The sequence below is a fragment of the Vitis riparia genome, chromosome 1 (assembly GCF_004353265.1).
Source record: "Vitis riparia cultivar Riparia Gloire de Montpellier isolate 1030 chromosome 1, EGFV_Vit.rip_1.0, whole genome shotgun sequence".
Lineage (NCBI taxonomy): Eukaryota > Viridiplantae > Streptophyta > Magnoliopsida > Vitales > Vitaceae > Vitis > Vitis riparia.
The window spans coordinates 8,889,246-8,950,193 of record NC_048431.1 but is presented as its reverse complement, the minus strand read 5'-3'; the positions used below and the strand labels follow the sequence as shown (position 1 = coordinate 8,950,193).

Here is a 60,948-nt window from a genome sequence, read left to right as displayed (position 1 = left end):
CAAAATGCAAAATTTTGCATTATTGCTTTAATGTCACATTGCTTGATAGTTGATAGAGTTTAAGCTTACGTGTAAATTACTAAATTAGCATTACAAGTTGGGATGCACTTTCCCATTACCGAACACCTTCCAAATTTAAATTTTGGTGTTAATGAACTTTAGGTCAAGTGTAAATTTAGGTACGATATGTGTACTTACTCCCTTACTTGAACAACTTACGTTCTATAATCGAATCATCCAAGAATTCTTAGATGCAAAATAGAAAATTATAATGCGTCACCACTCATTAGCACCCCCATTTCCACCACCACTAAATCATATCAATTGATTATGAGGGTTGGTTAATGGGTGGTGTGGATTCAAAATTTTCCTCCAAGTACCTCAAAATAATTATATTTTGATTTAAATTATTTAATTAGTACAATTTGAAAAAACGTAAATTATTTAAATTGATATTTTAATTTTAATATTAGTTATATATTCAATTTAATTTATATGCATAATTCTACTTCGTTTTCAAATTAGACTAACATTTATTATTTTTATAGCATGAGTTAGTGTATATGATATTATTTTTTAATGTTACAAATTATATCTTATATTGGTTTATTCAACAAATCAACTATAATATGCATATTATCGTTTTTTTAATATATTTATGAGTTTTAACCAATTTATATCATATCGTCATTCTTTATCCAATTTTTTATCATTATTTTTTGATATTTTTGTAAAATCAAATTATTGACTTGCGTTCTTTTATTTGACTTAATTATGAAGAATATAATTATATATAAATAAAATTATTTCAAAATTTATATATTTTCAAATGATTTAATCTTAAATTAAAATAAGTGAAATAATATATAAAAATATTTTTTTATTATTTTTAAAATTTTAATTTCTTTCTATTTTTTTCTCACTTTTTTCTTAATTTTTTCAAGAATCATAATAATTTTGAAAATTTTTAAAAATTAATTAAGATTTTCATAGGAATTTGTAAAATAACTTTTTTATTTGTAATTTAATAAGCAACATTGTTCTTCTTATTATCCTTATCATAATTTTTGACACAATTAAATACTAAACTTTCAACTTTAAGTCTTTAACACGCATTAATCAATCACCACGGATTAAACCTTATTAATTTAAAATAAGAAATTAAAATTAAACAGGACGCAAAAACCCAATGGGCATGACATTTTGTACGGCTGGTGAAAGGGTATTTGAGTAATTTAACATAGAAGAATTGTCCTCCACGCCCATTCGGTCTACCAAGCAGAAAAGCCAGTTGTTTCCTGGCTGCTTCTCGGCACAGACGTGTGCGCTTGAATGAGATGCGCATGGAGGACGCTGCATCAAACGACTGGGAGCGCGTATGCACCACAAATTTATTCAAATATTTTATTATTTTAATAAAAAATCATAATTCTGTTTTAAAGAAGATCAAATAGTCTTTATTGATAAATTGTACTTAATCATATCATTAAAGTTTGAAATAAATTTTAATAATTACCATATTTAAAAATAAAAAACTCCATAATTAAATTTAGAATCAATTTAATAGCTTTTTTAAAAAATAATTTTAATCTAATTTTTTTAAAAAATTAGATATTTAATAAAATTTTAAAAATACTTTTAAGATTTTGAAAATCTTCATTTTCAAGCTCCCACATCAAGTCCGATAATTGTAACGATCTATATCCAATCGTGTAAGTATTATTCGTTTTGAATGCAAAAATAAATTTATCACATTTAGTAAAATATTTTTATTAAAATACTTAGAATAAAATTTTATATTAATATTTTATATCATTAAAATATTTAAAAATAAAAGAAAATTTTCAAAAATGAGATGGCGCGTGGGGGCTAGATTACTAAGGAGAAAAGGGTGAAAAATGGGTGGGCGGAAGTTCTAGAATAATGGCGTACGGTTTGTGAGGTACGCATCCGAAGCCGTGGGGTGGGGATTCGGGAATTCGAAAGGGACTTACGGCTTTGTGTTTCTCTCGTGCCTTCACATGAAAGAAACCTTGGACCCATGGATACAATCTGATTAATAATTTGTCTCTCATGATATGATCCGTTTAAACTGATTGTTTTATATCGTATTACTCGTTAAAATTAAATTTATTAACATGATTAAATCAATTTACCTTGGTTAAAATTTTAATTTCACACTTATTTGTTATTTTTTAATATTTTAATTATAAAATATTTTAATCTTTTTATAATCGAATATGTAAAACTTTTTTTTGTTTAGTTGTTTAATTTTTTAATTATCTTATGTGTATAATTTAAAACATATTTTTAGTTCTTATGATTTTAAATATATAAATTTAATAAACTCATATGGGTTAAACAAATTCTAATTGTAAAAGACAATTGTTTATAATAATTTTTACCAATTTATATACATGAAAACTAGGTATATAGAGAATATTATTCAAAATAATGTTACATGTTAATTTGACATTATCATTGAGTAATAAGGGCATCAACTCTATTTGGTAATTTGACCATTTTTGAACGAGTGGACAATATGTAACAAATAAAAAAATGGAAGGAATCAAATCAGCAATCACTCCAAATCAGTCATTCAAGAGGTTGAATGTGAAGAAAAATTAGTATTAAGTGCAATACCTATTAAATTGCTCTATGGAGGGTGATTACGTGTAAGTTTTGATCTCGGTTGAGAGTTGATCAAAGTCAAAATTTATCTAACACTATTCTAGCGTAAATAAAAAGTTTTATGAGATTGAAGAAACAATAAAAGTTTGATTAGTAAATACTTAAGAATAATATGATTGATTTAGTCCTTTATATAACTTGTGGTATGAAGGATATCCTTATAATTTGTAATAAGTATTTTTCGTTCTTGCACAAAAATTATAATCGAGTTTTGAGTTAGAAGCAATTAGAATTGGATTCATTAGCCATAGATGACCATGCACAACAGTATAAGTCTCATTCAAACACAATAAAATTTGCATAATATGGTCTGTATCGGTATATGCTTCCACATTTTATTTGATTCACATACACAAATTGGAATCAGAGAATAAAGGATTAATTCATCCTATAAAAGTCTTTGATTTTAAATAATATGTTATAACATAATTTTGATATTGTGATACTGAACTAAGTAACCAACTCTTTATTAGATTTTAAAGATACAAGGTCTATTGAGTTGAGGAAACTTTTCTTCTTGTCACGTTTACACAAATAGCATATCATATAAGTTCCTTGTTAGCATTTGTGATCCATGAGATGTCGATGTTGAGAGACTTGGCTATGACCTATTGATAAATCCAAACTTGTTCTTTACATGATAGCCTTGATTATGGCTTTGCTCCACATGATGTAATTTCTACATTTAATGATGAAGAAATGAAAAATGCACCATGATTATCTAAAGGGTGCAAAAAGGAAACATTTTCGATATCAATAATCAAAAGACAACTCATATATTTAATAAGTTAAATAAATTGATTAATTATGACACCATCACAATTACACTGTGTGAAAATAGTCACCCCTAAAATTAGGAGGACGAGTATAGAGCTCAAGTCTAGATGAATAGTGAAGTAAATAGAAAATCTGATCAAACTCACATTATTAAAGCTTACTCACATGAATTAGTATCATGCTTTTAAAAAAAATAAAAATAAAAATGGAAAAGTGTGAAATTAATATCTTTCATGGTCTCTAAATTTGACCCATTTTAAGCAAATAATTTGAAAAAAAAATAATTAAAATATGGCATCAGTATTTAAAAACAAATTTTAAAAATCTTATGCTAAATTCATTTAACTTGAGTTAGGGATCGTAATAGGTGAGTTCGGGACAAGGTTCAAAATAATTCTCATCCTACTGTGTTTAGCTTTTTTTTTTTTTTAAATTATTTATTTAATTATATTAAAATAAATATATTTTATAAAAATTTAATAAATTATAATTTTTTATAACTTATTTTATTAAAAAGTATTTTATTGTTATGTATACATAATAAAAATAGAAAAATAAAAATTAAATTAAATTAATTTTATATATAATCGAGACAAGATAATACTTGAAACAATCTCAAGTTTTAAAAAAGAAAATCCTAAACCCATCCATAACTCATTTAAATTTCAAATCCATCGTATTGGAGACGGAATAGAACGAGTATCCGAAAAAACTCTCCATTATCATCTTTGCAAATGCAAAAAGAACATTTATTATCCAAGTTAGAAAACAGTTATATTTCGTGATTATATATAAAATTTACAAATAAAAAAAAAAATTGATAAGGTTATATTTTGAAATTATTTGAAAATTTTTATTTTAAAATCATTAATTAAAAGTTGATTTTATCCGAGTTTAAATCATAATGAAAAAAAAAACATTTTTTATAATTTTATGAGAGGATTTATAGATAATGTTAATTTAAAAATAAATAAAAAAACAAATTAGAGAATAAAGTGTTTGAATTTTGAATAGGACCAGGCAAAGTATAATGGATGTAAAAGATTGACAGATAAGGGTATATTTAATCCAAAGTTTAAAGTCCACCTTGGAAAGCGCTGGAACGATTGAACGACGCGGTTTTGATCATGTTGACTGGCACCCGCAGAGGGTGAAGAAACGACATCGTTTTGTTAGGCAGTTGTTGTGAAACGCTGTCGTATTAGTTTCAGTGGTCGGCAGCTTCTCGTTCAGTTAAAATCCCACAAAGTCTCTCTCCAAAGCTTCCTGGTGGGTGGTGCTTTGTTAGTTAATGCTCCTCTTATCTTCCTCTCTAAATTCCCATTCCAGTCCTCCACCTTTCCCATACTTTCTCCCCACTTTCTCGGGAAAATCTCTACATCCGCTCTCTTTCAACCATGCACCGAATATCGAGCGCAACCCGCGTCTCCGATGAGTTTTTCAACTCAACAACTTCACCATCAGCAACCCCAGATGCAGACCAGTTACCCACTTACGATCCTCTCTCACATGTGGCCAAGAAAGAGAGAACCCGTATTAGATCTGCCGAAAACGCCATCCACGCAATACCCGTTGTGCTCCTTCTCTGCGCCATGACTCTCTGGTTCTTCTCTAATCCAGGTCAATATTCTCAATCACCCATGTGTTTAACTCTTCATTGGTATGCTTGTAGAAAAACCCTTTTGCATTCGTGTTCGTTTCTCATCCTATAACACTATTTATTCGAGTGATCGCTCCAAGAGATCAATACTTTGTTTAGAGCATCTGCTTCTATGCGTTAATCTGGGTAAAAGTAGCAATTTATCAATGACCCAACTAGCAATTGCTCATTTCTCACACTGTTTGATGGATTGGACTATGAAGAGTTAGATTGCCAGAAAATCTACATACTGAATTATTACAGTTTTCTCTTATTTGGGTGTTGTTTGTTTGAGGGAAATTTTGAATTTTTTGTTTGGTTTTATGCATGCTTGTTCCTTGCATCTTTGCCTGTTCAGGTTCAAAAACACAACCCTTTTATTAATATTGTTATTGGAGGATCCATAGCTTTCTCCCTGAGGTATATGTTAGATTATAAGTCAAAGTCTGGAAATTTTGCTCACTTACCTATGTCAGGGCTTGGAGAAAATGAAAGGAAAAGAAAATAGAGAAGAAAAAGAGAGAAAAAAAAAGGACTACAATGAAAAATAGATCTAAAAGTTAATAAATTATGTTTTAATGTCTTCAAACATATTTCAAATATTTCTAACTTTTCCATATAGAGATTAAATAGCTTGAAAATGCATAAAATTTTTATCTAATTTTAGATATATTTGATTTTCTTTGTGTTTTTTTAGGGTAAACCAAATATGAAAAGAAAAAAAATCCTTTTTTCTTAATACATTTTTTTCCCCTTTTCTTGATACTTTCCAGAATCAAACATTAGAGGTTAAACATTGAAGCTTTTCAAAGATCCTATTTCTTATTTCTTCCTTTGGAATCATATACTTTATCTGTTTAAGAGATGTAATGAACAATTCAGATATTTTCAGTTCTTTGGTATCATATACTTAATCTGTTTAAGAGATGTAATGAACATGTGGTCTGTTACTTTTGTTTTCCGTGTTCACTTTTTCTGGGAATACTTTAACTTATTATCATGCTATGAGGGTAATTTCTATTTTGTTTTGTTTTGCTCATCGTATACCATAATCCTCAAATTTTCCCTATTTCTGAACATTACATAGATGCTTGGAGTTAAAGGAAAAGTGGAAGTAAAAAACATCATATAGCGTTTATACTTTGTTGCTGTTGCCTTTTTGATACAGCAGTTGATATTGTCAATAAGGGTGCTTCAATTGTTCCCAGACAGAAGGGTTTGACGGTGAATGGCAACATCAAGAGTGACCTTACACAGAACGGATTGCTAAAAGATTTGGAGCAGGAGGACTCAGATCCTACAAAAGAGTTACTGCATCAGAAAGGCCCAAAATCCACTGAGAATGAATCGTAGTAAGATTTTTCTTTAATGTCAAGTGCTCTGGTGCGTGGTCACCATGTTGTTTTAGAAAAAGGATTTACTCCATCTTTCATTCCATTACTTCCGTCATGATTCGTAAGCCACAAGCTCTGTAACATGAACATGAACATTCTGAGAGAAAATCTCGGGTTTTTCTTAATTTATGTTGTAGCACTTCAAGTTGTATAGTTTCTTTCATAATCAGTTTTTTCTCGACTGTTAAAGAACGGCCAAGTTGAGTATATGGCATGACAGACTCTCCTTGTATGTGTTCCCTTTCCCTGAAATCTGGTTTACTCTGTTTGCTATATAAGCTGTAGTGGAGGCTCATCAACTACCAGGTTAAATGTTAACGACATTATCGTATGACTCAATTCTCTCAATGAAAGCAGGCTTTGAGCTTGTCTGTCCTCTTCCAAAACCAGGAACTGAAGCAGTGTCCTTCCCCAATTCAAACAGACATGGCAGATTATTTATGCATGTTGAGTGTATAGAATAGGTTTTCCTTCCTTGCTGCAATTTCATGAAACCATCTCCATGGCTTCATGCTGATAATTTTGTAGTTTGACTTTGAGGAACTCATAACCTTTGCTATCCTAATCTAGTATAGGGAAGCCATATAAAGTTGGTATAACAATTAACTTCATGTCTACTGAACTCTCGTCTAAGTGTACAACATAATACAACTTTTATCTGCAGGATTCGAAACAATGTTATATCTGTCCTGAATCTAAAAGACACTGAGGTGCCTTTACATTGAATTACAGATCTTTTATATAAGCGTATTTCTTTGGCCTGAAATTCTCTGCCAATTATAGAGGCTCAAACTCAAAATTGGTATGTTCCAATAGTGGTCCAAGCCTAACCAGCTTAGGTACGATGACATTGTTCCTGACAGAACACACAACTGGGTTGTCCCACTGCAGGAGTGATCCCACAAGATTTGCACGTATCGTTAATGGAAAGATACGAGGCCACCTTTCGCTTCCATACAATCTGAGTGCACCTTCCACAGATTCGGGCCCTAACCTGAGTGCATCTGAGAGCTTTTTTGCGAGAACTACTGCATCTTCCAATGCACAACAAGCGCCTTGCCCAAGATTGGGAGTCATTGGGTGCCAAGCATCCCCGACCAGCACAACTCCACCTGATGAGGCGGGAGGGCTTATGGCAGGCCACAGCCACCGGTCTACCAGGGGAGTTCTAATGATTGTGTCATCTGGTGTCAGATCTATGATGTTCAACAGCTCTGAAGGCCAGTTCCTAACCAGTTCTCTAGCTTGCTTCTTCAGCACTGATGGATCGGTTATCTTTGGACCTAAAAAGCAGACGAACACATACCCCAGACTGTCAGAACAATTTTGATTGTGGGTCAAGGAAGTAATGCATGAATATGTTGTTAGAAATACCTGGGGATGGGCTGTTGAAGCAGATGAACCAATAAACTTTTGTTGGAGAAACAGGAACATATCCAGCACGTAATCCCCTTCCATAGATGTAGTTGACCTTTGGTTCATATGGCATTCTCTCAGGAAAAAATCCAAGCCCACGGAAAGCACAGTGCCCCACATACCTAGGCTCAGAAAACCCCATCCACTTTGCTACTGGAGAGCGTATCCCATCACAGCCAATCACAATCTGTTAAGCAAGCTCTAGATGATCAGATCATCAAACAAACCCACAATTTCATTGTTCAGTTTGACAGTCACAACAAAATGATAAAAAAGAAAATGACAGATTTAACACTTTCTATTTTGTTCCTCCAAATGGAAAAGAGGAGGGTGAATGCAAGCTATGTTGCAGAGCAACCTTAACCAGCCCTTCTATTTGAAGCGGGTTACCTTCCCACTCAGTCGGGTTCCATCCTCAAGTTCCAACAACGTTTCACCCGTCTCAATTCTTTCAATCTTTGCCAGCTTTGAAGAAAACTGAATTGAATCTGTTGGCAATTGATTAGCAAGAGTCTCCAAAAGTATTCTCCTCTCCACCGCACGGACCTCTTGGCTGTGCAGCATCACATAATTAATGGAGAAAGAAGAAAAGTTTGTACATGGCGAAGTCAAAGTGGAAGAAAAATGAAAATTGTTTTGCAGAATCAAAGACAAGCAGATACGACTGGAATTCATTACCTTTCATCTTCATCTTTGAACCTGAAGGAGCGCAGCTCCCTACCATCTTCTGATTTTACCACCATCCTGCACAGCTGATACCATGAAACAGTTCAGGAGTAAAAAACCGAAAGGATAAGCCTTTGCTTCAAACTTTGGTTAACTTCCATAAAATTTCTGTACTGCAAAGGAGAAGCATTTCCACCTTAGTAACTATATACTTATACTTTCATTTGTCCAATAGAGTTTGATTCAGGTAAGCATTCAGTTCCCATAACTATGATGAATATGTGAAGTACTGGTTTTATTCTATCAACCGGATACCACCCCAATCCTTCACTTTTAAAGCTCCCAAGACTAATCACATTGGAAGAAAAAAATATGCTAGCTAGTGGGGCTCATAAATTATATATTTGTTATCATATTCCTCAGCAATTTCAGACTAATTGGATGCCCTAAACATGAACCAAATTTCAAACTAGCCACATTGCAGTTAGAACTTCTCACAGATACTTGAAGTTTCCATGGAATTCTCTACTACCACTACAAAGGGCAATTGGAATAGAAGAAGAAAATTTACCCTTGGATTTCAAGGAATTGGCTCCTGAGATCATTTCCCACTCCCATTGCATCTAATACTCCCCACCCATTCTTGAAGAGGGTGAGTGAGGTTCCACCAGTGCGAAGTGACTCTGCCTGCTCAAGCACCAACGACCCGACTCCGAGCCTAATCCCATAATAACAAATTTCATCATCATTTGGCATGGGCATAAATTTTGACTTCTGGGAAAAAAATATCAACAATGCTGAAGAGAAAAGTCCAAGAATTAATTTCAAAGTAAGAAAAGTAATACAGATTATTTAGAATTGTAGGCAACTATCAAATACATATATGGACAAACTTAGGCTTAGATTGATTTGATGGAAAATTAGGAAATCCAGGACTAAAAAGTTTGATTAAGAGTGTGTTTTGGCAGTGATTTTCTCGTTCGTTTTAAAAACCATTCTTATTATATCAATTTTATGCATCATTTAATAATGATTTTTAGTATGCTCAACACGTAAGAAAAGCAACTTTTATACAAAAAGTAATCAGAACTATAGAAACTATGTGGGCAAAAAGAAATCAAATTCACACCAGGAACTCGGGTCAAATTTTGGTGAATCAAGGGGCTTTGCTGACCGAACCTGTGGAGGGACACTGCAGTGGCAAGACCAGCGATTCCGGCACCGACGATGATGATATCCTCCTTTCGGACAGGGGGTTGAGCTTCCACCATCGATGCAGAAATGGGTTTAGTTCTGGTTCCAACTCCAAAGTAAGATTGGCTCTGTGGGAATGTTTTGGCTTGAAGATGGTGAAGTGATTGAGAGAAAGAAGAAGGCGGTGAGAGAGGAGAATTAAGAAGAAGGAGAGAAGTAAAGCTTTTAGCCATGGATGCTGAGTGGCGGTTCAACGGTGGTGCACGGATATTTTTCGTATGGGAACAGAGGACGAGGTAGGTTGGGGCATGAGAAATTAGTGGTGCACATGAAGCGGTTTGGATCCATCAGATTTTACCCGGCAAATTTGAAAGGTTGGTTTTTCATTATGAAGTAAATTACTTAAAACCCCTTTCTTCTCCACGTGAAGGTGAAGGGCACCACAAAATCGCCAGGCCCATGTAATCTTAGCAATCATGAAAAATTATTTATATAAACATGTTTTAAAATGGTGATGGTCCAAAAATAGACAACATTTTGGAGGTGGTTATCTCATATGAAAAATGTTTTTAGCACGTGTTAGAGCGTGGGGCCAAACAATATGCAGCTAATAAAGAGTATGTGAAATTTGACCTCCCATGGAAGAAACTATAAATTTCCTTGTTCCAAAAAGATAAGAATGGGCTAGGTCCTTATTTTCCCTTCAAGAAGAAGTTGTTGATGCAGAGCCAATTGGAGTTGGATTCGCCCAAACGCAATGGAGATTGGACAATCTTCCTCCATTCGTGTGCCTCTTAGAGTATCCGCATCAGCGAGAATAAGGTTGGACAAGCTCATTTCCTGCACAAAGGATATCCAGATAGGTGGTCCAGACATGTTCCTCTGAAGCTTAAATCAGACAAAAGATAACTCAAGCAATCTTAGAGAGAGAGAGAGAGATAGAGTCAATAGGCGTATCTATCCATGTCCTCTTTGTGCTTGTGGGGAGAGTTTTTATAGTGCTAAAGAAAATGTCACTATAGTGCTGCTGACTAAACACTTTGACCTTCTCAGTAATGATTAGTGTTTTGCAGGTGGTAGGGCAATCATTACAGTTTTGGACGACTGGAAGGTGCTATAAGATGATGTGCCATGATGTTATATTGTACAACTGTCTGTCCCTTCAACCAATTGATGGTCTGAGGTTATGTGCAACAATTAATTGATATGGACTTGAGAGTTGGAAGAGGTCCCATCAGCCATTTCCTTGTCAGGACGTGAATGATTACCCATGCCAATGACTCTAGGAGTCTTGATTGGACGATCTTAACTGTTCGGGGAATCTGGTCTCTTTATGCTGCTTAGCCCTATAAGAAAAGGGCTTTATTATGTTGGATGCTAAATGAAGCTGGTAGCAGTCCAGATGGAATGATACAGATGGATTGTGTGCCAGCGATAGCCGATTGAGGTGTCCGGATTGAAAAAGGGATACGTGGAGGGGGGTCCCCATAGAAGTCATTAGAAAATTGGTTCTAAATGAGTGAAATTTATATATAGATCGATTTTTTCTTGGTTGTTGCATTGCTTGAAATTTAGGTCCATTTCTTAAAACGTACATACCAGTGAACTTGTCCAAGACACTAGGACTTGCTTATGGAGAAAGCTAAGAGCCTCTTCTATATATGCATGGGCCATGTGGGCAGGGACAAATAATGTCTTTTTGGGTACAACGTTGGCAAGATTTGGCCTTCAAATGAGATAAAAGGAAAAAAAAAGTCATATGTAAAATAGGAGAGAGGGAGATTAGATTTGAACCGATCACCAAATATGCCTAATTAAGGTATCTTTAGGTCCGCCCTATAGCTCCTCCAGGCCCATTGGGTACACCCATTTCACACAAAACACAGGCTCAACCATTCAGAAAGCAACACGTACTTTTGGACTCCTTTTATGGTAACATCTCTATAAATATATGGTCTTCTCAGCAATCAAACTAGCTTCCTGGGGTGCTCAAGATGGCAGGAGAAGGTGGTTCTAGTTCTACTGCTGCTACTTCTGTGACCATGTCACGTATTGAGGCTGTCTAGACTGTGATGCCAGCTAAGGTCACTGACCCACGACTAAGCCGAAAAATCTCAGTCAGGGATCCCCTAGGTTGTGGGATTTTTGGTAGGCGGCTTCACACTGTTCTATACTTCAAGAGTGTGACCAAAGAGGATTCAGGGTGGCTGGTTGCTGGGTGGATTAGGGAATCACTTGGGATAGCATTGGTGGAGCAACCACTGCTTGGTGGACGCCTCAAGAGAGTTGGAGACAGTGAGGGAGAGTTTGAGATTGTGTCCAATGACAGTGGTGTAAGGCTCATGGAGGCAAGGACTTCAATGGCTTTATCTGAGTTTCTGGAGTTGAAAGATTGGGAAGCTGTGGAAGCTGATCAGCTAGTCTTCTGGAAGGATATTGATGAACAAAATCCTCAGTTTTATCCACTATTTTATGTTCAGGTGAGCTCTTATATACATATATCATACGTATGACACATTTCATGTCAATATTATTCAAATTCTCAATTAATTAGAGGCTACACATACATTCCAATATGTTTTTTCAGGTAACAAACTTTGAGCGTGGTGGATACTCAATTGGGATTAGCTGCAGTCTTCTTGCAGACCCTCTAGGCATGGCAAGCTTCCTCAAGAGATGGGCTAGTATCCACAACACTCTAGTCTCTGAAAATGATAAGTCAAAGTTACCAATATTCTACCTCCTTAGTCTCAGAAGGCTCAATGACACTCCCTCTATTCACATGATCAGCTCAAACACAAGCAGAAACCGAGCCCGGGCTAAGATCTTTAACATGGCTGAAAATATGAATTCAGATGACAAAATTTGCAGGACAGTGGCATCAGTCTGCATTGAGGAGGCTAAGTGCCATCTTGGTACAAAAATGGCTAGTAAGTATTGGTTGTTCCTGAAAAAACTGTCTGAGGATATTAAGATAGAAGCTTGCTCAAAGGAGGAGATTGTGCCATTGTCTATTAGTGGACTCAGTGAATTAAGGTGGGATGATTCAGGGGTGCATGAGGTAGCTTTCTTCCAAGGGAATAGGCCAATTCATGTATCGTTTTGGATTGGGTCACTCATTAATGATGGATTAGTGATTATTGCTCCATCTTCTTCTGATGAGGGTTGCTCCGGAATGAATGTTGTTGTCACAACCCCTGAGGAGGAGAAGATATGAGAGAGCCTCCCATGCCTTTGCTTCAAATACAAGATGGTTTGGTATTTGGTGTTTAAGTCAATGTTTTTCCAAATGTTATGTAACCGTATGGACATATGGGTAAAATACAAAAATGTATTTTTCCGATACCTATGAAAAAAGTTACTATCAATCAGGTTTAGATCTCGTTATTTGTATCATAATCTCATTTGTTAGTGTGCACTCTTATATCTTGATTTCCTTTGTTTATATTCTTGTTCGATGACTTAGATTTCATCATACGTAATCAATAGTCTGAATCTTTTAGTCGATAAGTATCACTATAATTCCTTAACATTTTTCTTGTATATAATGCACAATCCTTTGTATTAATTCCATTTATGATACGATCAATGTGATATATTGTATTTATTATTTTTTCAGTACTTTTTGCTCGTGAATTTCTCTTTATAAAAAAAATCTACTTAATTCCAACTTATTATGTAAGAGAAAAAAAAAATTACAAATCTTATAGGTTTCTAAGTAATGATTTCGTGAAAAATTTGGATAGTGAATTGCCACCTTTAGGTAAATGCATGGCCAATTAAGATGTATAGCTTTTATTTGAAATTAGGATCTACTTCTCAGCAATGCTAATTGAATTATGGACCTATCTACTTAAAGTGCAAGTATCATTTATTCGTCCACTTACTTCTCACCTATTCTAATAGAATTATCCTACGTACCATACCTAAACCGTAAGCATCCTCAAGAAGCTACTTCTCTTAATACTTGTACCTGAGATGAGTCGATGAAAAACTCAACTTGGTGATCATTAGCAACAGGGAGCTCCCTTTATTGGAACTTTGGGCCCGCTCCAACCCGAATCTGAGATTGGGGCCCCGCAACAGCCCAATAAGATCCCTGATCTGGACCCGGGGCCTTTGTCTTGGCCCATTTTCCTCAATGACCAAATATATATATATATATATATATATATATATATATATATATATATATATGTATATATTTATATTAGTGATGAAATGGTATCCATAAATAAAGAACATTAGGAATTATTTATGAAATAAAAAATCAATGTTAAATTCTATACATTTGATATTTTTTAATTTTTAAAAATAAAATACTTATAAATTCTATATAAAAAGTGAAAATTCTTATTAAAAATATAAATTTGTCTTATATAGTTGAAAATTATTTTAAAAATTAAAATTTGAAATTGATTTTTTTTTTTTTTTTTTTTTGAAAATCATTACTTAAAATTAAAGCTCATTGTATTTTATATAAAATTTATTATTATTATAATCTATTTTTAAAATACTTAAGAAAATAAAAGGCTATAATATTAATAAGCAGGATTTTGAGGCAGCTACCGGTTTCGATTTGACAATTGGTTAGCACCTTAATTCTTAGGTACAAACTCCTCAGAGAGAGTCACAGAGGGAGAGGCCAAGTTCCACCGTTTTCACAGTGAGAGAGAGAGAGAGAGAGAGAGAGAGAGATTTGTAGCAGAGTGAGATTGGAGTTTGGGATTTTGGTGAAGAATCGGAGCTTGCACTTTAGCTTCTTGGGCAGGAAAAGGGGGACTTTGGTTGGGTTTGAGAGAGAGAGGGATAAGGGGGCTTGTAGTTGAAGAAGAAGACGAAAAATGGAGGGTGTAAACAATGAGATTGGGAATCAGCGGAGAATGAGAATAGAGAATCCGTTTACTCTCAAAGTGGGTCAAGTATTTACTGGCTTTGGCATCGGCTGTGGTGTTGGTATCGGCGTTGGTCGCCCTATAAATATGGGTACACCCCTTCTTTCTCTCCCTCCAAAATTCTATTTTCCTCTTTCTAAATTCATTTGTTGGAGATGAATTCCGGGTGGTTCCCCTTCCCCAAGCCGCCCGGAAAAGATGAAGCTCAAACCCCTCATAACCCACTTGTTAATTTTCCATGTATGTTATTTTCTCTTTCTTTTTAAATTTTGAGTTCTGTTTCTTGCTGAGAAAGTCTAGCTAGGAGAATGAAAGAAATTAGTGTCTTGGAACCCGTGAAAATGGGGCCAGGACAATTGTTTGGCTTGGTTGAGGTGGATTCTATTCTAAAGAACTTTTGGAAACTAGAAGAATGGTTAAATGTGAGGTTCTGAATTACCATTTCTTTTATGTTCCTTGTGTTTCAGCATCCAAACAGGAGAGTAAGTTGGAAAATGAGTGGGAATTTAAATTTGAATTCTGTGGGTGGTTGATAGGTTGTTTGTCACTTGTTTCTTTAGAAATGAATGGAGAAATAGATTAGGTGTGCTTAATTTTCAGTGATTGCTTTACTTTGTAATGGGTTTGTGATCAAATTAATCTATGCGCAATTTTGAATTATGGTTATGTCTATCTACTTTTGTACAAATTGATTGTGAAAATACCATATTCTAAGACATGTCATCATTTATAGAGATAAATTACATGTTATGGAATGGCTGTATGCAGATGATGGTTTCAGTAGAACACACTGGAGCAATGTGCTATTAGAAATATGGCAATTCATATTAAAAAATGGGCCTTCTGCCTTCATCCTCTGGATTCTTTCCTGTTCTTAGACTATCAGGGTGCATTTGGTATGCGAGCATACAAATGGAAATAGGAATCAAAATCCCAGTGAGAGTGGGATTTGGTTTCCATACTAATGAATTTTTTATTCCTATTCTCATTCTAAAAAACAATTCAAACACATTAATGACTGGGAATGGAATAAATTTCTCATCCCCATTCTCTATTCCAATGTCCCAAACATGACCTCAGTGAATAGTAGAGGTAAATCTTTGGTCTTATAAGTTTAAATTGCATAATCCATAATGTTTCTTTACTCACTAACTGATCTCAGCCAAGGTTTGTAGTGTGCCTTTCCTAGACTCTTGGCTCTCAAGAATTTGGCTTCAATATATGGAAGGTTAACATCGGGTTGCTAGCAGGTCCTAACACATTGTCAAAGTGTGATGATAGATCATATGCCAATCCTTGCACTGTTCGGTATAAGACTTTAGGTTCTATTATTCATCTAACATGGTTAGTACTTTTAACTTTCAAGTGTTGCCTATACATTATTAACTATCTGATGGAAAATTTCCTTGGCCCTTGAAAGCAAAGTCAACAAATTTTTTTTGTATCAACTTCTGTCTTGCAGTGAAATTTTGTTTGCAGGTGAGTTATGGGTGAATGCCAACACCAAGCAGATATAAGGTGTTGGCTGAATTAAGTTAAATTAGGCCAGCTTAGGGTTTTGAACACTTAGGATTTCTAACAGCCCAACTGGATTGAGTATTTCAGGGCAGGTTGAGGAACAGAATATATCATAGCAAAATTGTATTTCTCATTGTCATCTAAATTGAATTTTGTTTCATTGCCAGTATGCCACTTCACGATTATTCTAATACATACTATTGAATCTGTTAATCCCATTTGGCTTCCATTCTTCTGCATTTTGAGGTCAAAAACCTTTCAATGTTTATTTAATTTTAGACTTCTCCTAACAATCCAAAAGTATTGATAGATCTCTTCTTGTTATGATTAAATAACAAAGAAAATAGGGAGTAAAAGTTTCTTCATTTGATGAATATTAGCATGATTCATGACAATCTCCCCATGATGGGGATTAAATGGGCATCTGGTGACTCTGCTTCTTTTATCTTTTTTATAAATAAAAAATTTACTACTATTTTTTTTAACCATCAGTCTTAATTTAATCTGTATTTCAGGTGCGATACCAGTAGTGAACCAAGTTATGGGTGCCACCAGAGGTGCAACTGATGCTTTTTCTGGTGTTGGTAGACATGTTAATGACGCTGTAAGTCAAATCATTGTGTTTTGAGTCATTTGGTATGTACTCATATTTTATTCTGATTACCTGATGATGTATCCTCTCCTTCTCTTATCTCCCATTTCTCATTTTTTTAGTTGAGGAAGTTAGGAGCTAAGAACATTGAAGCTGGCATCGGATGTGGGGTTGGTTTTGGCCATGGTTTTGGAGTTGGTACGTTCTTTGCTATATCTCATGAGTGAAGAAGCCATTACCAAATATCTCTTTAGATTTGTTAAGTTCATTAATATACTAATGGGATGGTTATTACATAAGTAATTTGTCTAAACTTAATAGTATCTAGCATTTTCAGACTAGTGCATTTGCTATATTTGGGGGCTGGTAGTCAAAGTTTTGGATTTTCCATGGGAAATGTTTAATACATTTCACCTAATTGATTAGTGTAATTCCTTTATCTATTGCATTCATGTGGAAGAAATTATAAACTAGAATGCATGTTTCACAAGATAGAGGAAAAATTGAAAACAACCAATCTTTCATGTGGTTGAAGTTCATGAATGATTAAGGAAAGGAAAGATATAATGGAAAAGACAGGAAATGTGGGTTTGTAACTCCCATCTCCAGTGGAGTAGAGACACAATTTTTAAAAACTGTACCTTCAACAAACTGTAAAGAGGATTTGCATGAGGGCCTGTAGTCTGACCATCCAGTTCAACCAGTCAAACCATGATATCAGCATGATACAATACATGACAAATTGATTTTTATGCTTTTTGGTTGTTGTGATCCTCATGGATGATATTAATTTTGGGATCAAGACATGATTTAAAGGCTATGGATATCTTTGGTTGCTGTAGATTACAGTAAGGCAAAATATTTGTGGTCATGCTCTGTTTCTTCTGCTGTTTGTCTTTAAGTACATTGTCAAGCTGGTAGAAAATGTTACTAACTTGATGCCCAACAAACCCCATAGAAATGCATCTCATAATCCAGTTAGTCTATACTTGACTAAAATCAACTTCTTCTGTATCTTTATATTAAAGTTCATCATAAACTGTCACATGCTTTTTTCATATATTTCCTAAATATATGCCTGCTATGTTCAGACTTTGAAGTAGCAGAATTTATTTATTCATTAAGAATATGCCTCAATCAATTGGCTATTACTTTTATTTGAAATATAGCAAAAATTTATCGATTTGTAATGTTGGGTCATTCTTTCATTTTTCCATCTTAGACTGCTGAAGTATTGATATTACATTGCAGGGCTTGCTGTGAAGCCTGGTGTAGTTCAAAAAATTCAATATTGTATTATTGTATGTATAATTTTTGTCAGTCATATTTGTGCTGTCTATTATTGTTTCACACCATGTATCTAAATTTCAACTTTAAATATCTAGCAAACAACAACAAAGATGATGAAGAAGTTCGGAATACTTCCCAATATACCCATTGGTAAAGACATCATTCCACCATCTCTGTCATCCACTGTTCAAGGTATCATTCCGCCATCTTTGTCATCCACTGGACAAGGTATCCTTTCACCATCTCTGCAAAGTGGCATGAGCATGACCAATGAGCCCTCCAGCCAAAACACCACGGGAAGTGTCCTGCAGTTGGCAACAAAACTAGTAGAACAAACCTCTTATGGCCTGGCTGGGGATGCAACTTCGAACACAGGTTCTACTTCTGGAGCTTCTACATCAAAAAGTTCACAGGGAACATCCTTGGTTAGTCAAACCGGGAAGGTTGTCACTAATATTCTGCACGATCTGACTTCAACAGAGGGGGGCAATGAAGTAAATGAACTGGTATGTAACAGAGTAGGATATTGGATCATCTTTCAGTTTGAATCTTGTTTATTTGGAATTTTTTGCCGTTATACTTTTTTAAGTGAGATTTTTAGTGTTTTACTTCATATCTTGCTATAGATATGGAATTATTCTATGGGTTGGTTTAAATTTGTGATAGCCAGATTAATAGATTTCTATATTTTTTAAACAAAAATAAATTTATTAAAGAATATATGATTCATTTTTGCCATTTAATGTTTTTCATGGATCTGATTTTACTCTATTCAGATTGAATGTATTGTTCCTGTATTCAGAATTACTCATTTACATATTAGCCAGTGCTTTGGATGTACTCAAAGTGCAGAGCTGCATATTTCATGAACAACCTAAAATAACACCGGACCCACATCACCTTGCAAAATTTCTCTTCTTTTTATTTTTTATTTTTTTATTGCTTCGTGTTTTGGTCCTTAATATCAGTGACATCATAAAGCAATGCCATAAACATAATGCTTGATGTTTTTGTTTTTAAGATATTATCTTGTGCTGATGTAGGATCAAGTTCTAATCCTTGGATTTTATGTTTTTAGGCTGAGCGCTTGAGATCAGAAAACAACATGCTTCACGTGGTAATGTCTTTTATACCAATATTCATGTGTTTTCATCAGATGAAATATTGAAAAGAAAACTATAATTATAAACCTCAATAATTTTAGAGCAGTGTTCATGAGTTGAAGGAGAGCCCTGACTGATGGAATTTTCTTTGTAGACTATCAAATCCCACTGCAGTGTTATCTTATCACCCAAGGAAGGTGTTAAGAGTCTCACCAGGAAATTGTTAGATGTGTTTTTTAGTTCGTCCACCATATGTTGAATTTAATGTGTTGAAATGGTCCAACTAATTGCAATTTTCTGTGCATTTTCAGATTTTGAATCATGAGCAAATCATTCAGGAGCTTAAGGAGGAAAACGAGAAGCTTCGCCAGGTGCTGGTGGAAGATCTGAACATACCACCCTGCAAGCTCCAAACCAGTAACTCAAGTAGATATACATCACCATCTGAAGATTGTTCCAGTTACTCAAATAGACAGAGATCGCCATGTGAAGATTGTTTTGATTGCCGCAGAAAAGAAAGAAAAAGATAGAAGAAAATTTGTGGGCTACTTCAGAAGAGACTCAGAATTCAAGCAATTGACTACGAAGAACTTAACTGATCCTTGTCTGGTCCGGGGTTTGAAGATTTGGTTTGGTATTACCAACCCAGCAGTGCAAGGAAAATAGGGTAGTAGGAATTCAATACCTGAAAGACAAGACCAAACACTTGGGTATGAACCAATTGAAGGGTGATTGATATAGGTGCATGAGGTAATAATACAACTTCCCCTTTTTTTTAGGTTTCTTTGTTTCCTTCTTTTATGTAAACTAAATATTTTTTGCTTCACCCCATCATTAAAACAAAGTGCATGTACTTTCAGCTTCCTGCAACTGTTATTTGTTCCAATTGTTGCTGATGCCCATCAGCTCCTGCCTTCTGCAGGCCATATTTTGGATCTGTTTAGTGTTTCCCACATTCCACAGTTACTGGAATGGGCTTCTGGAGATTCTTGACTGGTTTGTTTGTTCAAAGCAGGAAATCTCTGCCATCCAAGTCAATTCCTTTTACAATGTTATGGTACTTTCACCCCCTACTACAACATTAAATCAAGATGCCCACAAAGAGAGACAGCCCCTAATAATTGAGCATACTTATCCATTTCTACATGTTAGGGGTAGGCCCAATTCTTTTGGTATTCTTGGCCCATGTAATTTGTCATTATGCAACTCATCTTCCTTAGTAATGGTTAAATCAGTCTAGTCAGGTGGTTAATGGAGACACCAAGAGGCCCGCATATTTCTTATCAGAGTAAATTGAAAGTGTACCCTCAAGAGACATCCGGGCAGTTTTTGTTATCAAGAGAGACTAGGAGATGTGCTTTCTCTACTGGTGGTTGAGAGGAACTCAAACTAGAAATAGCATGATTGATTTGAAACTTGAAACAAAGGATGGAGAAGAAGAAAGTGGTGAGGGAGTGGGCAAAGTAGGGAGTTGCAGAGAGGCTTTTTCAAAGACTGCTTTGGTATCATGTTTCTCGTTAAAAAGGGTTTGATTTTTTCTGATTGCCACTTTTGAATTGGGGGAATCCAATGCTTTTCCCACAAAGGACACTCTTTAGTTTTTTTGGGGGAGTGGGAATCCAATGTCTTTTCCACCCAAATCAACACCTTCTCCAAAATTCATGCACTTAATTCTTCATCTCAAACTCATTATTCAGTCAAATGTTACTTTGTGAACCTCAAACATCAAAGCACAACAATTATTAGCATTTAGAGTGAATTTCTACCTTTTTTAATATTCTCCCAAAGTTGTAAGAACCCGTCTGTGGTTTTTGAAAAAATATCCACTTTTGTATTAATTCTGATGGAGGAGAATTAGAAGAACAAATAAAAAACAAAAAAAATATACTTAGTGGTTCTTTAATCATGGTATGCTAGTCCTAGTTTATTGAATATCTTGAGAGAAAGGAAAAGGAGAATGTGATGTTTGCTAGTGTGCATATATTTTATTGCAAGGCAAAAGGCAGAATCTCAAAGTTAAAAGAAAGGCAAAGGTGAAAAGAAGGAATGGGAAATTGGAGAATAATGAAAAGAATTGTGTGGGGAGACAAACACACCATGTGCACATCCCTATCATCCTCATGTAGCTTTGTCTCAACTCAGCCCCACCACCACAACCCACCAACCATCCTCTCCTTTTAAGCCTCTTCCTCCCTTCCACGCACCTCCAAAAGGACACCTATTCCCCCATTTCCAAAAGCTATCTCACCACTCACCAGTGACCCCCACCCCCCCTTTTCCTCCTCATAATTCTACCTCCTCCAGCTGTCACCTAACCTTTTCTTCTCTCTTCCATTCTCCCCTCCCATCTACCCCCCCTCCCCCCTCCCCTCCAATCACCCAACTACCCTTTGTAATCATTTTTCTTTTTCTTCTGAGTTTGGAAAGAATTTACATTTATCAGCATTTTAAATCTGATTGGAGACTTTTTGAATCTGATACAATGCTGTTACAGCTCTCCTTATTATTATTGTTATTACAATTTTGAGTTGATTATGAGTGGAGTTGAGTCAAGTCAAAGCCCCACTACTACTGAAATATATGGTAATGTGAACAAAATAAACGAGTTGAGACACAAACAAGAATCACGAGGTCGTTCTTATTCATCTAAAGTCAAAATGCTACACAATGTAACATCCGAATAAAATCTACCAACCATCCTCACAAATCACAAATGGGGTTCCAAAAATCACAAGAAAACAAAAGATAAAAAGAAAAAAAAAAAGAATACGCAAATAATTATCTTAATCTACATGGAAGTTGGAACTAAGTAAAGTTTGAAAATCAATGACCATGTGTCTAAACAAGCAGCGCTGCAACTCCCCCCAACAATGCCACCAACCCCATGCTGCTCCCATGCACAAACCCACCACTGGGCGACGGCGTGGGTGAAGGAGGAGGTGGTGATGAACCAGGCCCGCCGGCTGGAGGAGGTGGTGATGAACCAGGCCCGCCGGCTGGAGGAGTAGATGAAGGAGATGGTGCAGTCGTCGAAGGTGGAGACGGACCGGGTGATCCCTCCGGCGAAGGAGGCGCAGGTGGTGAGATAGCCGGGCCTGGGCTCAGTGAAGGAGTGGCCGCTGGTGGAGGTGACGATACCGGCGAGGTAGTCGGGGATGGTGAACTTGAGGTAGTCGGGGACGGCGAAATTGAGGTAGTTGGGGATGGCGAAATTGAGGTCGGTGGGGTTGCCATAGTTGTTGGGGGAGTGGCGGTGGGGGGCGTTGCGGTGGAGGGGGGAGACGCTGGAGAGGTGGAGGGGGACTGAGCGAGGGAGGATGCGGCGAAGGTTAGGGAGAGGGCGAGGACGAGCATGGCACGTACCACAGCCATGACTCGAGAGCTGACCGATGAGGTTGGAGCCTTGGAGCCTGGAAGGGTTTTTGAGAGTGTGCGCCTCTTACGGTTGATGACTTGATATATAGAGGCATGGACCCCCTAGAACTTGAGATTTTTCTCACTATTCTCACACCCAGTTGCATCAACCCTTCATCCAACTTCATCACATCAACCAACATACCAATCTTTTAAAGATATTTTCATTTTACCCTTGTGAATTATCATTTTAATTCCAAGAAGTTACCCTCATGGTTCATTGGTCATGGCATTCCCTCTCTAGAAGGCTACAACCACTCATTCTTGTGTTGTTTCAACCTTCAACTATCTTTTTATTTATTATTTAATAAATAAATTATTTTTATGTAATTATAATTTATAACAGTCCCCACTCCCATTGGAATAATTAAGCCATGATACTACATTTGTTTGCGTTGCTAATACCCATATTGCCCCCAAGTGCATGAAAACTCCATACAAACCCAGGTGACTCAAGTATTCCCCGGATGACCGAGGAGTGGTGCTGATTAGAAGATTGACTGGGGTTACTAAAAGCAATGCATAGTATCTTGGGTGCGCATGATGCGCTAAAATGGCTTAACATGCGCACGCACACCCCCCACAAACACGGTAGTGCTTCGAGTCTTAGGAAAATTGAAGCCGGTCTTTACTCCACTCCCCGTCTTTACTCCACTCCCACCAAACCGCCCTTTGCTGACTTAATCACGAGCCTCACAATTCCATTAGCCTGGGCCCCTTTCCCTTCCCCTTCCCCTTCCCCTTCCCCTTCACACTTCATTTAATATCTTTTTATTTTCTTGATTTTTTTAAAAAAAAATCATATATTCGAGCTTTATTACATTGGATTATAAAAACATAACATAAAAAGAAAAATTTACCAACAAAATGATAATGTATTCATCTAGAATCTTCTAGAAGGCTCCTATTTGATCATACCCAAAAACATTATTATATAAATATAATTTCAAGCTAAAAAAATTAGCATCAAAGGAATAAAATTATTACTTTGGGATTTTTTATTTTTTTTAAAACATTTTTTTTAAAAGTAATTATAATATTCGCCTTTAAAATTATTGATCATGGAATAAGTTCTATTGATGTATTCAAAAAACCAATCACTCTCTAAAAAGGACGAGGAATTCTTCCTTCTTGGGCGAGGAAAAACTCGCCACTGGCGCAGGTTAGCGAAACCGCGTAGCGGGAAGAATCTGGAAGGAAGGCAACTAGCGCACGTGGCGATGGGTGGGTGGTGATAGTTTTTTCTCCCGAAATCACCGGGCAGGGCTTGGAAAATAGAGAGCGTATGCGAGGTGATTTCAGTCATTTCATGACCAGCTGGGTGCTAGGCACAGCCAGTTGTGCAGCACCAGGACCGCAGGGATAAGAAAAGAAGGAAGGACATGGTCAAAATGCCTTTAATCCTGACACTTCCATATTTACTGACCTGTCCCTTTCATTTTTCTTATTCACAACTTTACCCTTACTCGTTCTAGAATCTTCAGTTCTTTCGGTGACCCATTTCTCCTCTTTCATTCTTACAATTAACAAAATAACCTTCATCATGCATTCTATGTCTTCAAATTTTGAATGAAACAATAAAAAACAAATGAAATTATTATTATTATTATTATTATTATTTGGAGAGTATATGAAACATATAAATCAAAAGTGGTCCATCAAAAATTATTTTTATTTATTTATTTTTATTTTCCCTCTATGGTCCATATCATAACACCTCAAAAGAGTTGAATATAAGCCAAAGATCATAAAGGGGTGATTGATGATGTTAAAAATATCCCTTTCAAGCTGTCCTGTCTTTGAAAGTTCATGAATGGGATTAATGTTTTTTTTTTTTTGGGTAAATATAATTTTTCATTTATTCAAGTATTTAATATCAAAATTGCTAAAACATCAAAATATAAAAACTATCAAAACATACTGGGCGTGTTTTGACACACGAAAATATGGAGTGAAAATAAATATTTTGTTTTATTTTAATTTTTTTTAATAAGAATATATTTGATGATTTCAATTCTTATTATTTAGGAATTTAAGTTTGAATAATTATTTATTTTTATTTTTAAAAAAAACTCTCACACTATACATAGTTATAAAAAAAATAGAAAGAAAAAAATTATTTTGGTATGTGATTTTAAAAACATATTTGTTTTAAAAAATTATTCCACTATTGAGAAACATTTTTTAAAAATAAAGTAAAAATTTAAAACTCAAATATATATATAATAACTATAAATATTAATAGACATGATTATTGTTATAAATTATTTAATAAATCTTCTAACTTCTAAGAATAATTTAATTATACATTAAATAAAAAAAAATTCAGAAGATCATATTCTTAATTGAGTACTAAAAGTACACATGTAATAAAAATTTTAACTCATTTATACCTTAAAAAATTAAATTTTATCTGTTTTTAAATTCATTTAAAATAAAATAGTATTAACAATTATTAACTTTACATTATTATTATTATTATTTATTTTTCAGTTATGCTTTAATAAAATATTAATATTCATATATTTATAATATTTATAAAAATATGATTTATGATTTTATTATAAAATTAATATTCATATTTCATTAAAAACTATTTATTTTTTAATGTATTTATAATTACAAAACTAGTTTTATTTTTAGTAAGACTTGAATTAAAGTTGGTTTATATATAAATAGAATTTACATTTTTTTTTTATAAAATCTTAATAAAAAATATTTTTAAAAATAATTTATCCAAAAAAGTTTTTGATTTTTTAATTTTTAAAAATAAGTTATACTATAGAATCAAAATACCTCATAATAAGTGATAAATTAAAGTCAAATTTCATTTCATTTGAAATCATTCTTGATTCCATTCTATCTAAATATGAAAATGGATAAGATGTAAGAGAGAAGAGGAATGAGATGCTCATTCCCACTCGTCATTTTCGCATACCAAACATGGTGAGTTCAATCAATAATTTTTAATAACTATTTAAAAAAAAATTGAATTACCAATTTATATAATGTTTTAAATAATAATTAAAATATAAACTTGCTAAGAACCTGGCATAAGACCTATATCATTTTTGTCAAATTAGATGGTCTAATAATAGCACAAGAAAATGAAAGAAAAGAATAAAAAATAAAAAATAAAATAAAATAAAATAAAAAACACCCCACTCTTGTACACATTTAATGGCATTGATGGAGAGGAGAGGAGAGGAGAGGAAAGGAGCCCAAATAATTAGACCCCCAAAAGGCAAAAATGGAATTTTGTAAAGAGTGAAAACTATATTCAATTTTGTCACTCTTTTAAGGATTTCTCAGAATTCTAATACTCATTTATACCTGATTACCTTTAGAACAGGCAAGATAACAGGAGCTAAAAAGATAGGGTGGTGAAATCAGAAGGGACAAATATGATGATTGGTCGCTTTACATTTGAGGACATTCCATGTCTTTCACATGTCCTTTTATTAAATTATTTTTTTATATCATTCCTATTCTGACAGCCTGGATGAACAGACCACCCCAATTTATTATTGGGTCCGCAAAAAGGCTAGCAACATAGTGAATCTTTCTAGTTTCCATCCAGTGTTGGCCTCATTTTCTCCTTTCCAGCCTTTCAGCCTTCCAGGCAGTGTGCCTTATGATTGTGTATGGTTAATGAACTCATACCAAAATATGAGGTTGCTGAAGCAAAATTGAATTTCATATACAGTTCCAACAAAATTGCTCAGAGTACAATCAAAGGGGGAGACACAACTCCATATTGCCTATCAGTAAATGTATGTATGTTACACAGAGTAAATATCCAACTGCTTTATCAGTAAGGTATATGTTACAGGCAGCAAAAACAAAGTGACCACTAAGAAAGCCAACAAAATTTCGGATATAGATGCAAAATATTCATTTTTCTTATTTCAAACTTTGGTTTTGGTTATTGATTTGTTTTTAAGTCTATGAAACTTGTGAGGCCATACCTGTTTTATTATCGTCTTTGGTCCCTCAGAAGGGGTTGAGATGCTGGAGCTGCAGAAGAGAAGACTCTTTCCGGTGAGTCGGGAACTTTTGTAATGATACAAAAAAGGGAAAAATATATGCAAGATTAGTGAAAACTAAGTTCCCAACATATAATAATGGCAGGGATGGATAACAATGAAGAATCCAGGGGATGGTCCACAAGGAAAAAATGTTCTAAAGAGTACCGGGCATTCTCAGTTCCCAAGAGTTAAATGCTCTTTTAGACAGGAACAATCATTGGATTTTCTTCTATTTTCTTAGGTCTTAAACCAATCAATTAATTGATGCAGAGAGTTGGAGTATTTGTCAAACTATAATAGCCCAGCCATAAAATAAACCTGCCACAACAGACTCACTAATTGAAGTCTCTGCCATGCTGCTTGCTATATTAACCTCCTATAACTTACCCTGACAAAAGATTATTTCCGAGCATGAAAGGTGTAAACAGAAAATATGTACCTTCTATATCCATAATCTATGTATATTATGAAAACTGAAATTTGGAAGTTTTGTACCCTTCAAACCACATGGTGCTTCAACCCCCTTTTTTTTAGTTAAATGACATGGGTTATGCAGATATGTGGATATCTGAAGGGTTCTTGGTACGTAATTTACTATCATGGTTCTTCCTTTTTGGGAGGTGGGGTGAGGATTAAAATGAAGTATGATCTATTATTAGTATCAGTTACACGATGGTGTGTGGAGACCTATGCTAAACTACGACCGGCAAAACCAAAAACAAGGGCATGCCTTGAAAACCACTAGATATGCTATTTCCTCTACCTCTTTTTCTCGAAGGCTTCAGTCTACTCTAAAGATAGGCTTTGTAGGCTCCTGATTTTCTATGTAAATGACGTTTTGATTTGATAGTTGTTTAAAATTCATTGCTTGATTACCAAATTGCTGTTAAAAATGAAATTTTCCTTTAAATTCCAAAAAGAATATCTTACTAACAGAATGGTCCCCTCTTTTCATGTAAGCGAACTTTCTTATCCCAAATATCGTTTTCCTTCTTTTATCATTTTGTCTTTTGGACAAAACTCTCTCAAACCCCACTGCCTAATTCATGAAATTCTACTTCACTTTCTTTGTCATCTATTAAAATGTTTTGTTTAATTCTAAGTTTTGTAGTTAAGGGACAACTTTACGAACCTTGCAAGTTGCCTTTCTTTTATCAAACAACAATTTATTTGGCTCTAGTTTTTTCCACCATGTCACAGGTATGTCTCGAGTTAATTCATAGATAATTTCTCAATATTTCAGCTTAATGAATTCATCTAATCCTGATTAGGGTGTATACACGCTAATTGTAACAAATATAATTTTACTAGTAAAAAGTTCTATTTATCATGTTCTATCCCTTGTTCTAGTAACATCCACCACTTTCTTTTGTTCTTTCTCTATCATTATCCCGTAAAATTTGACACCTTGTCATGCATACAATATTCCTCTTTTGAGAAAGAACCTACTGCAAACATTTCAAAGACTCAACAGAAGATGTGTCTACATGTCATTGATCCTGGATTTCATGTCGGACATACAACTGTAGATCCACATGCCAGCATGAAATTAGGCATCAACACTGTATATCAATTTATGTCCCACAATCCCCTGTTTTGAATCTCCTTTATTTTTTCCCTTTCCACCTACTCTCTCTTAGACGAGCTATATGGAATTTGTTATCTAATTGTTGCATCTATCACCTTCATTCCTTCAAAATCATCAAACCAAGCCTATTCTCTTTGACCAACTTCTTTACCCACATTCATCTGTGAGGGAATTCTTCCCTATTCCTCACCAGATCTGGCATGGTTGCACATCTCTTCCAGGAATGTCTTTACTAACACTTGTACCTTCTTCTACATCAGGTATCACTAGATATGCCACTTACATGGAACGACACCAGAACTTCTTCAATTTATGCCAGAAGATTTTCATTAGAGCCTTTTTGTATAATGTGCGGAATAATTAATTACTGGGGCAATTATAAGTCCAGTTGGGTTTTTTAAGGTTTAAGAAGTGACTTTCAACTGATCTATTTACTATCACTTATTGTGAGGTGAGGGCTCTATTTTCTGTGGTTCCACAGTTATGGAGGATTAGTTTTCGTCTTTTAATGCTACAAAGAACAGAATGAGCCCATTCGCTTTGATGGAATATCTGATCATTAAACTCAACACATGCTAAATGAAAATGAAAGAAGGCAGCAAGATGGGGGAATACCTGCAAAACTTTGCTCCTCACTAGATAGAGGCCTTGGCTTGCACATTTTCTCAGTAATTTCATCAAAGACAAGACGTGATAAAAGTAATCCCGCAATAAGAGCGCAAGCAATTAGCATTGTGAATACCGCATTCCATCCCTTTGTTGAAAGAAAACCAGTAAGAAGAGGACCAAGAGCTGCACCAACTGATCCAGTTCCATCAATAATGGCAGTAACTGTTGCCAGTGCTCGAGAATCCCCTCTAAGAGATTTGTGTGTACCAAGATCCGCAGAAACTGCAGTTGTGATAAGTGCATAGGGCCCATTTACAAACAAGCCAGCAGTCATCATCAGTACAATGTTCAAGGTCTGAGAAATGCTCCCATATAAGCGGTATAGGAGCATTGAAGGGATTGCAGCATACATAAAGCTGGCTGCTATAATAGCCCGAGCATTAAGTTTATCAGATATATAGCCCGCAAAGATTCCACCAACAATGCCCCCGACATCAAACAAAGTAGAAAGATTTCCAGCAGATTTCACAGACATGTATTCCCCACCAATTGCTGCAAAATCATGATTGGAAACAATGAAAAAAATATAGATGCGCTATCAAATTGAAAACATAAAAGAATCTGAAAACTGAATATTCTATCACCATCTTTAATGTTAAGATCTAAGATGGTTGCAGGAATCAACCTTGAGGAATCCATATATAATTGAAAAGTTAGCCAAAAAGCTCAATGTCCATCAGAAGTATCCTCTTAAGGATAAGAGTTATAATTTATATTGTAGTTGAAAGTTTCCATCCATGGAAACAATGACAAGAATGCAGGGTGAGAACAAAGTTAACATGCATGCCTAACTCTAAAACAACTGTTTTTTCTAGCTCCTTCATTTGTATGTAATTTTTTTTTTAGAGAAATTTTATGAAAAGCAGATTTCTTAAAAAACATTTTCTTCAATATTTTCATAGACACAACGGATTACTTAACGGGGGGGGGGAAGAAAAAAGGAAAGCAGACCACAAAACAGACTTTGCTGCCACATCCAGTAGAGACAATACTTGTAGGATGATAGTAAAATCGATAATGTGGAGGTGTTAATAGTGATGGTTGGTGACTCATTACCCTAGAATGCAATTCATGGTTGTTAGAGCATGATATGCATTGTGGGCCATAATCCCAACAGTTTAAGTTATTAGGAAATTGGTAATTTAACATGGTATCAAAGTCTTGTTTAGCAGAAGGTTATGAATTCGAACCTCACTGCAACGTTTATTCCCTCAATTTATCGAGCCTTCGAATCTCATTACAATGTTCATTTCCCTCAATTTAATGGGCCTACATGCAAGCCCAAAGAAGGCAGCCCTTGAGGCATAGCCCACTACCTAACAACTTCCTTTTAGAATAATTGGTAACTTAACATGGTAATAATGGTCAATGACACACACATAAAAAAAAAATAAATAAATAAAAACCTATGATTAACCACTAAATGTTGAAAGTGCATGCAGTAGACCACTAACATTTTTTCAATAAAGAGTTTAACATATTGCTCAAACCATCAATTAGACACCTTTGACTAGAACATCTATTGCCTTCTCATCCTCAAATGAGGCCAAGCTCTTCAATCTTGCATCCAGCAGTTTGTTATGTGTTTTCAAAAATATTTAACCAGCCCCATATTGCAAAACTAGCATATAAGTCTAATTTTCAGTTCCTTGTATGCCAGAAATTTTAATCATTCATAGACAGAAATGAAAAGAACTTGATAATTAATCACATCAGAAGATATAAAATATTAGTCTGCAGGATCAACAACAAAGTTGCAGATTCTATTGATTTGATTTTCTTTTATCAACTTAACAAATTAGCAGATTTCAAGAGACAAGAATATACCTGTTTGACTTATATAAAACGGTAACCAATACAGAAATGTGTATGCCACAAGCTTTGCAAAGAAAAGGCACAATGCAAAAGGTATCACTCCTGGTATTAAACAAGCTTGAACAAGCCCAACACTTCTCCTACTTACTGAACCATTTCGAGGGACATTTGTCACTCTCTGCTCTGAATTTCCTCTTTCTACCTGAGCTTCTTCATCAGTAGAATCTGTATATACACTTGAAGTTGAACTATGGGGACAGGGAAACCCGATATCTTCAGGATAAGCAGGCAAAAACAAGAAAACCATTATCCCTCCCAAAATGATTAGGAAACCAGGAAGTATGAAAGACCAGCCCCATCCATACTCCAGAACACTAGCAGCAAGAAGAGACCCTGAAATATTCCCTACTGATGTATGAGCATTCCATACACCCATTATCAAACCCCTCTTTCTCTTGCCAAACCAATTACCGATAACAGCAACAACAGAGGGCCAGCCAGTTGCTTGAAACAAACCCGCGATCATTTGCATAAGAAGATAAAACCAGAACACATGAATGGCCCAAAAATAACCCATTCCGAAAAGCACAACAAAGGAGCCACTTCCAATCATTCCAGATGTCAAAAACAGCCGAAGGTCCAGTGTATCACCCAGATGCCCTGCAACATACATTCCCAACGAGTAACATGCAAGAAATGCAACATCAATCTCACCCAATTTCGAGGTCCCATCTGTTCCATTAAAGGGAGCCCATCCCTCTTTTCTTGTTCTGTTAATGCCACTATCCAACCATTTCTCCTTTACAAATATCTCACCCACTGGCCAGGGATCCTTCCCAATGATCATTTTAGGATCTGGGTCCATTACACTCTTGACTATACTACTGGGTTTTCGAGAAGCATGGTAACAAGCATATGCTATAAATGTGATTAAGAGAACCACATATCTGTACGTTCCTTGTCGCCACTCTTTGCCTCTTATGCTTTTTATGAGCAAAATTCCAGGTGGAGTACCCCTCACGGTCTCGGAACGCCGTGCCATCCTTACGATTGCATAAAACCAACAAAAAATTCAGTTCTCCTCCCACCAGTTCCACACAAACTTTTCGATACTTTCCTTCAAAGAACAAAATGGGAAACCAAAATTCAGCTGAATATCCTTGTTGGGATGTACAATTTTCCCATCTTAAAAGCAATAACCAAATAAGCAGACATTAATCTTTAGAAAAAAAACACACACAAAAATATAATTATTTTTCAAAAAATAAAAAAAATAAAAAACAATAAAAAATTGTTGTACATATGCAAATTCATAGTAGTCAATAAAACCCATCATCTTATAAATCTAATTTTTTTTTAAATTCCACTCAGAAAATCGGATCAAAAGGCGAAGAAGACATAGCTTGGAAAAGAGATTTCTTGGTTACACACGCTGAAATTTGTGTTTTCAAAAAAAGCAAGAAATCACTTAACGCTCAGAAGATGAGCATCAACGTAACCTTTCTTTCTCCACAACAACAACAACCCAAAAAATCAAAATATTTCACTTACAAATCATGAAACTATGCATTGATGAGACATCAAACATAAATGTAGCTGTCGTTTGGATAGAAAACAAATGACGTTTCGGAGAATAATCGGTGCCGAAGTTGTGTGTAGTTTAGGCGAATGAGGTTGAGGTTGAGGTTGAGGTTGTGGTGATGATCGTATTAGGGTTGCAAGTGAGAGAGAGAGCCTTTTTAGAGCGAGAGAGTCGGGGAGAGAGATATTTTAGAGGGGGAGCGAAGGTGGCGGGAGGGCGTGCGAAGAGTTAGAGAGAATCAAGAAAACATGAGACGTGGCGATTTACTGAGCTGATATCGTCGCGGGTCTGCGCCACGAGGACTCTGGAAAGGTGGTAGAATCAGCGGGCGGTGATCAAAGGCGGATTTAGAAAGCCATGGTGCTGCCGCCATGTGGTAAATAATTTATAACTTGCGGTTTGTGTAGTTAATAGTTATCATGTTATTTGAGTAATGTAACCAAGTAAGTAATAATGTAAATAAATACTTTTAAATAAATTATAAATATTTGTGGATTATACATTTGAGAGATGACTATTTGTGGCTTACAAGCGGTTATACATTTGAGAGATTTGTGGCTTACGAGTCGTGAAGTTTGATTAGAGTGCGTTTTACGGTGATTTTATAAAACGTCTTTAGTTTAAAAAGTTTTTTTTTTTTATAAAAAAAAGAGTAGATATTTTACAAATTTTAAAAAATACTTTTAAAACTATGAAAATTTATTTATAATATTGAAAAATCACTTATAAAATACTTTAAGTAAAATATTATCATATATATGTTTGGTGATGAATTTTGAGCTACCATATATCATTTTTATTTTCAAATGTTAATTTATTTTTATATTTGTGATGAATTTTAAGATAACAAATACTTTCTACAATTTCTTTTTATCAATTTTTGTTTTATTAGTAATGACATTAATTTTTATTTATATTAATGATCATAGTTGTCGTTGTTTTATTGAATTTTAATATAAAACATAAGAAAATAATATGTATAGAATTATTCGAGTAAAAATATTTATGGTTGTTTGGCCATATTTTTAAAAATTTGTTTTTAAAAATTATTTTTAAGTTTAAGAATAAAAAATAGTTTTTTTGGTATATATATATTAATAAGAGTCTTGACAAGTTGTTTTTAGGATACTTCTCAAAAAGTAAACAAAAAAATGGATTGGATAAATAAATTTTACTTATTTTTAAACATGTTTTTTCTTTTGATTTTGTAAATTGTAAATTCACTTTATATAATATTAACTGAATTTAATTAAAGTTTTATTAAAAATAAAAATAGTATTGTAATTGCAAATAAATTTAAAAAATATTTTTTATTAAAATATATAAATAAGTCATGTTTTTCATGAATACTTTCAATATTCAATTATAGAGAATATTTTGGACTAATTTATTTAGTAATTAATTTGATTTGTCTTTTAAATTCTTCTTAAAATCAAATAGATTCATTAAAGACTTAAAACCTAGTTGTTAGAAAAAAATAGGTTAATCCAACTGATGGTAATCACCCTAAAGGGGGAGTGAAAAGAGTGATGGTCTCTTTTTGTAAATTTAAACTATGTGAATGTAAGAGACAAATATATGCAAGTATATAATAAAACAATATAAAGACAATTGTATATAAAATAAAATAATAGGGAAGAGATAATGCAAACACAAGATTTTATAGTGGTTCGGCATAACCCGACCTACATCCACTTTCCTCTAACTTCAATCCCAAGCTTGAGGTTCCACTAATTCAAGGATTCCAAACCAAACCTTCAAGTAATACAATTGGATTATGGTTCCAATTCACCCTATTAGACTTTTGGTTATAAGCACCCTTTACACTTCTCAAGAAATACCCCACTCTTGAACAACCCCTCAAGTGATACCTCACACTTGAGAAACTTCCTCTTAAAGATTTATAAATAAATAATCTCACAAAATCCTAATACAAAAGCTTTAAACTCAAATGATACAAGAAAATTAAGATTGAATGGTGCACTAATGATATGCAAGTTTTAGAACAATGGTGCACTCAAAAAACACTTTTTCAATGCTCAAATATATTCAAGAAATGTTTGGGAAGGTTGAACTCATGAAACAATAAAGATTGGAGCATTTTTATAGAAGAAAAAAGCTAAACTAATTGTTGGGGGTTCGACCGGTCGAGATGGGGGTCGACCGATTGAATAGTCATTAGCATTTAATGTTTGGCAAGTGACCGTTGGACCTCGATCGAACCTCGACCATTTGAGGTGTGGGTCAACCGGTTCCTCATCTGGTTGAACAACCATTCTAGAAGAGAGATAATGTTTTTTGCACCCCTCAACTAGTTGAGCTGGTGGTCGACTAGTTATTGTTCACACAATTGACTAGTTGAACTGGGGGTCGACCTACTCCTAGACCGGTTGAGATGGGGGTAGATCGATTCTTTATCCGGTTCAACCGGTTGAGCTGTTTTTGGCTCAACAACTAACTTTTTCAACTTAAAACCTTTTTAAACAAGTTTGAAAAACATTTGCCACAAGATTTTAGTTGAAAATATGAAATCATCCAATTTTAAAATACTTAAAACAAAATAACTCTTGAATGATTTTAATGCATAAGTAAAGAGTGTAATGCATGAAAATCCTAATGCACCAACAACCTTACAAAAAGATCTTATGAAACTTGGGTATTTGAAAAACACTTCTCTTTGAGGTAATCTTCTTCTTCATGATTTTTTCTTGGCTTGATTTGTCTTTGTAATTGCTACTTTGGAAATCGTCTTGCCTAATCACACTTGAAATATAATCATTAGTTTTAAACCTTATTTTGTTATCATTAAAATCGAGATTAACCAAACTTTAGTTTCACACTAGTAAATTCATTCAAGAATCTAGAACATTAAATTTCGCTCGTTCTAGTTTTACTTGATTTATAATCTGCTTACTTAATATTAAAATCAGAAAAAATATAAATACTTGTAGAGGAGAAATAAGAAAAGCATTTTTTTGGTATTGATGGATCTCATTTATAGTTTTAAATTATTATTAATAAGTATGAGATTCATGAATAAATTTGAAAAATTAATCATCGTTCCGTTCAAAGTCTATTTGTCTAGTACAAAAAGATTCATAAACATATAGTTATGTGTAGGGGATAAATAATAAAATTATTTTGCACCAATTGTGAATATGTAGTGGTGATTGAATTATTTTTTGAGTTCTAAATTATTATTTTTTAAATTATTGGACCTGTAACAAATCTAACATACTAAGTGTTCATTGATTTAACTTCTATTTCTCGAGTAAAAGAATTTAAAAGATCATAATTCTATACAGAAGAAAAATAATAAAGTTATTTTAAATAAATTTTTATTCATAAATTTATAGTATAAATTGGTTTCGTATTTAAGTAATTTAAAATTATTTTTAAAAATTATTAAACTCATTAATAAATTTAATACATACATTTTTGCTTCATTTGAAGTCCATTTTCCTAATAATTTTTTTTAAAAACTACAATCATATATAAAGAAAAAAACCAAAAAAGTAAAAAACAATAAGGAAAAAAACTATAGAAAAAAACAAGAGTAAAAGGACAGGGAAATAAAAAATATAGATTTAAAATTAATAAATTACTTTTATATGATACTTTGAATTTATTTTATTTATTTTAATTTCTAAATTATTTTAATTATATTTGAATTATATTTTGATATGAAAATTATTTTTGTGAACTAAATGCAGCGAGCATTATTTACTTTTTTTGTTTGCTTAGTAATTTCGGAAAACTAAACATGGTATATGTAAAATTGCAAACCACACCTTAATAACATGGTAACGGGAGTGGGAGCCCATGGGCCAAACAGTCAGACCAGCCCAAAGTTTTGGGCTGGCCTTCATGGGATGTTTCCACTGAACTTTCGACGGATAAGGCTGTAAGGCTGTGTAGTGCTCTCTCTCACTCATTTCAACTCCACTCTCATGAATTCAATCTCTCTACCCTGGCACTGACTCCTCCCTTCTCAAATCATGGCCTCCAAGGTTCTTCCTCAGGTATTTTTCCATCTCCGTTTCCCTACCTTCCGCTTTCTGTTCGGTTGCTTTGAAAACTGCGGATTAGAATAGAAAATTTGGTTTACAAACTCAGTTTACCCAGCGACCAAATGGAGAATTGAATTACCACTGTTATTGTTGTTGTTGTTGTTGTTGTGTTGTGTTTTTTTTTTTTTGTTTTAATTTTTTATTGTGAAGAATTGGTGGTTGGGTTGTGCAGGCATTGTTCATCACCCCAAGAAGCTCTAATCAATGGCCCCCAAAGAAGCTAGGGCTTTCCACTTTCCCCTCGCCTCGTAGCTCTTCATTGAACCTTAATCGATTATCGACTTCTAGATTTTCGTCGAACTCGTTTGCGTTCCATTTCCGTCCCATTGTTGTGTCTCCGAAGCGGTTCTTTATTGTGAGAGCAGAAGCGGACAATGAGGGTGAATTGGGAGCAGATGAGAACACTGAGGAGGAGGAAACTGTTTCTGAGACTGAGTCCGAAGTGAAATTGGATGCTGAAGATGAAGCGAAGCCGCCGAGAAAACCTCGGGTCAAGCTTGGAGATATAATGGGGGTATTTTCTCTTTGCTCTTGTGTTATTCTCCTTGAATGCTCTCTTTGTTTGCTGACAAGTAGGAGGAAAGAAAATAAAAGATAAGGATAAATTAAGGGCTTATTTGGCAGAGGAAGTGAAAGTGCTTTATTGCTTGTTTGAGTAGATTTTGAATAAAAGGGCAATTGAGGCCTCGGAGAAGGAAAGACCAGTTCCGGACCTTAGAACTGGAGACATTGTGGAAATTAAACTGGTAAATCGTGTTTCTGATTCATTTTTTCCCCCTTTAGATTGTTTTATTTTTCTTCTTTGAAATGAAATTTTTGTGATTTTGTTTATGTGATTGACTTATAGGAAGTCCCAGAAAATAGGCGCAGGTTGTCTATCTATAAAGGTATTGTTATTTCTAAACAAAATGCTGGCATCCACACAACAATCCGAGTTCGGAGGATTATTGCGGGTGTAGGGGTTGAGATCGTATTCCCTGTGTGAGTATTTCATTTCTCATGAATTAATATACAAATTTGCAGTGAGGAGTTTTTTCTGGGATGAATTGGAATCAATAACTATGATTTTTTTTCATCAAATAGCGTCGCATACTAAACTACCTTGTGTAATTTTTTTTTTTTCCTTTTGATTTATTATGACTTGAATTGTATCAGCCAACATTCAGAAAATCAAACTTGCGTATCTGTTGCCATGAATGGCTGATTGTATTTGTAAGACAAACCCAAGGCTGACTATTCATGGATAGACATCAAAATAAATTATTCATGGATATATTATATATAGGTTATTGATGTAAATAATGTAGAGGTTTAAAGCCTATAAAAAATGTGATATCCTATATTGGATAGGAGAAAAAGTTCTTGGTGCTATATGTGTACGAGTTTTTCTTAACCTTGTAAACGTGTTTTAAGGTCGTGAGGGCTCTTTGATTTCAAAGTGAACATATCTACACCATTGAGAGTAGGTCATTATTACATATGGTATTGGAATCAAACCCACATCCCAATGTAGGAGTTTGTTTGCCCCACAAGAGATGTTTGTCTATTTGGTCTTAGAATCATGTGGGACACAATGAGGACGTTATGTCTACATATGGTGATTGTAATATCCCATGTTGGATAAGAGAAAAAGTTTCCGATGCTATATATATGAGCTCATCTTAAGATTATAAACACATTTTAAAATAGTGCTAGGGCCCCTATTGAGCAAGGCTCTTCTTTTGTGAGACTCCCTCAAAATCCACCACTCATTGGTTGTTTTTCATTTTTTTTTTTATTGAGACTGCCTTGAATTCTATTCTTCGTCTTCCTAGTTGCAATACTCTTACTGAACTCAACATGCATTTTAGAGTGCCATGTTGGGGCGACAGGTGTGTCACCAATAATAATGTATCAGGTCCTTTCCTACTTTGTGAGTCCCATTTAGTGCTATCGTTTTATCTTTTAATTGACTTCTTTCTCTCCATGTATAATTTACCTTATTGTTGCAATAATTAATTTTTCTATATGATTATCTTATAGTGGTGTAAATAATTACAATGCAGATCTTTTCATACTATTTGTGCTGTATGGTCTGTGAACTGAGCCTGCTTCTCTGTTCATTGAATGAATTGAATTGAAAGCAGTATTTCTAAAACTCATTAGCATTGTTCGTTTGAGGGGTTAAACTAGCTTGCATAAAGTCTGGCACTGCAGGTGAACCAAATCTCTCTCAACCAATCAGGCCATGATCTGTGCTAAAACTTAGGAATATATGGACAAGTTTGTTATTCACTGAATGCGTTTTCAGTGTTGGTAGAGCCCAAGGGTTGCTTCCGCTTTAGGCCCAGCAAACAAAAAAAGTAGGTTTTTAGTATTACTTTGTGATCAAATATTCCTTTCAGGTCAAGGCTTGCAAAAAATCTGTTATAACCTCATGGGGAGTGGAGGGGTTTTGATCAGACTTAAGTATGCATTTCCTTAGATACTTTGTGTTCCCAACTACTATTTGTCAAATTGCTTTTACTCACTCCTCTCTAAAGAATTAGGGTAAGCTGCTAGTTTGCTACTATTTAGTATCAGTTCCTTTTCCTCCATCTCATCAGCAGCCAAGTGAAGCCCATATAACTAAGTCCTGTTTCTTGCCTCTTTTTTAGTGATGAATAACACAGTGGGCTTTATGAATGAAACCATCGATCATCCTTATCTTAGAACATGAACTTCGAAAAACTAAAAGGATGTACTTCTGATGCACTTGCATGGTTACAAATGTTGGAATTTGATGTTGGTGTAGAATGTTAGTTTTAGACATTCAAAACAAGATATGAACCAATATTCACTGGTAATGAATGATACCCAATGACCTTAAAGAACGGTATAGAATGTGGTAACCTTCAAATATGTATTGCAGAAGGTTGTGGTGTTCATTTTGAAATGTTATATAGCTAGAAACAAAGTGATGCAGAGGCTGTATAGAAATTTCACTTCCTCCAAGAATGTCTTATGCATTGTCCTGTTTCATGTTGTGCTAGGATTATTTTTTATGTTAACTAATATGTGATCTGGTATCATTGTTACAGGTATTCACCAAACATCAAAGAGATAAAGGTAGTTAACCACAGGAAGGTCAGAAGGGCAAGGTTGTACTATCTGAGAGACAAGCTTCCCAGGCTCTCAACTTTCAAATGAAAACCCTCAACACCTGTCTTTTGATTTTCTTGAATCCGGATGTTGTGTTGTACTTCTCCGTGAATTTTTTTTTTCCTTTGAGATGGATATATCTTTAACCTCTTCTTTCCTTCATCATCTGGATTTGCAGTGTTGAGATATATGGAATAAAATAACCTGTAGTCAACTGAAAACACATTTGATAAAAAAAAAAAAAATGTAGTGGAAAACAGATTTTTGGAGAATTTGCTAGAAAAAAAATATTTTTAAGAAATATTTGAAAATACAAAAAGTAGGTTGAGATTATTTCAACATCTCCATCAGATTTATTTTAGAAAATATTAAAAATTATTTTTTGAGAACGGTTTTAAAAATGGTATTATAAGCCCTTACCCTCTATGAAGAATTAAAAATATAAAGATGTCATATCATTTGGAATGAATGGAAGGCAAATTCGCAAACCCACCATTTTTCATGTGTTGTTTGCGTCCAAGCGTCGTACTTCATATCCTTGAAAGTTGAACGAGCTTGCAAACAAACTACTTGAAAAAACCTTTCGTGTTATAGGTAATTTCTTTTGCTTTCTATTTTGAAATGCAAAATGCTGCCTGGCCCTGAACTACGGATGTGTCCTTGTTAAATGATAAGGAACATCTCAATATCCTCAATCCAAAACATAATTTTCAATACCCTTACTTGGTAATTTATTATGTTTAAATAATTTGCACGTATTTAACACTAGTAACGAAATTATTATTCGTTTTTCATTTAATATTTAAAGCTTATTGTTTGATAATGATTTTAGAAAACGCTTTTAGTTTGAATAGTATTTTTAATAAAAAAAAAATTAAAAGTTTTTCTAATTTTTATAACACTTGAAAATTTTTATCATTAAAAATACTAAAAACACTTCTTATAATCACTATCAAACATGAGTTTGACAAAATTGAAGTAATTTTAAAAATATGAAAATCAAGGTAGGAAGGTACATGATGTAATGGGGGAGTTGATGGAAATATATTGGTGAAGATGGAAAGCAAATATTGAAGTTGGCACATAGCAACATGCAATGGCATAGTGCAAGCTACCAGCCAACCTCCATATTTCCTCATCCATATAAGTTGTCATTCATTCATCCACCAGATTCCCACACCAGTTCATCAAACCAAATTTAACTCGATCATTCATGCACCCTGTTGACTCAGTTCCTTCACTTAATCATTAAAACCATTCACCATTCTAAATTGAATAAAAACCAGCCTACAAACAACCCAAAGGAACCAGTAATGCCTGTGACTGACACTTGCTCTTGAATTCTAAGACCTCTTCAAATTCACCCCACCCCACATTTTCATAAGGGTAGCACAATAGTATAGTTGCTACAGATTCTTGATAGACTTGGGAGTTCATACATTAGCTTGCATACCACTGTTACAATCACAATTTCAAAATTTCTTCATGCCCTAATATTCACCAGCAGCAAATGAGTTCATCGATTCTGGACAATGAACTACATCGATTGTGTTAATAAACAATCATTTGAAAATACAAAAGTTTGATCTCTCCCCAACCATGAAATGTTTTGGAAAAAAAAATGGAATAATTTTTTAACTAAAACTATGTCAAGTTTATTTCCTGCCAAAGTGAAGTTCACACCCAACACTCGATGGAATAAAAAATTTAGCATTGAATTTTCAGTGCCACAGCATATATGATTTATTTTACAATGTGGCCTATCCATTTCCTGATTAAATACTACATACATAGGAAGCTTAGCCTACATTCATCCTATTGGCATAATCACAACATGGTAGGAAGGAGTAAAAAGAGAGTTTCCTATTTTCTTTTTCACTTTCAAACCTACAGCTCATAAATTTACAGCAAACCTACAACTAAGAGAAGGGGGTTACCTGCAAATGGGCTTCTGAACTAAAAGATGAATAAACCTCCGCAGAGCTTAATAAGCAAGCTCATTGAGAAACCTTCTCACAGTCACAGGTTTGATCATGGTTTCTCCATGTAAATGGCAGCTAGTTTCAATGTCTAAGCTGTGACTAAGTTGAGCAGCATCGGGGCATCATGGCATTGAAGTGAAGAACTCATGCCTAAGAGCTTCATCTGCATTGATCCTTGATCTTGGGTTCACTGTCAAGCACTTATCAACTAGATCAAAAAGAGAACCTGGGATTGCCCTAAGGAAGTCTGGTCTCTTTGTGTTCACTTTGCACCAACCTCGAAGATCAATAGTTGGCACGAATCGTGCATCAAGGAGGTCCTATGACAAAATGATACAGTTCAGTACATGGCCTCTAATTTATAATTGAATAGATCATTATTAGAAGTGAAAATACCACTGGGAATGAGGATTCCCGATTGTGTAGCTTGGCAACTTCCCATAGAGCTTCATTGCCTCGCAACTTCACAATGTCTCTCATGTTCCTGACGATGACAGCAATTAGTTGGCGAAATGAATTTGAGGATGAAAATAATGTAGTATATACTTTTGGATTATAGGTAAGAATTCTTACTGTTGGTGGTCACCAAAAAAGGGTGTTCTTCCAATCATTAGGTAGAGTAAGGTGACCCCAGCAGACCAGATATCAACCTTGGACCCTTGATGAGAAGATCTGAGCAAAACCTGCATAAGCCGCTGAGCATTAAGCTCCATTTGTTTCACAACATGTAGAGGGGCCCAAATGAAAGCCTAAGGAAACAAAAAGTTATGAATTCTTCGTGCTGATTTTTCTTTTCATTCCTAGTCATTTTGGTTGTTTTTGGACACACCACATTAACGCATGACATAACCATAAAAAACCATTAATTACGAAAAATAAAACTTATCTATCTGTTTGATTGGACAAATAAAGAGTTAAACCATGCACTTTCCAATTATATCAATTTAGAAACCACATCAAGAGGTCCTTGTGCCTAAACCCTCGTTCCTCATGTTCCTTTGCAAGTGTTACCTTAAAGTGTGTCAGGAGATGTAGCTCTACAAATTTGGTAAGTAATTGAAAAATATAATGCTGCAAGCATATCCTGCCTATTTCATGGTGAGGAATTACCTCTACTCCTCCTGGCACAAACACTTGATTTCCTCATTTTGCCAAAACATAAATTTATTTTCAATAAGTATACAATCTTTTGTCAGTTGGATATTTCTGATACCATTTCATGAATCTGTTTTTCTGTGGCAACAAACACAACCTAAATAGCAAAATGAATGCCAATGAATAATGTAAAATCATAGTACAGCATAGTAGCCTGATACATGAAGATCCAGGGATGATATCTAAAAAATTAGGCCAGTAAATGGACAAGTTTCACTGATACATCAGATATTAAAATAAGTGGTATCAGGGACAGCAATGAAGGTGAATAATATAACAAAAAGAACACAAAACTGAGAAATGGCACCTTAGTCAATGGGCCAAGGATGATAATGATAGCCCCGGAAAAATGATTTAGCAAAGATGAATGACATGATTCCACATCACAATGAATGAGAGAGTTCAGAGTGTTTCGTCATATGGGAAACCAAATATTTCATTTGTTTTTTATATAGCACTTGTTACAAGACAATGCTATTGTTTCTCATAACATGCGCTTATCATTTAGATTTCAAGAATGCGATGATTAAGAAAGCCCATATTTTGGAAAGTTAGAACCAATAGCTACCATAGGCAGTCTTGGATATTTCTTCACATGATGCAAGGCTGAAACATGGTGAGCAACAGTTTCTCAAGGCACTGAGAGTCAAAGCACCTTTCAATGATGTGGTACAAAAATGTAACTTTTAAAAATGAGTAATTTTTCACTTCCCAATACATAAATAAAACCAACCCTTTCCTTGTTTGGGGGTGAAAAGCAGCAGCCTTCAATCATCAATTATCACTCTCCATAAAATGAAAAATTCACAATCTACATTGAAAACGTTAAACTAAAACTTGGCCTAAAAGCATAAGCTATTAGGGAATTGACCATCAAAAGATATTGACCTGCACTTAACAGAAAATACACAAACAATATTTTGCAGGCAGTAGGGCTGCCTTATGTATCCACTCTCTCAAGCTTCACATGATCTTCCTAAATAGTCAATATTTCACTGTCATTTTAGTATCCCAATGAGTAATATAACAGATTCTTTTCTCTTGAAAATGGTAATTAATTATTATAATATTTTCTATTATACAAGAATTTGAAATTTTTTATACTAAGCATCTGAAAACTTTCCAGATTGACAACTGATTACAATGCTGCAACAATTTCATTTAGTGTGGGTTAGGATTAGAATGAACAGGGCATAGAAAATAATAATAATAATGCAGTCACTGAAGTGGAAATGATTACAAGTTCTTACCTCAGGTGCCCGGAAGCCCTTGGTTCCAACGCAAGGGCCCTCTCTCTTTTGCTTTCCATCTCCTGGGAATAAATTAAATGTGATTGATCCTAGAAGAAAAGATAGATTTATCAACCCAAATCATCCAAGTTATTTAGGCAGTATACCTTTGTTCTTTAATAATCCAGCACCAGCAACAGCGATTCCCGCTGCATGGAGAGGCATTGGAGAAATATAAACAAATTTCTTGTCCACTTTTTCCTCTTCTCCAGGAGGGGCAGCAACCCTTTTTCTCTTAGAAGCTGGACCTCTTGATGATTCATGATTTGGATTCTGCATTGCTTCCTGTGCCAGGCTGATCAGCTCCTTCCTTCCTTGGCATGGCAGGGGTTCCCTTAGCTTTTCTGACAAAGAAGTCCTAGCACTTGTATTATCCTTTGCTGAGGTTATCCCTGAGCCATCTGCACCTTGGCTTTTGATTATATTCTGGCTGCCCATGTCAATATAGGCCTTCATTTGGCCTACCGGCTTCTTTTTCATGTTCTTAGGTTCTAGAGTTAACTTGGAGCCTTTCATTGGGTACCAATTGTCTGTCTCCAAAGATTTAGTACTCTGAATCTTCCTACTTTTGGTAGGAGGTACAGAATTAGGGTGAGTTACTGTCACCTGATTGAAGCTTAAGCTGTGTGCCTCCTTTGGTTTGCCTATAAAATATACAAAGTAGTTTATTAATTCACTCTTTTTAGTCAAATGAAAGTAAAACCACAAAAAAAGAAAAAAAAAGAAAAAAAAAGAAAAATGATAAATGATAAAGCAAATCACAATGATTAGCACATACAACTCGTAGTAAGGAAACAAGAAAAACTATGATACTCAACCTTGAAACTAACAAGGGGCTAAAAGATAAGGCACAAGATGTTCATAATAGCAAAGGAAAGGGGTTTAAGAAGATGCTTAAGCAGGCAAACTTGTTCTTATTCATAAAATTTAATTTCATGAACCATTTATGTTAGACATTGGAATTTGGATCAAATAATGTTTTAATGAATTAATAAGATGATGACATGGAAGTCAATTTCTGCACTCATGGAGAAGTTATTAGGAGTCAGTTTGTTAATGTGTGTGTTAAAAAAGAAACTGATAGAAGTGCAGTAGAGTTTTTTGATTCAGAGTTTCCAATTACAGTTAGAGAAATGGGTGTTTTTTAAATCTCTAGGAAACACTGGAGGACAAAAACTTTATACAATTCTAGTTTAATAATGGAATAAGTGATGTAGTCCTGCCAGTGGATGTAGGGGATTTCCTGAGCCATGTAAATTATTTGCGTCTCATATGTGCTTGTTTTGTTGTTTCAAGCAATTCTCATTCTTTCTCAATATACTTGCTAATATTTTCTGTGTTATTACTACTTTGTTCATTACAAAGTAATAGGCAGAACAGCAAATTCTTAAAGTGAATGCAATATTGCTCTCTATATTGGATTGTGCCAAAAACACAATTTAAGTACAGACTTGGATTGGAATGGAAGCTTACTTATGGTCCCATACTTTTGGCAAAGATCCTGCAAAAACGGCAATGAATGCATCAAATCATAGTACGTAAAAAAATATTATGAAGGAAAACTCAAAAGAAATGCAATTTACTGATAGAAGTGTCACTAACCATGGCGAGATTGAAATCAATTAGATAACCCTTATTGACCTTGCGAGAAAACAGGAAGTTGCCAGGTTTAACATCTCTATGAACAATCCCCTGCAAATCCAAGATAATAATAAATATGATGACTATAAGGCCCATAATTTTGGAAGGAGAATACTAATCCACATAGAACATATAAACCCCTTTGTGTGGTTACCTTCCTATGTAGACTTGCCAGTGCTCTGAACATGCAATAGGCATACCACTGGAGCTGAAAAATATCTATTTCCCTCTTCAACACCTAAGAGTAGAAGCAAAAATGATATCTAAAATAAGAAACAAAAAGAAAAAGGGGGAAAAGGAGATTTAAACAAAAAATAATAAAATGCCCAATTATTACCTCAGGCCGGTCATGATCAATATGCTCCAGAACACAGTAGTCCTGATTTCCAATCTTGAAGGATCCTTCATATTTTATTATGAAGTTCTTACCCCTGAATTAGAATTTTGTCACAGATTAAACATTACAACTAAAACATAAGAAGACTTTCAAAAGCAATGAACTTCCATACTATCCTCACCCAAATCGCTCCAGCATTCTCAGCTCATTGTTTACATGGTGTCTATGAGCATTTTCATGTGGACCTGCAGAGTCATACATGTATATGTACATCAAGCAAACATTAGACACATGATAATGTGTTAACATGCGTCCAGAATGAAAACATGGTAACAATTTGTGAAGCCATCTAAATGGTAATTGCTGCCATAAAAGATGAAATATGAGTGAAAACACCAGAAGCTCCAAGAGATGTTAAAATGATACAATAACAATGTGTTTTCCACATCCCATTTAAGTCTATACATATCCAAACTACTAAATCTAACCTCCACAACAATGGAACCAGTCACTAGTTGGGTTGGTTCAATTTAATCTTCCCATCAATTCAGTGTAAACAATGTTTTACTCAATGAAGGTTTTACGAATCATGCACTCAAATGCATAATTACTAAAATTTTGTGAGCAAAAATTTGAATCTAATGAATCAAATATCAATTGAAATTCACCTGAGTCACAAGTCCAAATTCTTTTTGAGAAAATCTATCCCTTTAATGTGAATCTTACAACATTTGGAATTTTAAATTGAACCACATCTACAATTTGGGTAGAAAGTAAGTAACAAGGAAAGAAACTCCTGAAATAACTACTTTTGATTTACAGGCTCAAACTAAATTATCTAAATCCCCTCTTGGAACATCAATTAATGCATCTTGCTCAAAAACAAACAAACCAACTGTCATTCTTGTGATTCCTGCTCTAATACTCCATATGGAAATCCCACAACAGCCAAACCTTTCATAGGATTTCAAGTTTTGATTTCTTTTTGAATGAAAACTAAGCATAAGGATGCATATATAACATCTTTTTGTAACACTGAATAAAAGCACATTCAGAAAGGCATGAATAATTGCATTTCCTAGATAGTGACAACTCAGTTTACACTGTTAAAGAGTGAAGCTCTCATTAGATTGCTGATAAAACCAGTCTTCCTAGGATTCACAATTTCCAGTCTTCCTATTTTGGAACTGTTAAAGGGTGCAGCTCTCAGTAGATTGCTGATAACACCAGTCTTCCTAGGATTCACAATTTCCAGTCTTCCTATTTTGGTACTGAATTATGTTCATAGATCCAGGAGCCAGATTATTACTACAACACATTACTAACTTGCTTAAACTCAGATTCAGCGATTAGGGCAGGCAGCAGCACAACACATAAAACTATTATTTCCCGTACATTTTATGGCAAATGTCATTCCATCGGTCTTTCTCCTTGCCTTGTAAACTGTGCCATAACCACCTGCATATTTTGGTAGAAAGGAACATGATCAATAACCTGGGCCATGATGGATGACTTCATGATGAAGTTGCTGGAAATTATGTAATAAAAAGTTCAGTACCTGAACCTTCTTCCTCCTCTACAATGAAAGCATCAAATTTTGGCAGAATTTTTGGCTCAAATTGATTCTGCAAAGCACGTATTAACAACCCTCAGTAAATAAACCAGAAGTTTATCAGCAATAAACAACTTAATATGCAAATGAAGCAAAAACCCGACAAGAAAGAAACAAATTATTAACCAACAGGTACGACATATGATGCACGGGCATAGCAGTGAAGAATGTTACCTTGGAAGAAATAGAAAAGGAATTCTCCCCCTTTTCTTTGATACATACGGGATTGTTTTGCTTTAACTTCCGTTTCTTATGATTGGTTTTAGATTGCTGCTTCTCTTCTGAAATCTCAACAGCCCTACTATACTTTGATGACTTGCTGAGAGCTGGCAATCTTGGAGTCAATGCATCCCTGTGAACCATCTTCATGTTGGCAGAGGACTTAGTTAGCTGTTTCTGAGAAATGGAAGGCTCAGCTGCTGGAAGCAGAGCCTGGCTCTTCTCATGTATGGTTGTTGGCTCTCTGTCCAACACTGGTGTCACATCATTATTGTTCATCATGTTCATGCTTCTGAAGACATTTCTAAGCATTGTATCCATTGGAGCAGTACTAAATGACAGGAAAAGATGATTCATTTCTTCCTCAGTGTGTCCAGGATCCTTTGAAGATTTCCCCCCCTTTCCTTCATCGATTTTTACATTTTCAACCATTTCGAGATTTGTAACTGCACTCGCTTGATTCACATTTTTGGCTGGTGAAGTACTTGTATTTTTTTCTGAACAATGTGCGTCATTGAAGTTTATCTCACCCGTTGGAGCTTCATTCCACACAACTGGATTTTCCATTATACAAGTTAGAGGGGCTGGTTTTGGATCATGCTCACACACAGCAATTCCTTTTACTACTATTGGATGTGGTGTATCTGAAGAAGTGTTAATGTTGATAAATCTAGGAAGACATTCTGGTGTATATACATATCTTTGCATCTTATCATTCACAAATTTATTTGTCATTTTTTTAGCCTTTCCTTGTTCGATGTTCTCGAGTCCATAACCGGATGATTCAGCTTCAGAATTTGCAGGGGCCATGAGTTTACATGAAATCCTAAATTTAGATGTCATGTCTGACATGTCCCCTAGTGGCATACTCATGCTTGTGCTTCTGTCATTGGCTTCACAAACATGTACCTGCATGACTGACTGATATATTCAACAAACTAACAGAAACCCCAATTGGCTACGTTGCATGTTAAATTATACAGAATAAGAATGCTGATCAGGACCAGAATCAGTGAGGTCGTTAGTTAAAAGGAAATTTTAAAGAAAAAAAGATGGAAAAGATGATTAGACAATACCACGCCGTATATTTGTCACAGCTTGCCTATGAATAACCATTGCACTGGTGGAATTCTCAAGAAATTTTAAATACCTATACAAGAGAAGCATAAGAACTGGGCTAAAAGTATAGGTAATACTCGGATCCTTCAATTTCACCTAACGTACCTATATCAACATGACATGACATGCGTGTGGGTGTGAGATCCTTGTGGGACACTCCTATTTTACTTTGGGTATGGCTATTTGATTTTTTTCACTGATATCATTTTATTCTTTCAACTTTGTTAGTAATAATTACATTAGAGAAAAAGAAGAGCTACCTCAAAAGTGAATTTTTGTAAGAATATTTCGATTATGTTTGGGTCCTAAAAAGTACTAAGGAAAGAAAAATAATGTTAAAGAAAATGATTTTCTAGTGTTTGATTGTATTATAGAAAATATCAAAGAAAATCAAATATAATTAAAATTAATTCAAAATTTACGCATTTTTAAATTATTTAACTTTCATATAAATGGATTAAAATAAGTGAAATGAATTTAAAATAGAATATATAAGTAATTTGACTTTAAATTTATTTTTATTTTCCTTTACTTATTTTTTTTACTTCTAGTTTTCCTCTCCGTTTTTCCTCACATTTTATGGGAATCAAACATAACCTCAGGGATACGAGGAAAAAAAGGATTAGAGGAAAAAAATAGGAGCTTCTAAAAAGGATATCTTAACTTCCAATTTATTGTAATTGATTTTTTTTTTTTCTTAGACAATCGATTTTTCTAAAAGCTTAAACTTGTAGGATTTAGACCTACAATGTATATCATGGAATTTAACACCTTCTTTGACATGCTACCCCCATGTAGAGAGATGCACAGGTCCGTAGGCAAAATTAGGGTAATAAATATTATGTGGTGAGGCTCCAATAGATGACCTACCACCAAACAAGGATCCAATGCCAAGTTAGACAACCAATTTCATAAATTTTAACTCATTAATCTGATACATATAACCAACTATAATTTTCCTCTCAATTCAAGAATCTCAGTCCTGGATGACACGGAATTATTGCAATGCAAACAAGAGCAATTTAATAAGGCATCAAGTTGCAACATTAGTGGAAGAAATTAAATAACTACAAGCCAAATTATACCTCGGTACAAGCATCATGGATTCTGCTCTGTGACGGCAAAGCCATTACGTCTTCCTCGCATTCTGCAGAATTTCACCATAATTATTACTGAACCAAAATCAATATTCCAACTAAATTAAAAATAAAAATAAAAATAATCACTCATTTTACCCTTTGCAGATGACAAGAATAATCTTCTCTTTGAAAACGGAACTAGATCAGAATGCACTGTAAATTCCTTTCGTTTCCAAAAATACTTTCTCACATCACCATTCGAAAATCGTTTGGGCATAAAAGTATGAACAGAATTCGAAGTGAGTGCAAATTGTAGAGCCACCAGGGAAGGCGTAACGAAGAGATCAGTGGTTAAAAAGAGAGGGGAGTGAGGGATGGAACAGAGTAACTGGACGAGTTGAGGCGAGGCCGGGAACGACGTGCACCGAGCGGCGAGCTCTGGAGGGCGAGCCGGGCGGCCGATTGTGAGGAGAAGAGATAAGAGGTGCCAGGCCTTCTGCGACTGAGTTGAGGTTCGGATGCTGAGTTGTGAGTCTGTCAGGTTAGTGATCATGGCGAGAATGAGGAGAAGTTGGGTTCAGAACTTCAGATCTGGGGTAGGAAGAGAGATTAGGGTTTGAGAGTAGATGTTAGAAATGGAGGCGGGAATTTTTTTTCATGGGGATTTCGAACTGGCACGTGTGGATTTCCCGCCATTTTTAATTTTCTTTTTGGATATTATACATCTATGTATTAAAAATAAAAAATATATTTATAATTAAAAATAAATTTAAAAATAAATATTTTTTAATAAATATATGAATATTAATAATATAATAAAATAATAAATTATATTTTTACTAAAAATACATCATGTTATTATCATCACAATAGTCTATATTTTCTTATTTTTAACTATTTGGTGATGAAATTAGAACCTCTTTTAAGAATGTTTGATTCACATAAATAAATAGTATATTTCATTCATTTTTCATATTTGGATAATTCAAATGTTTCATATATAAGTGAAATTCCGATTATTTTATATAAGATGTATTTTTTATTGGTTTCATGAAACTTATTTAAATAAAAACTTTTTCAAAAAATAAAAACAAAAAACTTGTTAATATAAGTTGTTTTTAAAAATAATATTTTATTTTGATTTTGTAGAAAAATTATAAATTGAATTTATACAATATACTTTCAAGTCTTATTAAAAATAAAAATAATTTTGTAATCACAAATAAATAGTTTTAATAAAATATGAATAATACTATTCTAATAAAATCATGAATTATATTTTTATTAATATTATAAAAATATGGATATTAAGATCTTCATAAAAGTATAATTAATTCATTTTATTAAAAAATAACCAATAATTTAAAATTAATAATTTCAAATACTATTTTATTTTAAATGAATTTAAAATCAAATAAAGTTTTATTTTTTAAGGTACAAATGAGCCAAGTCTTTCATCACACACACACATATATATTTAGTACTCAATTACAGATATTGTATTCTAAATTTTTTTATTTAATTTTTAATTAATTAATCAAAATTTTAAATTTTAAATTATTTAAAAAAATTATAATATTCATTAAAAAATTTAAAATATTAATTATATCTAATTTATTTTAGAATCTATTCCATTAACAATAAAATTTATAAAATATAATTGTGTAAGGGAGAAATAATAAAAGATCAACTTATAATGTATTGTTTTTGTCCATCTTTTTTGCCATATATATATATATATAATTATTAGACTCATTAATAAATTCAATATAAATTTTTGTTTAATTTAAAATTCATTTCTTTAATGAAAAATAGAAAAAAAAATATGTATCTATACAAAATCAAAATAATAATAATTCTAAATTAATTTTGTCTATGAATAAGTTTTAAATTATTTTTAAAAATTAAATGATTTTACTATTATTATAATTTTAAATTAGGCAAACACAAACATGATTTGGCTTGGATTACACTTATTTGGAAATTACTCATCTTTTTTAGTCAATTTAATTTGAATTTTACAATAACGGTATAATAGTTTAAAATAATAATAATAATAATTATAAACTACAATAGTAGTAGAGAAAATATTTCAAAATTTATTGTAATTTTTGCCAACTAAGAAATGATTATTTGATTTGAAGTAAATCTAGTCTCTTGTAGAGATATTTCTAAAAAATTATTAAAAAAATAAATCCAAACAAAAATAGTACGAGATGATTTCTTTTTTAGTGTGTGTGTGTTTTTTTTAATTATAAGCAAAAAAAGTATTTTAAAAAGACGATTTCTAAAAATTCTTCAATTTTTTTTTTTTAAATTACTAAGCTAAAGTAGTTTGAAAGTATGATTATTATTATTATTAAAAAAATTATAGGTAATAGGCAAAAAATGTTTCTCGATGAGACATTTTTTTTTTAATCCAAGCAAAATTGTATTATTAGTTTAAAATATAATTAAAATTGGATCACAATTATTTTCAAGGAAATTATTTTTTTGGAAGAAACGATTTTATGGACCTAGCATTGTACTATTAGTTTAAAATATAATTAAATTTGGATCGCAATTTAGAGGTATGACAAGATATTGTCCTTAAAGTAGGTTTGCCCTTCTCAAAGATGAACTCGATGTTGATGGGTAATCGGCGTCCTACCTCTAGGATACAACATTCAAGACCTTACCTTAGGTGCACTCCCATGGTGAGGTGTATAGTACAACTTGTTTGAAATTTGCTTTAGATAAATGAATGTAGATTAATTGGAATAGTAAATATATGATTGCAGTGGAATGATTTTCGTGAATGGTAGTAGCAAATCAACCTAGGTATGGAGTGGATGCAGCAACAATCATGACATAACAATAGAAAATGATGCAACAAAAATAATGGATGCAACACCAATGTTGCAACAATGATGCACGAAGTCCTTTGGCCTATGGTTGTTGTAAGTAACTAAAGGTGTTGTAGTATAGGAGTAGCAACAAGATGCAAAAAGAAGCGAAGCAGAGTGCAAGAACATATGTAGTAGAAAGTTTGGCTACAATAGTAGAAGAGAGCACCAGGCTACAGGGAAAACTGAGTGTAGGGGAAAACCAGAGAGAACACTTCATTAGGAGAGAGAGTACAAAAGAGAGGAATGGTATCAAAACTCTTATGGGGCTGCCTTTTTTAGCTAGGCAGAGGAGTCTAATAGAATCTAACGGGAGTCTCTAAGAACTGTTGCAAAACCATAACTATTTTAAAATAATAATAATAATAATAAACCACATTGGCTCATGAGCCAAGGTGTCGTCCTTTATCCTTGAAGCAACAGTAGTTAACAAAAGGTTTGACATGTTCTTTCACATCTTCTTTAACCCTTTCTCTGAAGAAAGAAGTGGGAAAAAAAAAAAAAAAATCAAACAACAATTTTCACCCTCCCCCATTTAGTTGTTGAGAAACAAAGAAAACAGGACCAAACAAGTTTTCTTTTTCTTGAACCCCACAATTTGAGACCATGCAGCTGTATTCAAACATTTGGTTTCCCCGATTCCCTACGCTTTCTTACCAACCAAACACGACCTAGGCCTTGTAACTTATTGATTGTTATTCATGGTGAGATACCGTACAAAATGATGGATTTCTTCCAACTTGAGAGATGGGTGAATAAAGCAATATACCAAGAAACCAAGAAATGAATGCATTCAGTATCAGAAAGATTACGAAGAAAGAAAAGAAAAGAAAAATCAAGAAAGAACTGAAGATTCTTCTTATTGGCATAACCCTTACGATTGCATGGGCCTGAAGAAGTTGAAGTTGGAAATTGCGATACTCCAAGTTGTCTTTAATGGTCATGCATTCAGCCGCTACCACCATGAAGTGTTGGGGGGGATTCGATGCAAATGATGGAAATTCATTTTCTCTCTCTCTCTCACTAGTTATCTTGAGTTTGGCTTCTCTATACTTGTGAGTCTTCTGTTGAAGAAGTGAAAAAGATTGCAAGAACCTATGTAGTAGAAAGTTTGGTTACAACAATAGAAGAGAGCACCAGGATACAAGGAAAACTGAGTATAGGGGAAAACCAGAGAGAATACTTCATTAGGAGAGAGAGTACAAAAGAGAGGAATGGTATCAAAACTCTTATGGGGCTGCCTTTTATAGCTAGGCAGAGGAGTCTAATAGAATCTAACGGGAGTCTCTAAGAATTGTTGCACAACCATAACTATTTTAAAATAATAATAATAATAAACCACATTGGCTCATGAGCCAAGGTGTCGTCCTTCATCCTTGAAGCAACAGTAGTTAACAAAAGGTTTGACATGTTCTTTCACATCTTCTAGAATCCTTTCTCTGAAGAAAGAAGTGGGAAAAAAAAAAGAGAAAAGAATCAAACAACAATTTTCACCCTCCCCCATTTGGTTGTTGAGAAACAAAGAAAACAGAACCAAACAAGTTTTCTTTTTCTTGAACCCCACAATTTGAGACCATGCAGTTGTATTCAAACATTTGGTTCCCCCGATTCCCTACACTTTCTTGTCAACCAAACACGACCCTAGCCTTGTAACTTATTGATTGTTATTCATGGTGAGATATCGTACAAAAGGATGGATTTTCTCCCAACTTGAGAGATGGGTGAATAAAGCAGTATACCAAGAAACCAAGAAATGAATGCATTTAGTATAAAAAAGATTACGAAGAAAAAAAAAGAAAAGAAAAATCAAGAAATAACTGAAGATTCTTCTTATTGGCGTAACCCTTACGATTGCATGGGCCTGAAGAGGTTGAAGTTGGAAATTGCGATACTCCAAGTTGTCTTTAATGGCCATGCATTCAGCCGCTACCACCATGAAGTGTTGGGGGGATTCGATGCAAAGGATGGAAATTCATTCTCTTTCTCTCTCTCACTAGTTATCCTGAGTTTGGTTTCTCTGTACTTGTGAGTCTTCTGTTAATCCTAAGGAATGTTGGGTTGAGTCTACTGCTCCTCGAATCCAAAACCTCATTTTGTTCACACCATTTCTCAAACAATAAATGGTCTTCATAAAACAGATAACCTTTTGTTTTGACATTTACCTTAAGAATTGGATTCAATATAAATGAAATCTTAAGTCTAAATGACAAATTGAAAGAATCCAAGTGAATTTCAGGCCTGTCTGTGTACAACATCCTCAAAACCCATTTGTCTTTGGTTCCTTTCACCTTTACTTTATACAAATTGTACTCAAGTCACTCAAAAAAAAAAGTGGTGTACCAGGGATAAAAACCCAACCACTACATGTTCAAGTTGTTGTCAGTATCATGGATATTTTTCTGCAAGAAAAAATAAATAATAAATAAAGATTAAACTATGCTTATCTAGAATTAAATGAATCACGAGATAGTTTTACATAAACACCTTATCTATATGCATACAAACATTTCTCGAATATTTCAAGAACGATAGTGCATGAGACTGGTACTTTCTATGTTTCCCAATAGAGCCCGATGTGCGGTGTCTGAAAACTTTTAGTAGGGAATGGTTACCCTGGGAATAAAGGTTTTTAACCCAGTCTGGTCTAATATATTTATTGCCAAAACTACTTTTGGAATGCTTATGGGTTTTTCTTAATAGGCTGTCAACATGTGACTGGTTTGTGCTTCCACTACCACTAGTACGGTTATAAATAACACTTGTATTTGCGAGAATTCTAAAGCAGACTCGCTATACAGGGCACATAAAGATAGGGTGCTTCAACACTTTCCGCAGCCGAGTCCTTTTTAAAACAGATCAACATTAGGTTCCAAGACAACATAAATTTCCAAATTGAAAATTTTTAATCATATTACCTTCCTTCAATAGTCGAATCCTCAAGCAAGCTTACCAGACCCTAGAGATCCTCTCTTTCATTTTTTTTGAGATGAAACTTCAGTAGGATTTCCTCCCGAATCATTTGTGCTGCATCTAAGCAGTCTGTATTTGTACTACTTTTGGTCTTAACCATGCTATGGACTTTACCATGGTCATTCATGAGCTTATGTGTCAAAGGAACATTATTCTAGATCTTGGTTAGTTTGGATTGTGTCAAAGGAAAATTGGTGGTCACTTATGCCAGATTAATTTTGGTGTGCAAATTTGCACAAATTGGAGTCAGCAACATATCACTGTATGATAAACTCTTTATTGTTCTCCAAGTACCTAGTTTCAATTGATTTTTTTTTATATTTCTTTTAAAATTATCATTTGGATTGTAGAGATGAAATCTTTTCCATCCAACGACTCAAATAAAATGGAGGCAGTGTAGAATTTTCCAACTTCAATAAGATTTCCTCCCGAATCATTTTGGCTACATCAAAGCAGTCTGCATTTGTACTATTGTTGGTTTCAACCATACTATGGATTTTACCGTGCTCATTCCCAACCACACAAATAGCCTTAAGTGAAAAATTCCCATGAGCTTTGCCCGCCACGCACAGGTCAAACAAGCCTTGGAAAACATCACTGCATGGGTATTACATCAAATTTAAATAAATTTTTAAATAGAAAGAAAAAAATAAAAAATAAAATCATATATTACCTAACAATCCTGAAAAATGTTGGGTTGAGTCTACCGCTCCTCAAATCCAAAACCTCATTTTGTTCACACCATTTCTCAAACAAGAAATGGTCTTCATAAAACAAATAACCTTTTGTTTTGCCATTTACCTTAAGAATTGGATTCAATATAAATGAACTCTTAAGTCCAAAGAACAAATTGAAAGAATCCAAGTGAATTCAAGGCCTATCTGTGTACAGCATCCTCAAAACCCATTTGTCTTTGGTTCCTTTCACCTTTACTCTATACAAATTGTGCTCAAGTCACTCGATTGGTTTCTAAAAAAAAAAAAAAGTGTCTTCTATGTATGCCATGTAAAAAAACCTTCATATTATGATTGTCTTGATTCAAGTGTGATATTAAAAAACTTTCTACTGGATTGCCGAAAACCAATAATAATGTTATCCAAACCTATCGTAGCAAATGAAAATAAAGTTGCAACCCCTAATTCTATCATGAAATTCGAGGCTTGTACATAAGATCACAGAGACAATAGAGAAACTAAAAAGTATTCAAAAACTAATAGCCCAAGTTTACTATTACCTCATTATAATTATCAGTAACATTATTCCATATCTTTGTTAGCTTGGATTGTGTCAAAGGAAAACTTGGTGGTCACTTATGCCGAATTAATTTTGGTGTGCAAATTTGCACAAACTGGAGTCGGCAACATATCACTGTAAGATAAACTCTTGGTTGTTCTCCAGGTACCCGATTTCATCCGGGAATTTTTTTTTTTTAATTTATCATTTGGATGGCTGAGATAAATTTTTTCCATCCAACGACTCAAATAAAATGGAGGCATCATACCTCAGAGGCAGTTTAGAATTATCCAACTTCAATAGTATTTCATCCCGAATCATTTGTGTAGCATCAAAGCAGTTTGCATATGTACTATTGTTGGTTTCAACCATGCTATGGACTTAACTGTGCTCATTCCCAACCACACAAATAGCCTAAAGTGAAAAATTCCCATGAGCTTTGCCCGCCATGGACAGGTCAAACAGGCCTTGGAAAGCATCACTACATGGGTATTACATCAAATTTGAATAAATTTTTTTAAAAAAAGAAAAATAAAATAAAATCATATATCACCTAACAACCTAAGGAATGTTGGGTTGAGTCTACCGCTCCTCGAATCCAAAACCTCATTTTGTTCACACCATTTCTCAAACAATAAATGGTCTTCATAAAACAGATAACCTTTTGTTTTGACCTTTACCTTAAGAATTGGATTCAAAATAAATGAAATCTTAAGTCCAAATGACAAATTGAAAGAATCCAAGTGAATTTCAAGCCTGTCTGTGTACAACATCCTCAAAACCCATTTGTCTTTGGTTCCTTTCACCTTTACTTTATACAAATTGTACTCAAGTCACTCGATTGGATTCCAAAAAAAAAAAAGTGTCTTTTGTGTATGACTTAAAAAAACCTATAAATTATGATTGTCTTGATTCAGGTGTGAAATTCAAAACCTTTCTATTGGATTGCCGAAAAATAATAATAATGTTATCCAAACCTATGGTAGTGAAGGAAAATAAATTTACAGTTCCTAATTCTATCATAGAAGTCAGGCATGTACATAAAATCACACAGACAATAGTGTAACTCAAAAAGTATTCAAATACTAATATCCCAAGTTTACTATTACCTCATTATAATTATCAATAACATTATTCTAGATCTTGGTTAGTTTGGATTGTGTCAAAGGAAAATTGGTGGTCACTTATGCTAGATTAATTTTGGTGTGCAAATTTGCACAAATTGGAGTCAACAACATATCACTATATGATAAACTCTTTGTTGTTCTCCAAGTACTCGGTTTCAACCAGAATTTTTTTTTATTTTTTTTTAAATTATCATTTGGATTGCAGAGATGAAATCTTTTCCATCCAACGGTTCAAATAAAATGGAGGCAGTGTAGAATTTTCCAACTTCAATGGGATTTCCTCCCGAATCATTTGTGCTACATCAAAGCAGTATGCATTTGCACTACTGTTGGTTTCAACCATGCTATGAACTTTACCGTGCTCATTCCCAACCACACAATAGCCTTAAGTAAAAAATTCCCATAAGCTTTGCCCACCACACACAAGTCAAACAGGCCTTGGAAAGCATCACTACATGGGTATTACATCAAATTTAAATAAATTTTTAAAAAGAAAGAAAAAAAATCATATATTACCTAACAATCCTGAGGAATGTTGGGTTGAGCCTACCACTCCTCGAATCCAAAACCTCATTTTGTTCACACCATTTCTCAAATAAGAAATGGTCTTCATAAAACAGGTAACCTTTTGTTTTGACCTTTACCTTAAGAATTGGATTCAATATAAATGAACTCTTAAATCCAAATGACAAATTGAAAGAGTCCAAGTGAATTCCAGGCCTGTCTGTGTACAGCATCCTCAAAACCCATTTGTCTTTGGTTCCTTTCACCTTTACTCAGTACAAATTGTGCTCTAGTCACTCAATTGGTTTCCAAAAAAAAAAGTGTCTTCTGTGTATGCCATGTAAAAAAACCTGCATATTATGATTGTCTTATTGAGGTGTGATATTCAATAATTTTCTATTGGATTGCCGAAAAATAATAATAATGTTATCCAAACGTATGGTAGTAAAGGAAAATAACGTTACAACCCCTAATTCTATCACACAGACAATAGGGCAACTCAAAAAGTATTCACAAACTAATAGCCCAAGTTTACTATTACCTCATTATAATTATCAGTAACATTATTCCAGATCTTGGTTAGCTTGGATTGTGTTAAAGGAAAATTGGTGGTCACTTATGTCAAATTAATTTTGGTGGGCAAATTTGCACAAATTGGTGTCAACAACATATCATTGTATGATAAACTCTTGGTAACATACAAAAATAATTTGACATTATGAAAATATAATAATTGGTAAATTGATTTTACCATTTCTTCATAGAGATGCCATTTTAAAGTTGGAAAGTGACATTAAAATGTAAAAATATGGTCTTCCTTTCTACAGAGAAAAAAAGGGGTTGCTGAAAATGACCTGAAACAAATGTATATATCATGAATGTGATTCTGGATGGAAAACCAGGAAAAGCTTTTCTAGTTTTCTTTCATTTTTTTTTTCACTTTTTTAGCTAAATATGAAAAAATGGTTTTACAAAAGCTAAATTAGGTAGTAAATTTGTCTTCAACTCCTCAAAGTAAGTTTAACTTAAACATGTTGAGCTTCTAATCTCCTATGCTAGTTAACATGCATGATGAGATCAATATAAAACAACTAAAGCTACAAAACAAGAATGGCTTAAGCAACACCATCCTCAATAAGATCCCAACTAATTGAAAAAACTACAAAGAGTTGAAGGAACATCATTTATAAACAACTTCGTTTTGGACTAAAGAAGACAAACAAAAGAACTTATTAGATTTTGGGTTGACAACTCATCCCCATTAAAGGTAATTCTATTCTTTGCCTTCCAAATTCTCCAAAATAAGCTTAAGGGACCCATTCTCTAAGCCCTCCAAAGCATTTTTTTTCCCCATGAACGAACCATGTCAACCTATGAGTGTCTCTCTTAATTCTCCTTAGGGTCTTCATCATCGTTAAACAACTTTTAATTGCTTGTTTCTCTTTTAAGGTAGTATATGTCGTTTTGCGATGGGTAAGTTGTTTTAAGGATGATTAAAGGGCTTACAACAAGGATTCGAGGGGTAAGAGTGGGAATTATTGATTCAAATACCCTCTTAGCTCAAGGGTTCGTAACGTGTTTTCTAGGCCTTGAATAAGGGCTTCTGCGGAGTTATGACTTTTCAAAAAGTAGAAAGACATTTTCCTTATACTTTCTTTCCATTGGGAAACCCATACCCAAAACAAAGAAATTCATATATGATTTTCAATAGTATAATGCAACAAAAATAGTGGTAAATTCATAGACATCCAATAACAAGAAAATGGGGATGAAAGAATTTGAAATTCGAAAAACAAATCCAAAATTATAAATAAAAAAATCAAATGTTGTGATATCATGTAAACCTGGGATGTTTTCTTGGTATTGTTTGGTCCACTTAAAGGTGGAGTTTGTAATGCACGCTTAGAATCGAAGCCTTGGGGTTATTTTTTTAAACAATGTTTTTTAAGGGCTTGGTACAGAGGAACAACGAAATTCATATATGATTTTCAACAGTATAATGCAACAAAAATAATGGAGAATTGAAAATAAATAAATAAATAAAAAGAAGCAGATAAATTCATAAAGACATCCAATAACAAGAAAATGGGGATGAAAGAATTTGAAATTCTTAAAAAAAAAAAAAAAAAAGTCAAATGTTGTGATATCAAGTAAACCCTAGATGCTTTATTGGTACTGTTTGATCCACTTGAAGGTGAAGTCTATAATGCACGCTTAGAACCAAAGCCTTGGGGTTATTTATTTAAACGGGGTTTTTAAGGGCTTAGTAGAGAGGAACAACGGAATTCATATATAATTTTCAATAGTATAATGCAACAAAAATAATGGGAATTGA

At 34.1% G+C, this 60,948-nt stretch overlaps 8 protein-coding genes across 15 annotated transcripts; 5 read left to right on the top strand and 3 right to left on the bottom strand.

Annotated features, from left to right (window-relative positions):
• Window positions 1-4,718: 4,718 nt before the first annotated feature.
• LOC117919078 lies at window positions 4,719-6,774 on the top strand. 2 transcript variants are annotated; one of them, XM_034836129.1, is made up of 2 exons: window positions 4,719-5,088; window positions 6,276-6,774. In XM_034836129.1, the coding sequence occupies exons 1-2, from the start codon at window positions 4,866-4,868 to the stop codon at window positions 6,458-6,460; spliced, it is 408 nt and encodes a 135-aa protein (XP_034692020.1). In that variant the 5' UTR covers window positions 4,719-4,865; the 3' UTR covers window positions 6,461-6,774. The 2 variants fall into 2 exon arrangements, with proteins under 2 accessions (XP_034692020.1, XP_034692027.1); XM_034836136.1 differs by having other exon boundaries at window positions 4,720-5,088; window positions 6,279-6,774.
• A 312-nt stretch (window positions 6,775-7,086) lies between these two features.
• Window positions 7,087-10,098, bottom strand: LOC117919060 (monooxygenase 2). Of its 3 annotated transcripts, none has more exons than XM_034836104.1 (6): window positions 9,763-10,098; window positions 9,155-9,301; window positions 8,596-8,661; window positions 8,308-8,470; window positions 7,876-8,104; window positions 7,087-7,784 (listed from the first exon to the last, which is right to left on the bottom strand). In XM_034836104.1, the coding sequence occupies exons 1-6, from the start codon at window positions 10,008-10,010 to the stop codon at window positions 7,279-7,281; spliced, it is 1,359 nt and encodes a 452-aa protein (XP_034691995.1). In that variant the 5' UTR covers window positions 10,011-10,098; the 3' UTR covers window positions 7,087-7,278. The 3 variants fall into 3 exon arrangements, with proteins under 3 accessions (XP_034691995.1, XP_034692003.1, XP_034692011.1); XM_034836112.1 differs by having other exon boundaries at window positions 9,713-9,792; XM_034836120.1 differs by lacking the exon at window positions 9,763-10,098 and having other exon boundaries at window positions 8,596-8,669; window positions 9,155-9,244.
• On the top strand, window positions 10,009-13,021 carry LOC117915326. Its single transcript, XM_034830876.1, has 4 exons — window positions 10,009-10,073; window positions 11,742-11,784; window positions 11,844-12,257; window positions 12,365-13,021. The coding sequence occupies exons 1-4, from the start codon at window positions 10,009-10,011 to the stop codon at window positions 12,992-12,994; spliced, it is 1,152 nt and encodes a 383-aa protein (XP_034686767.1). The 3' UTR covers window positions 12,995-13,021.
• Window positions 13,022-14,360: 1,339 nt separating this feature from the next.
• On the top strand, window positions 14,361-20,159 carry LOC117918735. Of its 5 annotated transcripts, none has more exons than XM_034835632.1 (8): window positions 14,361-14,763; window positions 16,706-16,794; window positions 16,905-16,980; window positions 18,034-18,083; window positions 18,168-18,578; window positions 19,151-19,189; window positions 19,330-19,372; window positions 19,487-19,595. In XM_034835632.1, exons 1-8 carry the CDS (start codon window positions 14,622-14,624, stop codon window positions 19,498-19,500), a joined length of 864 nt encoding a protein of 287 aa, XP_034691523.1. In that variant the 5' UTR covers window positions 14,361-14,621; the 3' UTR covers window positions 19,501-19,595. The 5 variants fall into 5 exon arrangements, with proteins under 5 accessions (XP_034691523.1, XP_034691514.1, XP_034691488.1 ...); XM_034835623.1 differs by having other exon boundaries at window positions 19,330-19,397; window positions 19,487-19,577; XM_034835597.1 differs by lacking the exon at window positions 19,330-19,372 and having other exon boundaries at window positions 19,487-20,159.
• Window positions 20,160-22,059: 1,900 nt separating this feature from the next.
• Window positions 22,060-22,482, top strand: LOC117915316 (circumsporozoite protein-like). The gene has a single exon (XM_034830870.1). It carries the CDS (start codon window positions 22,060-22,062, stop codon window positions 22,480-22,482), a length of 423 nt encoding a protein of 140 aa, XP_034686761.1.
• A 3,782-nt stretch (window positions 22,483-26,264) lies between these two features.
• Window positions 26,265-32,472, bottom strand: LOC117911511 (putative glycerol-3-phosphate transporter 4). The gene is made up of 4 exons (XM_034825918.1): window positions 32,241-32,472; window positions 30,702-31,806; window positions 28,821-29,366; window positions 26,265-26,606 (listed from the first exon to the last, which is right to left on the bottom strand). Exons 2-4 carry the CDS (start codon window positions 31,729-31,731, stop codon window positions 26,566-26,568), a joined length of 1,617 nt encoding a protein of 538 aa, XP_034681809.1. The 5' UTR covers window positions 31,732-31,806; window positions 32,241-32,472; the 3' UTR covers window positions 26,265-26,565.
• Window positions 32,473-36,186: 3,714 nt separating this feature from the next.
• LOC117926629 (50S ribosomal protein L19-2, chloroplastic-like) lies at window positions 36,187-39,675 on the top strand. Its single transcript, XM_034845841.1, has 5 exons — window positions 36,187-36,293; window positions 36,514-36,855; window positions 37,001-37,087; window positions 37,189-37,322; window positions 39,401-39,675. Exons 1-5 carry the CDS (start codon window positions 36,270-36,272, stop codon window positions 39,507-39,509), a joined length of 696 nt encoding a protein of 231 aa, XP_034701732.1. The 5' UTR covers window positions 36,187-36,269; the 3' UTR covers window positions 39,510-39,675.
• Window positions 39,676-41,151: 1,476 nt separating this feature from the next.
• LOC117918078 (probable serine/threonine-protein kinase pkgA) lies at window positions 41,152-50,499 on the bottom strand. Its single transcript, XM_034834626.1, has 15 exons — window positions 50,051-50,499; window positions 49,901-49,962; window positions 47,652-48,605; window positions 47,424-47,490; window positions 47,261-47,323; window positions 46,047-46,110; window positions 45,866-45,959; window positions 45,683-45,766; window positions 45,490-45,579; window positions 45,361-45,388; window positions 43,995-44,531; window positions 43,849-43,910; window positions 42,017-42,126; window positions 41,840-41,927; window positions 41,152-41,763 (listed from the first exon to the last, which is right to left on the bottom strand). The coding sequence occupies exons 1-15, from the start codon at window positions 50,445-50,447 to the stop codon at window positions 41,566-41,568; spliced, it is 2,898 nt and encodes a 965-aa protein (XP_034690517.1). The 5' UTR covers window positions 50,448-50,499; the 3' UTR covers window positions 41,152-41,565.
• Window positions 50,500-60,948: the final 10,449 nt, after the last annotated feature.

Excerpts from the sequence above, each read along its gene's own strand:
- LOC117919078 (XM_034836129.1), top strand. The coding sequence starts at position 4,866 with ATGCACCGAATATCGAGCGCAACCCGCGTCTCCGATGAGTTTTTCAAC. Across the intron at positions 5,089-6,275 it reads CTGGTTCTTCTCTAATCCAG|CAGTTGATATTGTCAATAAG; the intron begins GTCAATATTCTC and ends TTTTTGATACAG.
- LOC117918735 (XM_034835597.1), top strand. The coding sequence starts at position 14,622 with ATGGAGGGTGTAAACAATGAGATTGGGAATCAGCGGAGAATGAGAATA. Across the intron at positions 16,795-16,904 it reads GTAGACATGTTAATGACGCT|TTGAGGAAGTTAGGAGCTAA; the intron begins GTAAGTCAAATC and ends TCATTTTTTTAG. Across the intron at positions 18,084-18,167 it reads AAATTCAATATTGTATTATT|CAAACAACAACAAAGATGAT; the intron begins GTATGTATAATT and ends TTAAATATCTAG.
- LOC117915326 (XM_034830876.1), top strand. The coding sequence starts at position 10,009 with ATGGATGCTGAGTGGCGGTTCAACGGTGGTGCACGGATATTTTTCGTA. Across the intron at positions 10,074-11,741 it reads GTATGGGAACAGAGGACGAG|CAATCAAACTAGCTTCCTGG; the intron begins GTAGGTTGGGGC and ends TGGTCTTCTCAG. Across the intron at positions 11,785-11,843 it reads GCTCAAGATGGCAGGAGAAG|ACTGTGATGCCAGCTAAGGT; the intron begins GTGGTTCTAGTT and ends GAGGCTGTCTAG.
- LOC117918078 (XM_034834626.1), bottom strand. The coding sequence starts at position 50,447 with ATGATCACTAACCTGACAGACTCACAACTCAGCATCCGAACCTCAACT. Across the intron at positions 46,111-47,260 it reads AATGACATTTGCCATAAAAT|GTCCACATGAAAATGCTCAT; the intron begins GTACGGGAAATA and ends ATGACTCTGCAG. Across the intron at positions 41,928-42,016 it reads TTTTTTGGTGACCACCAACA|GAACATGAGAGACATTGTGA; the intron begins GTAAGAATTCTT and ends TGTCATCGTCAG.
- LOC117915316 (XM_034830870.1), top strand. The coding sequence starts at position 22,060 with ATGCTGCTCCCATGCACAAACCCACCACTGGGCGACGGCGTGGGTGAA.
- LOC117919060 (XM_034836104.1), bottom strand. The coding sequence starts at position 10,010 with ATGGCTAAAAGCTTTACTTCTCTCCTTCTTCTTAATTCTCCTCTCTCA. Across the intron at positions 9,302-9,762 it reads ACTGCAGTGTCCCTCCACAG|GCTCGGAGTCGGGTCGTTGG; the intron begins GTTCGGTCAGCA and ends TTATGGGATTAG. Across the intron at positions 8,471-8,595 it reads TTCAAAGATGAAGATGAAAG|CCAAGAGGTCCGTGCGGTGG; the intron begins GTAATGAATTCC and ends GATGCTGCACAG.
- LOC117911511 (XM_034825918.1), bottom strand. The coding sequence starts at position 31,731 with ATGGCACGGCGTTCCGAGACCGTGAGGGGTACTCCACCTGGAATTTTG. Across the intron at positions 29,367-30,701 it reads GTTTTATATAAGTCAAACAG|CAATTGGTGGGGAATACATG; the intron begins GTATATTCTTGT and ends ATGATTTTGCAG. Across the intron at positions 26,607-28,820 it reads TGAGGAGCAAAGTTTTGCAG|CTCCAGCATCTCAACCCCTT; the intron begins GTATTCCCCCAT and ends TCTCTTCTGCAG.
- LOC117926629 (XM_034845841.1), top strand. The coding sequence starts at position 36,270 with ATGGCCTCCAAGGTTCTTCCTCAG. Across the intron at positions 36,856-37,000 it reads AGCTTGGAGATATAATGGGG|ATTTTGAATAAAAGGGCAAT; the intron begins GTATTTTCTCTT and ends TTGTTTGAGTAG. Across the intron at positions 37,323-39,400 it reads GTTGAGATCGTATTCCCTGT|GTATTCACCAAACATCAAAG; the intron begins GTGAGTATTTCA and ends TCATTGTTACAG.